Consider the following 72,089-nt stretch of genomic DNA (forward strand, 5'->3'; position numbering starts at 1 on the left):
CTTAGGGAACCCAAATCTTTTATGAGTGCAGTAAGCATGCCTATGCCTCCCCTTTGCTCTTGATGGAATCATTACCCTTATTATATAGGACAGTTACCATACTTGTCCTTGCTCCAGAGGAGACACTGTCTTTAGCTTCCAAGACTGATTGCTATACAAATAAACTGGTTGAATTTTGTCAAATGCTTTTCCTGCATTTACCAAAGTGATCATGTGGGGGTTTTTTTCTCCCTTTAATCTGTAAATATGGTAATTACATTTATTAATTTTAAAACATTACACCAACCTTGCATTCCTGGGATAAACTTCACTAGGTTATATATTACCCTTTTAATACATACTCCTGGATTCAATTCAATAATGTTTTGTTAAAGATTTCTCCTTCTATGTTCAGAAAAATATTAGTCTCTATGTTATTTTCTTTAATGTCTTTGCCTGGTTTTGGTATCAGGAAAATCTGGCTTTATAAAATGTGTTGGGAAAGGTTCCCTCCTCCTCCATTTTCTGGAAGTATTAGTGTAGGATTGGTTATTGATATTATTTATTCCTTAAGTACATAATAGAATTGACCAGAGAGCCTGGAGTTTTCTAAACAGGAAGGTTTTACATTGCAAAATCAATTTCATTCATGGATATAGAACTATTGAAATTTTCTATCTCTTCTTGAGTCAATTTTGACTATGTGTATGTTCTGAAGAATTTGTACATTACGTATATGTTCTCAGACACATTGGCATAAAGTTGGTCAAAAGACTGTATTATCTTTTTAATGTCCAGAGGACATATAGTAATGTCCCATTTTTAATTTCTGACATTGGTAATTTAGGGATACTCCTTTTTTCTTGAACAGTTTTTCTAGAGTTCAGTTGATTTTATTGCTTTTTTCAAAAATCAGTTTTTTATTAATACTTCCTCTATTAACTTTGCTATTTTTAATCCATTGATTTCTGTTCTGTTTATTTTGGTCTTAATTTGCTCTTTCCCTAGTTTCTTAAGGTGGAAGATCAGGTTATTGGCTTGGAAAATTTATTTTTCTCTATAATATACATTTAAAGCTACAACTTATCCTCCAACCACTGCATTCGCTGTATCATACAAACTTTAATATGTTTTCAATTTCATTCAGTTCACAATATTTTCTCTTTCCCCTATGACTTATTCTTTGACATAATGGAATATTTAGAAGTGAGTTGCTAAATTTCCAACTCTGGAGATTTTCAGGTGTTTTCTGTTACTGATTTCTAATTTAATTCTATTGTGATCAAAGAACAGTACAATTTATCTTTTTACACTTACTGAACTTATTTTACTGCCCAGAATATGGTCTGTGTTGGTCGATGTTTCACACTAACTTGAAAAGAATGTATATTCCGCTGTTGTTGGGTGGAGTGTTCTAAAAATGTCAACTAAGGAAAGGCTGTTGACAGTGCTGATAAAATCTATATCCTTACTGATCTTCTACTTGTTCCAATAATTACTATAGAAGAATAGAGAAATAGGTTTGTCCATTCTATCAGTTTTTGTTTCATATGTTTTAAAGTTCTTTTATGTGTACACTTTCATGTCCTGTTAGTGAATTAATCCCTTTATTATTACAAAATGAGCCCATTTATCCCTGGTGATTCTCCTTATTCTAATGTCTTTGATTGATACTAATATAGGCCCTCCAGTTGTCTTTAGACTTGTGTTTGCATAGTATTTTTGCTTCATTTTACTTTTATATTTATAATGGTGAGTCAGTAGTAGAAATTTTTCATAGTCAGATCATAAATATATACCATGAAAAATTGATGACAAAATCCTGAAAATCAAACATAATGAGGGTGGTTCCAGTCCAATATGGTGATGTAGGAAGACCCTGAACTCACAGCCTTCATGGAACACACCAAATTAAACCTATTTATAGAACAGTTCCTCCTGGAGAAAAACTGAGGGTCAACTGAACAGCTTCTGCACAACAAAAGAGAACGGCAGTAGGGAACAGCAAGAGAGACAGAGACATGGTAACAAAGGGAAATCGCACCCCTGATGTTGTAAACTGCAGTGGAAGGGATGATGCTGAGGGGCCAAGAACTGATTCCTCTGTCCTTGGGCACAGGAAGAAAAAAACAAAACAAAACAAAACAAACAACAACAACAAAAACCTGGCAGTGTAAAAGAGCAACTAGCATATAAAAGAGACAGTTCTAGAACTCTGCCAACTCATGGAGGAGGTGGGGGGAATGCTTTCCAAGTCATAGGGACTGAAGAATGACAGGTTTACATTCCCTCTCCACCTTAAAAGCACAGATGAGAGCAGAGTCTGGTTGCCGTAACTGACTGGCCACCTCAGTAAGCTCTGGGACCACAAGCACACACCAGCCCCAGTTGTGCTGGGACACAGAAAAAAAGCTATGGCTTAAAAGGGAAAAAGAGGGGTGCCTGGGTGGCTCCGTCAGTTGAGCGGCCAGCTCTTGATTTCAGCTCAGGTCATGATCTCAGGGTCCTGGACTGGAGCCCCATGTGGAGTCCGTGCTCAGTGGGGAGTCTTCTTGAGATTCTCCCTCTCTCTCTCTCTCCCTGTGCCCTTCCCCCCCACACTTGCACTTGCTCTCTGTCTCTCTCTAAAATAAATCTTTAAAATAAAAATAAAAATAAAGTAAAAGGGCAAAGGAACTGCAGGAACACTCCCTGGATCAGAGGGACTGGCTCAACACCTCAGCAAACCCTGGAATTGCAAGCCCACACTAGCCCCAGTTGCACCTGGGCATGGGGGGAAAAATTAAATTTAAAAAACAAAAACAAAAACACTTTTTTATATTTGTTTTTGCCTTTTATTTCTATTCTATTTCTTTTTTTTTCTTTTTCCCTTTTTTTCTTTAAAAAGATAAAGTTTAATATTGCATCTAGCATATAAAAGAGCCAGCACTAGAACTCCACCAGATGACTAGGGGAGCTGCTGGAACACTCTCTGGGTGGGAGGGTCTGGTGGATATAGTTTACGCTCCCCCTTGAAAGCATGGACCAGTGCATGGTCCAGGTACCCTAGCTGACCTGCCGCCTCAGTGAGCCCTAGACCCGTAGCCCACATAAGCACCAGCCATCCCACCAAGGCAGCCAAAGGACAGTGCACACCAGGACACACCTGGTTAGCATTCACTACAGCTCCACCCTTCACACCAAGGTGACACAGGTGCAAAGCACCCTAGAACACAAGAGGCCCACACCACTCTGGCTTCAAACAGCTTATCAGGGCACCCCAGGTGCAAAGCGCTCCAGAACCTTGCAGTTGATGTCTGCCTCAGACCCAGCTGTCTGACAGGGTGCCCCCTGCACAGAGCATCCTAGAAACCCCGGCCAGTGCTTGCATTGGTTTCAGCCACCCCACAGGGCACCCCCTATGCAAAGCACCCCAGAACACACCTGCCTGTACCAGACGCAGTTCCAGTCGCCTGGCCGGAGGACCCTCCACACTGAGAACATTGGTGCACCCTGGCTTGCACCCAGTTCAGCTTTAGCTGTCCTGCGAAGGCACCCCCTATGCAGAGCATCCCAGGATCTCCTGGCCTGTACCCCATCTCAACTCTAGCTATCTCTTTACAGATAGTCCTGGAACACCCATTTATATCTACTTCAGCTTCACTATCCTGCCAAGGTGTCCTCTGTATACAGAGACCCAACCACCGCCCCCCCCACCACCACCACATGCCTCCACTTCAGTTCAGCTGTGCTGCCAGGGCATCCTCGTGCAGTGAGCTCAGGGACCTGCTGGCCTAACATAACCACCTAGGCTTCAGCTCCCCTCCAGCTTTGGGCACACCTTACTCAGAGCAGCCCAGGGCACCCCAGCTTATACCCACATCAGCTTCAGCTCTCCTGTCAGGGTGCCATCAACACAAAGAATCTTGGGACACTTTGGGTTGTGTCTACTTCAGCTTCCGCTGCCCTGCTGGACCTAAAGACACATACAAACTGAAAGTGAAGGGATGGAAAACCAGTTACCATGCAAATGGATGTTGGGGAGGGGGGGAGCCAGAGTAGCAATATTTATATCACACAGAATAGACTTTAAAACAAAGACTGTAACAAGAGACAAAGAAGGGTATTACATAATGATAAAGGGATCAAACCAACAAGAGGATATAACAATTGTAAATATCTACACATCCAACACAGGAACACTTAAAGCAAATATTAACAAAGAGAAAAATTGACAGTAATGCAATAACAGTAAGGGATTTTAACACCCCACTTACATCAGTGGATAGATCATCCAGACAGAAAATCCATAAGCAACTGTCTTGTAATGACACATTAGACCGAGTAGACACAACATACACAGAACATTCCACCCAAAAACAACAGAATACACATTCTTTTCAAATGCACATGGAACATTCTCCAGAAGAGATCACGTGTTAGGCCACCAAACAAGCCTCAATAAATTTAAGAAGATTGGATTCATACCATGCATCTTTTCTGACCACAAAGGTATGAAACTAGAACTAAATCACAAGAAAAAACACAAAGATGTGAAGGCTAAACAACACAATACTGAACAACCAGTGGGTCAATGAAGCAATCAAAGAATAAATAAAAAAGTACATGGAAACAAATGAAAATGAAAACACGATGGTTCAAAATCTTTGGGACCCAGCAAAATGAGTTCTAAGAATATATAGCAATACAGGCCTACCTCAAGAAACAAGAAAAAAAAAAAGAAAAGAAAAGAAAAGGCTCAATCTAACCTTACACCTAAAGGAACTAGAAAAAGAGAAACAAAACCCAAGGTGAATAGAAGGAAGGAAATAATAAAGATCAGAGCAGAAATAAATGACAGACAAATACACACACACACACACATCAATGAAATCCAAGAGATGGTTCTTTGAAAAAATAACCAAAATTCATAAACTCTTAGCCAGACTCATCAAGGAAAAAAAGAGAAAGGACCCAAATAAATAAAATCAGAAACAAGACAGAATAACTGACATCACAGAAATACAAAGGATTATAAAAGAATGCCATGAAAAATTATATGTCAACAAATTGGACAACCTAGAAAATGGATAAATTCCTAGAAACACATAGTGTTCTAAAAGTGAATCAGGAAGAAATAAATATCCAAACAGGCCAATTACTATTAACAAAAGTTAATCAGTAATCAACTACCAAAAAATAAAATCCAGGACCGGAATGATGCACAGGTAAATTCTACCAAACATTTAAAGAAGAGTTAAAACCTATTTCCTTCAAACTATTCCAAAAAATAGAGGAGGAAGGAAAGCTTCCAAATACATTCTATGAGGCCAACATTACCCTGATACCAAAAGCAGACAAAGACACCACAAAAAAGAAAACATGGGTACAAAGGTCCTCAACAAAGGGGCACCCGGGTGGCTCAGTCAGTTAAGCGTCTGCCTTCAGCCCAGGTCATGATCCTATGGTCCTGGGACTGAGTTCCGCATCAGGCTCCCTGCTCAGCAGGGAGTCTGCTTCTCCCTCTTCCTCTGCCCCTCCCCTGCTCATGCTCACTCACTCTCTCTCTCAAATAAATGAAATATTAAAAAAAAAAATCCTTAACAAAATCACAAACCACATTCAACAATACATTAAAAGGATCATTCACCCAACCAAGTGGGATTCATTTTGAGGATGCAAGAATGGTTCAATATTTGCAAATCAATGTGATACACCACATCAACAAAATGAAGGATAAAAATCATATGATCATCTCAATAGATGCAGAAAAAAACATTTGATAAAATTCAATATCATTTCATGATAAAAAAAAAAAACAACCTCTCAACAAACTGGGTTTAGAGGAAATATACCTAAACATAAAAAAGGCCATTTTTTTAAAAAATCCACAGCTAACATCTTACTCAATGGAGAAAAACTGAGAGCTTTTCTTCTAAGATCAAGAACAAGACAAGGATGTCCACTCTTGCCACTTTTACTCAACATAGTACTGGAAGTCCTAGCCACAGCAATCAGACAAGAAATAAGAAGCATCCATATTTGCAAAGAAGTTAAACCATCACTATTTACAGATGACGATACTATACATAGAACACCCTAAAGACTTCACCAAAAAAAAAAAAAAAAGAATGCTATAAGTAATAAAGGAACTCAGTAAATTTGCAGGATACAAAATTAATACCCAGAAATTGGCAGCATTTCTATACACTAATAATGAAATAGCATAAAGAGAAATTAAGAAAATAATTCCATTTACAATTGCACCAAAAAGAATAAAATATCTAGGGTATTATTTACCTAACAAAAGAGGTAAAAGACCTACACACTGAGAACTATAAAACATTGATGAAATAAACTGAAGATGACACAAACCAATGCTCTTGGGTTAAAAGAATTAATATTGTTAAAATGTCCATATTACCCAAAGCAACCTACAGATTGAATGCAATACCTATCAAAATACCAACACCGTTTTTCACAAAACTAGAACAAAAATTACTCAAATTTGCATGGAATCACAAAAGACCCTGAATAGCCAAAGTAATCTTGAGAAAGAGCAGGGGGGTAGGGAAAAATGGGTGAAGGAGTGGAAAATGGAGAATTCCAGTTATGGAATGAATAAGTTACAGGAATAAAAGGCACACCATAAGAAATATAGTCAATGATATTGTAACAGCACTCTGTGGGTGACAGATGATAGCTACACCTGTGGTGAGCATAACGTAATGTTTAAATTTGTCAAATCACTATGTTGTAAACCTGAAATTAATGTTCATTGTGTGTCAACTACATTCAAATAAAAATTATTTTTAAAAAAGTATTGATGCTGGGACACCTGGGTGGCTCAGTCGGTTAAGCGTCTGCCTTCGGCTCAGGTCATGATCCCAGGGTCCTGGGATCGAGTCCCACATCGGGCTCCCTGCTCCGCGGGGAGCCTGCTTCTCCCTCTGCCTCTGTCTCTCTCTCTCTCTGTCTCTCATGAATAAATAAATAAAATCTTTAAAAAAAAATAAAAAATAAAAAAAAAATAAAAAAGTATTGATGCTTACAAATGTGAAAAACTATGGTCTCATATTTTCCTTTATTATAAAATTATATAAATGGCAAAAAAAAAGAATGAATTCAGGTATTGAAAAAAGGAGTAAAGGAAGGTGAGCATTGTATCAATTTAAATACAGAACTAAGATTAAAGAACTGTGAGACTTAACAGTTACAAAATAGAATATTTGTGTTGAAACCATCGCCAATATAAACAACTAAACTAAAAAACTACACCCTTTTACTTTTAACCTATCTATGTGTTTACATTTAAAGTGGGTTTATTTTAGAAAGCATACAAATGGGTCTTTCTTTTTACCAAGTCTGGACAATCTATGCCTTTAAGTTGCAGTGTTTAGCTATTTACACTTAATGTAATTATCAATGTTTAATGTAATTGATTTCTATGTATTTGATTTCTATTTGTCCCATCTATTTTGTTCCTTTTATCTTTTCCTGCCTTCTTTTGGATTAAGTATTTAGGATTACATTTTCTCTCCAATTTGTCTTATCAGAAATCTCTGTTTACTTTTTAAAGGCTGCTCTAGAGTTACATATTTTTAGTTTACTACTGATTTTCTTCAAATGATATTATAGCAATTCATATACAATGGAAGACTTTTATAATAACATATCTCTATTTCCCTCCTCACATTCTTTGTGCTCTGTTATTTAGACTTTACTTTTATATATGTTATAAACCCAACAAATTTTTAATAGTTTTACTATAAATAATAAGTTATCTCTAACTTTTTAAAGAAATTAAACCAGGAGGGGAAAAAAAGTTTTTTCTATTTACCATTTCTAGCATCCTTTTATTTTTTCATTTTTAAAATTTTATTTATTTTTTTAAGTAGCCTCCATGCCCAACATGGGGCTTGAACTCACAACCCTGAGATCAGGAGTCACATGCTCTACCGAGCGAGCCAGCCAGATGCCCCTCTAGCATCCTTTAAACCCACGTTTCCATCTGATCATTTTTATTGTACCTAAAAACTTTCCTTAACATTTCTTGTAATGCAGGTCCCACCTCTTCTCTTTCTCAGTTTTTATTTCACCTTAATTTTTTGAAAAATATGTTTCAGTGAAAATAGAATTCTGAATTGAGTTTCCTTGAACTCTTTGAAGATGTCATTCTTTTCCTGACTTGCATCATTTTTTTTTTTTTTTTTTTTGACTTGCATCATTTCTGATAAGAATTATCATAGTCTTTTTTTCTCTGGCAGATGTTAAGATTTTTCTCTTTATCACTGCTTTCCTATAATTTTATTATGATGTGTCTTGGTGTGCATTTTCTTTATGCTTATCCTGCTTATTATTCCTTGGGCGTCTTAGATTGGGGTTTTTAACTTTTTTCATATTTGGAAATTTTCAGCCACTATTTCTTCAAATCTTTTTCTCTCTGCTGCTTTCTAAGATTTGGTAACACATATGATACTTGATACTGTTCTAGAGCTCACTGACATTCCTTTCATTTTCTTTTTTGTCTTTTTTCTCTGTGTGTTTCACTTTGGATATTTTCTTTTTTTAAAGATTTTATTTATTTATTTCACAGAGAGAGAGAGATAGCGAGAGCAGGAACACAAGCAGGGGGAGTGGGAGAGGGAGAAGCAGGCTTCCCACAGAGCAGGGAGCCCGACGCGGGGCTCGATCCCAGGACCCTGGGATCATGACCCGAGCCGAAGGCAGGCACCTAATGACAGAGCCATCCAGGCGCCCCGGATATTTTCTATTTTTATATCGTCAAGTTCACTAGTTTTTTTTTTTTTTCTTTTGCAATGTCTAATTTGCTATTATTCCCATTTACTGAAAATTTTCATTTCAGATATTTTTTCATCTCTAGATTTTCCACTTGGTCTTGTTTATGCCTTCAATTTCTCTCCTCATTGCGCTCATATTTTCCTTTAAATACATTAACATAGTTATACTAGCTATTCTAATGTCCTTGCTGCTAATTCCATCTCTGCTATTTGTGGGCTTGTTTCTAATGCCTGATTTTTTCTGGTTATGGGTCACGTTTTCCTGCTTCTTGGTATGTCTAGTAGCTTTTTATTGGAAGGCGAACACTGTAAATTTCATATTGTTAATTGTCTAGATTTTGTTTTGTTTTCCTCTACAGAAAATGGGGTAGTTCTGTTGAGATTAGTTACTTCTGTTTCAATATGATCCTTTTGAGGCTTGTTTTAAAATTTTTGTTAGGGTGGGTGTAGCGTAACCTCTAGTGTAGTCTAGATCCTCTGGGATCTCCACTGAATGCCCTAAGAGACTGACAAAGACCCTCCATGGGCTGGTGGGAACTTCCTATCCTCAAATGACTCCCGGCCCTATGTAAGCTGTGGGAACCAGTTAACTGACAGGTCCCCAGTTGTCCTTTGCCTTCCTTCATGGAATTTAACCCTATGGGTGCCTTAGCAGTCAGCAGAATTAAGGGGACTCCAGTGCACAATTCTGAACTCTTTTCCTATGTAGCTCTTTCCTCTCTAGAACTCCTCCCCACAAATTCCAGACACTTTAGACTCTCTGAGTTCCAATTTCTGTCTCATATGAGCAAGGCTACCATACTTGGAGATTCCCCTCTATCCTCTATAGTCCAGAAAGTGCCTCCAAATAAAAAGGAATTGCAGGACTCACCTCAGTTGTTTCCTCTTTCTCATTGATGACAGTCCTGCACTGTGTCCAATGTCTAAGAAGAGGGGTTGTGTATGTTTTGTACAGTTTTCAATTGTTTAAGGAAGGAGAATAAGTCCAGCCCCTCTTACTCTATCTCGGCCAGAAGCCAATTTGGGACAGTCAAGTTTGGGAAATTTAGAAAGTCCTATGAATGGACAGAACATAGCAGCAATCTTTCTAGGTAGCTGGTGACTGTAGGAATGTTTTCTCACTGAATCTCCCCATCTCTAGAAAAGCTGCCTGTGACTATGGGTATGTGTGTACAGTGCTATTGACTAGCCATTCCTCACTTTAAGGTGTATAAGTAGAGAGCCACACGTTAGGCTATGGAGCCCTCCAGAAATAAAAAATAAAAAAAATAACCAGGGTAAGTATTATTATGAGAATAATGCCAGAATAAGAACCTTACTCTTGGAGCCCTAAAAAATATCTGGGGGTAAAATTCTGGGCTGCCCAAACTGGGAAAGTACTGAGAATAGGAAGGAGGTAGGAGAAAAAAGAAATAGACTGAAAAAGTCTTTCCTCAACACACTTTAAATGTTTCTAGCTCTATTCTTACTTTTTATTTATTTTTTATTATTTATTTTTGGTCTGTTGTATTTTTTTGAAACTTCTAACTCTCTGATGATCTCCTTATTCATTTTTCTGGGCTCATTATTTTAGTATTATATTTTTAGTGTCAGAGAAAGAAAGCCAGCAAATAAATGTGTTCTGCCTGCCAGTTTTAAGTGGAATCCCCTAATATATTAGTGTTGTAATTATGTTATAAACAGCCTCATAGTATATTTTTGGTTGGGATAAATATCCTCTTCAAAATAAAATTTAGAAGTAGCTAGTCAAGTTTTATTATTTTTAATTCTGTAGAGATTTTAATTGAATTGCATTAAATCTATTGATGTAGTAAAGAGAAATAGCATATTTACAATATTGAGTCTCCCTAGAACATGGCATATTGTTCAGGCCATTCTTTAAATTTTCATTTTAACCCTAAGTTTCCTTAGCTTTTTTCTATTGTACATAGAATAGTTTCACACTTCCTGACATATTTTTTAAAAACTATCTTTTTTTGCAGAAAACTATATATACATCCTGTTAATTGGACTATTTTATTATTTCTAATATTGTTCAATAGTTTCTTTTTACATTGTAGGTAGGTAACTATATCACCTGCAAGGAACAATGTTGTATTTCTTTTTGTAACCTTTATTCCCCTCAGGGTTTTTTCTTATCTTACTGCATTAACTGTATTTTCTAAAGCACAGTGTTAGAGTCGCTGATGGCTCTAGCTTAATGTTTGTTATGATTCTGATATATCCTTTATAAAAATTAAGAAAGGTTCTTCCTAATCCTCATGTCCTAAGAGGTTTTAAGTGGAAAGGGTATTTAATTTTGTCAAATGGCTTTCTAGCATCTACTGGGGGGACGTGTATTTTTTCCATTTTAATATATTACTTAAGCTAATTATAATAGATCCACTAATGTCAAGCTATTGTAGTAGTCATAGAATAATCAATCTTATTTTATGATCGTTTAAAATGTGGATTTATTGGCTGATACTTGATTTTGAGGTTTTTTTAATGAGTTAGAAATATTATTTTCCTTTTTAGCTATCCTTGTCCAGTTATGCTAGCCTCATAAAATAAATTGAAACTCTTTTCATATTTTTCTATGACCAAGACAATTTAAATAACAAAAGGCTGGGGCACTTGGGTGGTAGCTCAGTCGGTTAAGTGTCCGACTCTTGATTTCAGCTCAGGTCATGATCTCAGGGTTGTGAGATGGAGCCCCGAGTGGGGCTCCATGCTCAGTGCAGTGTCTGCTTGAGATTCTCTCCCTCCCTCTCCCTTTGCCCTCCCCTCCCCCGTTGCCCTTCCCCTCCTCCTACTCACACACATGCTCTCTCTAAATAAATAAGTAAAATCTTAAAAAGAAAAGAAAGAGTAAATAATCAATGGATATCATAAATAGTTTATGCCCCTTAAATCAAGTGTGTGTGCTCCTTTATTATCATTTCAAATATCTTAGTTTTTCCACAGGCTTCACTATTCCTGTCCTGGTTCCTGCATTTGCTTTTCTGTAAATGGACACTATGCATTTATGTAAACTCTAAATACGTTCTGCCAACTGTCATACTGCTTCTTATACCCCCCAGTAAGGCATCAGATGAGCATTCCCATCTATGAATATTATATGAAGTGTGTGTTGTTATTGGAGGCACATCAATAAAAATTAATTACAGCCAATGAAGGCGTAAGTGTAAATGAGCAATTATTTAAATCTTAATAAAATCTGAAAATATAAGCCTCATCTCAAAAGAATGCATACATTTATAAGGCTTATTTAGTAACAGTTATTAATATATATGACTTTTATTCAGTTATGTGCACCTGGTAAAATTATTCCTAAAGACAAATGTATTCCCTTTGGATCACATTATATCCTTGATAATATCTTTAAGATGTTCATTCTACACTGTCCTTTGCATAGGAAATAAAGATTTTAAATATTCTTTTAGAAAAAAGTAAATAGTATGAGATATAAAAATATATATATTATATATTATATATATATATATTACTATATTTTACAATAGTAAAAATTCTGTGTACCATCTTTAATCCTTTTAAAATCCAGATACATCTGAATTGATATAGTATCCCCCCCTGGAAAAAAAAAAAAAAAGCAAGTTGGAAAGAAGAGTACTGCAGTCTCTATACATTCTGATTTCCAGCTCTGAGAAGCCTCGAATGGCAAAGGGACAAGTACTAAGGAAGTCACCATGGATCAAAAATAACTTCCCCAATATATTACATTAATAGATATTATAAATTTCCTTTTTTAAATCCTACCACCACCACCCCCAACTGAATAAGGACTGTTTGATAAAGACCTCGCTGTGAATTACAGTAATGTATTTAAATCATATCTTTTAAGAACAGATATGTTTTAAAGTGGTAGGGCAAATGAAAAAGAGATAATCTGGGAACAAGAGAGTAAGACCTAGAGGCGGATGCTCCAGGACAGGCAGCTTTGGACAGCTACAAATGTGCATAGGAGGACAGCAAAGACAAATTCCATCCATCTTGTAACTTTGTATTTTTGTAAGATACTCAACTAAAAAGGCATTCCCCATTCTCCCTTCCTCCAACTCATGCTGTGGCTGCCATCGGCTAATATGAAGCTTTACACAGGCCATAAGTAGAAGGCATGAGACCACAAAAATGGAGACATTTGCCTCACTCTGTAATGTGCATACATGAATCTATGCAATATGAGTGGATCCATATTTCTCTTTGAATATTAAGAATGCTTTAATGGGCTATGACACTTGGATAAGCTATCAATCCAATTTTCAAATACCTCTAAGAAGAAACACAAGGTAAGAACTTAATGTGCTATTTCTACCACTCTAGCCCCAGCCTTCACTCTGGCTCTCCGAGCTTGCAATTCTTCAACATTAGGAGTAAGCTTTCAAATGACAGACAACACTTCAGGATTTTATGAAATGTCTAAATATTATTTTCTCCCCAGAACACAGATCTAAACAAAGATCAACAACCATATACTAAATTATTAACAAATACTATTTATTCATTAAGTAATAGTACTAAAACAAGGAAGAATATTAGATTTGCAGGCTTAAATATCTTTTAAATGTTTGAGATATGTTCCACATCTTATGTTTTATGCAAATAATTAGCACTCCATAATGAATTACTGGTAGTCACAACCTAGAAAGTTATTTGTCTTCCGAATGCTAATAGGACTGTACTGAAGCAGTCTTGTAGTTCTTCGTATTTAGTGCCCTAAAATTGGAAAACAAATGCACATTTAATTTTTTAGGTACAGGTAATATATCTGTACATTCTTGTAAAAAAGTTTTGCAATAAAAAAACTAATCATCAAAAACCAAATTCTTTCACCAGATTAAAAAGCATCACTTAAAATATAATTTAAGAAGGAAAAATTGGTTTGGGAGGACCAATTTTAAATACCACCCAGAGGTTTATTAATTTCAAAATCAGGGTAAGGGGTGCTTGGGTGGCTCAGTCAGTTGAGCATCTGACTTAATTTTGGCTGGTCATATGATCTTGGGGTTGTGGGATGGAGCCCTGCATCAGGGCTCTATCCTTGGTGCAGTCTGCTTGGGATTCTCTCTCTCCCTCTGCCCTTGCCCCTATTTGCATGCTCTCTCTCTAAAATAAATAAGTAAATAAAAGCTTTAAATAAATAAATAAATAAAATTGGGGTAAAAGAAGCTATAACTTGCTTTAGGATAATATTTGTGATAATATAAAAAGTATCAATAAACTCAAAATTACTAAACAGAAGATAAACTTCTGATTATCCAAAAGAGCAATCAGTTATTCTTTTCTCTGCTACAAACATACATATCATAGAACTTTCTCAGGTCTGTTCTCTGGATAGGAAAGAACACTCAGAAAAGCTGAAACTACCTCCTCCCCCCCACCGCAACCCCCCCAAAAATCCCATCTATTTGAGGGTGAGTGTGGTGAAGAAAATTCTAATTTTACTCTCTGTTCTATATTACATAGACAGAGCTGGGCAGAGTACTGATAGATAAGGAGCTTGCCAAAGGATGAAGATCAAAGGACATGAAAAGAAGACTCCATATATTCCCATTTCCACCAACTAGCCCCGTTAGAATATTATACCTTTAGACAACAGTTAAATTACATAAATAATGATGAGCAGTCTTATTTTGGGGACAGCACAGTAAGATTGGTATTATAATCACTGTTCACAAGTGATACAGATGTACTGAGATGTTTTAATAAAAGAAAAGAATGTGAATTTGGTCTCCTTTACCTAATCCAGTGTATGATTACACTGAAGTTAGAAATACGTAAATTAGCTTAATTGGTATTAAAACTTTTTCAGTGAACAGATAGAAATGTAATCAAATGAATTCTTCCACTTTTTCATGATCTTGCACACACACAAAAAAGGAATGATGGATTATCCTTTTCTAATTTACATTCTGAACTCCTGAGAACTTCTTTTCAGTTTTGAGAGTACTCAAACCTTGGGCAAAATTGAACTTTTAAAATATACTTAGCAATATACTTTTCTTCAAAGTATTATAAACTGGTGTTAATAGCTTTTTTAACTAACCAAAATATTTCCTAGAAGATTTCATGAAAGATTATTTAAAACTTAAGGAGAGAAGTCTTAAATGTCATCAGAATTCTTCATAATTACTGAGAGCCTGGAGCCCACATAAAGATAATAATTTAACAAAGATCTAAAACACCCTTTGAGAAACAAACAATGTTAATCTGTACTGCTAACTAAACTATAAATATCTCAACAGTCTCAAACAACTCATAAGATACTACAGATTTGCTTTAAAAATTATGAACAGAATAGTTTGTAGAGATAAATTAAGCTTTTTCAATTAGAAATTTCAGAACATGGGAAAGAACGTCTACAAGGAAGAGCTTCTGTATAAAAGGAGCTGGGATTTTCAAAGACATTCAGATTTGTCATTGTTTAAAGTATGTATAAATAGGAGATATTATTTTGAAGGGATCAAAAAGTCAAAAACAATTTTTCTTAGTTTACAGGCTAAGGTAAGATATTACTACCTTTTGACATTCAAGGTCATTATACTTTCAGTTGGTCTGCTCTTTGGTCCACTCGGTGGGTGGAAAATCTTAGCACCTTTGCTGGAAATCTGGTTTGCCAATTTAACCACATAAGGGTCAGCAGAATGTGAAGGGTAAGGGTCAAATGTTCCTGCCTTCATTCCACCAGCCTACAAATAAAAGACAATTTAATGTAGTTTTGTAAAATGCTTCTAATAAAAATAGACTGTGAAGAAGTTCACACATATTTGTGTATTGTCTATAGAGGTGGTTTTACATTTAAAGAAAGTTGTCTATACAGACATACCTCAGAGATACTGTGGGTTCGGTTCAAGACAATTGCAATAAAGTGAATATCACAAAAAAGCAAGTTAAATGATTTTTTTGGTTTCCCAGTACATATAAAAGTTATATTTACACTATGCTGTAGTCTATTAACTGTGTAATAGTATCGTGTCTAAGAAAACAATGTACATACCTTAATTTAAAAATGCTTTACTGCTAAAAAAAAAAAAAATACTAAACATCATTTGAGCTTTCAGTGAATATTCTTTTTGCTGATGGGAAGTTCTTGCCTTGATGTTAATGGATGCTTACTGACCGGGTGGTGACTGCCGAAAGTTAGTGTGGCTGTGGCGATTTCTTAAAATGAGACAATGAAGTTTGCCATATTGATTGACTCTTCCTCTCATGAATGATTTCCCTGTAGCATGCAATGCTGTTTGACAATGTTTTACCCACAGTAGAACTTCTTTCAAATTGGAGTTGATCCTCTCAAACTCTGCTGCTGCTTTATGAACTAAGTTTATGTAATATTCTAAATCCTTTATTGTCATTTCAACAATCTTCACAGCATCTTTATCAGGAGTAGATTCCATCTCAAGAAACTACTTTCTTTGCTCCGACATAAGAAGCAACTCCTCATCCATTAAACTTTTATCATGAGATTGTAGCAGTTCAGTCCCATCTTCAGGCTCCTAATTCCAGTTTTCTTGCTGTTTCCACCACATCTGCAGTTACTTCCTCTACTGAAGTGTGAACCCCTCAAAGTCATCCATGAGGGTTGGAATCAACTTCCAAACTGTTAATGCTGATATTCTGACCTCTTCCCATGAATCACAGATATTCTTAAGAGCATCTAGAACAGTGAACCCTTTCCAGAAGGGTTTGAAGTGGCTTTGCCCAGATCCATCAGAGGAGTCACCATCTCTGGCAGCTATAGCCTTATGATATGCATTTCTTAAATAATAAGACTTGAAAGTTGAAATTATTCCATGGTCCACGGGCTGCTGAACAGATGTGTTAACAGGGATGAAAACAACATTAATCTCATTTTACATTGCCATCAGAGCTCTTGGGTGACCAGATGCATTGTCAATAAACAGCAATATTTTGAAAGGAATCTTTTTTTTTTTTTTTTTTCTGAGCAGTAGGTCTCAACAGTGGGTTTAAAATATTCAGTAAACCATGTCATAAACAGATGTGCTGTCATCCAGGCTTTGTTGTTCCCTTTATAGAACACAGACAGAGTAGATTTATCATAATTCTTAAGGGCCTACAATTTTGGTTATGGTAAATGAGCACTGGCTTCAACTTAAAGTCACCAGCTGCATTAGCCCCCAACAAGAGAGCCAGCCTGTCCTTTGTAGCTTTGAAGCCAGGCAGTGATCTCTCCTCTTTAGCTATTAAAGTCCTAGATGGTATCTTCTTCCAATAAAGGGCTGTTTCATCTACATTAAAAATCTGTTGTTTAGTGTAGCCACCGTTATGAATTCTCTTAGCTAAGTCTTCTTAGCTGTAACTTGCTGCAGCTTCTAGATCAGCACTTGTTGCTTTACCTCACACTTTTATGTTATGGAGATGGCTTCCCTCCTTAAACCTCATGGACCAACTTCAGCTAGCTTCAAACTTTTCTTCAGCTTCTTTACTTCTCTCAGCCTTCACAGAAGAGAGTTAGGGCCTTGCTTGGGCATAAGGAAATGTTGTGGCAGGTTTGATCTTCTAGCCACTAAAACTCTCTCCATCAGCAAGAAGCCTATTTTGCTTTCTTATCATTTATGTGTTCACTGGAGTAGCACTTTTAATTTCCTTCAAGAACTTTTCCTTTGCATTCACAACTTGAGTAACTGTTTGGCACAAGATGCCTAGCTTTCAGCCTATCTCTGCTTTTGACATGCCTTCCTCGCTGAGCTTAATCATTTCTAGCATTTGATTTAAATTGAGACATGTGGGGCACCTGGGTGGCTCGGTCCATTAAGCTTCCGACTCTTGATTTTGGCTCAGGTCATGATCTCAGGGTCATGAGATCGAGCCCCTGTAGGGCTCTACACTCAGCAGGGAGTGTGCTTGAGATTCTCTCTCTCTCTCCCTCTCCCTCTGTCCCTCCTCTCCCCACCTCTGTCTCTTTCTCCCTCTCTAAAAAAAAAATAATAATAATAATAATAATAAAGTGACACATGCAACTCCTCCTTTCACATGAACACTTAGAGGCTATTATAGGGTTATTAACTGGCCTAATCTCAATACTGCTGTTTCTCAGGAAAGAGGGAGGCCCAAGGGGGAATGGCCAGTACATGGAGCAGTCAGAACACACAACATTGATCAATTAAGTTTGCCGTCTTACATGGGTGGTGTTCATGTCACCCCTCAAACAATTAAAATAGTAACAGCAAAGATCACACTGATCACAGATCACCATAACAAATATAATAATAATAACAAAGAAGTTCGAAATATTGCAAGAAGTATTAAAATGTGACACAGAAACACAAAGTGAGCAAATACTGTTGGAAAAATGGCGCCAATAGACTTGCTCAAAACAGGATTGCCACAAACCTTCAATTTGTAAAAAAACACAGTATCTGTTAAGCACAATAAAGCAAAGCCCAATAAAACTAAGTACACCTGTACTGTTCAAATACCAGCAGTCTCCCTACCGCCAATTTTATGAGGCAAGACACTGTAACTTCCAAAAGTTCTCTATTAAAATGCAAATGTTTATAAGAAAGTAATATTCCAAACTCTTGTCAAGTATTAATATTTCAGTAAGAGTTTACCAGATCAAGCTATCATCTAGTCAAGGGGTGAACCTATTACTGAGGGAATAAGACTTAGGTCAAATATATTTTGATACAGTCCTTAAAAGAGTTGGGGCTCAAAACCAGAGGATGCTCAGAGAAGAGGCCAAAGGTAAGATCTGTCCAACTGGGAGGCTGACATAACAAGAGTTTATTAAATATCAGTCAATGATGAAAAAGATACTAAAAATAAAAATTTTTAAAAATAAGGAATAGCACATAGAAACAGAAGGTGAGAAGAAAACGTGATCTACTTTATACTGTTCTTATAGTCTATTAAGAAAAGTCAATCAAAGTTATTTTTTGACCTGTACACAAAACGAATAATTGCTTTGACTTTTTAAGCTGATTTGCCACAATTTTAATCTTTATATTATATATAGTTACCAAGAAAACTCTATAGAATCATAATAAGCCATTTAAGTAGGCATTCTTTATCTTACATATCTAAGCCAAATATAAATGAAAATTAAAAGACATAATTGTAATATTTCAAGTTTTCCAGATTGAGGACACATAGATTCTTTTGAATCTATGCTAACATCTACTTATAACAAAATAAAACAAAGCATATAAAAAAAAATACAGACCAGTTACACTTAAAATTATTGATGCAAAAAATACTTAAAAAATTAACAAATAAGGTAAACTAGTACACTTAAAGATTAATACAACATGGCCAAGTGGGATTCATCCCAAGAAATCTATTATTATTATTCACCTTATAACAAGTCAAAGAGAGAAAAAAATATATAGTCTAAGTAGATTACACCAAAACATTCAATATAATTCTACATACATTCCTGATTTATCCCTATTTTTGGCATCTATAAATATGAATAAATATTTACACTAGAGTAAATTCAAGTAATTCAGTAAATTCGAGATTAAGGCAAAAGATGGCCACTGTTGCTAACCTAAGCTACTGGACAAGAACATGACTTAAGAGCTATAAATACTGGAAAGGAGGGAGCAAAATTATTTGCAGAGAATGTAATCATATATTTGAAAATCTAAAGAGAATCAAGATAATACCCATTAGAACATAAGAAAACTTAATGAAATGGCCAATTATCAAATGTTTTTATAAAGATAAATTATATAAGGGAATATACGATGGGAAAAAAACTGTTGACCAGAGCCTTAAAATAAAGAGAAATAAAATACAAGATATATAAACCTGTGTGAAGTAAAATATAGAATCCTACAAGGTAACTAAAGGTTTTTATAAGTAGTTTATTTCTAGATCAGAAGATTCAAATCATAAATAGGCTAATACATCCAAAAATCTGAAGATTTAACTTTTGAGCAAAATACCAAACATCTTTCTCCCCAGAGCTTTAGAAAATAACTTCAAAGTTCTACAGAATTAATATGGGCAATTAGCCAATGTAATTTTTTTAAAGAGTAACAAGAAATTAGACCATCCCAAATTAAAATGTAATAGTAATTAAAAGTAACTTGGTATAGGTAGAAATAAACATCAAATAAAATGGAAATTGAAGGGAAAAAATGGGAGTTTTGATTTGACAAGGGTGCAATTTCAAAGCAGTGGTATTAAAAATAATTCTATCAGTGATATTTGGAACAATTGGCTTTTTAAAAAACCAATTTTCTTGAAGTCTAATTCACATACAATAAACTGCACCCACTTAAAGTTTACAATTCTATGACTTTTGAGAGCTGTATATGCCCTTGAAACCATGACTGCAATCAAGATATAGAGCACATCTTCCCTCAAAGTTTCATCCTACCTTAAAAACTGGATTTTGAGGGGCGCCTGGGTGGCTCAGTCGGTTAAGCGTCTGCCTTCAGCTCAGGTCGTGATCCCAGGGTCCTGGGATCAAGCTGAGCTCATCCCTGTCCCTCTCCCCTCCCTCAGCTTGTGCACATGCACTTGAGCACTCTCTCTCTCTCTCTCTCCTCTCTCTCAAATAAATAAATAAAATCTCTGAGAGAAAAAACCTGGATTTTGAGAAAGATAAAACCTGAATCCTTACCTTGCTCGTGTCAAAATACATTTCAAATGAAGATTTAAATGCAAAAGGGTAAGACTAATAGAAGAAATCAAGAATGTATATTTTTATAATATTGGTGTAAGGAAAGTCATTCTGAGAATGACATAAAACTCAGCATAAAGAATTGATAAATTTGACTACAAATTTATTAAATTTCTGAATAGCACAAAATACCATAACTGAAGTCAAAGATTCAACAGACTAAAAAAATTATTTTCAACACAAATGACAAAAGAAGAATATCATTAATATATTAAAAGATCTTACAAATCAATATGAAAAAGACAAATATCCTAATAGAAAATCTGCAGGGAAAATGAATAGGTGATGCACAAAAGACTCAAAGTATAAACTAAGGTTTATAAACAATAAGAAGCATTTTTATTTTTATTCACACTTGTAAACCTCAGCAGAGTAGGAGAGGATTCATTTTAATCACATTTCAAAAACTAAAAGATGGTCTGGTTTTTCATGGTTCTGTGAATAACTATGCCTAAGATCTAGATAGGCACTGAGAAAATCCATTGTAAACTCAAATACACTTAAAGTGATTAGTAATTATTTCATTTCAAGAGCTCCATTATTCCCTACACTAGCCAGGCTTTGTTGACTTTTCATAATTTTGTTAAAATAAATTTCACAATTCTTACTGTGAATAATAAACAGAGGTTTATTATTTACATGGCTAATAAAATGATGTGACAGAAAAAAAACAATTCTTTATAATGTGTAATAATTTTTAATTCTAAAATTTTTAACTTACCTTTTTACCGGGAGAAGAGGGCTTAAAGGGGTGTGCAAGTAATTCTTTCTTCTCTGTTTTTTTAATCGGTGGTAAAGACTTCTCAAAAGAATAAGGATTGATATCAAAATATTCCCTTGGGTAAAGGTTTAACTTGAAAGGTGTTCCTTTAACTAAACGATGGTGTTCTTCATTCTCTTTCTGTAAATCAGAGTTTGAAATTACATAACATAAATTATTCAAATTAGAAGTAACAGTTAAATTTTCTTTTATATTTTAATATAAAATATAAAATATATATTTATAAGTTATATTTATATACTGCTAGGTTCACTTCTCTAAAACATTCAGTTGTTATTTTGTTTCTATGATACAAAAGAGATCTCCTCTTCCACACCACAGTGGTAAGGATAATTTAACCATTCCATTTATCCTTTGGGGCAGTGTGTCTCAAATTTTAGTTTTCATAGGAATCCCCTGATAATTTATTTAAAATACATATTACAAGCTCTTCTCTCAGAGATTTCTAATCCTCTTGGTTTGCTAGATGGCCCCCAAATCTGTAGTTTTATCAGTCACCCCAGGTGATGCTGATACAGGTTACCATAAAGCAATGCTTTAAAGACTACCTTTTGCTGTATGAGTATGGTCACCTTTTACTAGAATATTGTGTTTGTTTTGCCAACCCCTGCCCTAGAGTATTCAGTTGAGTATGAATCGGCGCATATATGTGAGGAAGCTACTCAAAGCCAAAAAAAGAACGGCCTAAAAAGACTAGAAGTAACAGGGTCTGGCTCTTACCACAGGGCTGGCAAGAGTTCTGATTCCATCAGCTATATTGGAAAACATGACTCCCAGGGCACTGGGTAGAGCACACAGAAAGGGGTGACCCCAGTAGCAGGGATAATTAGCCCTAGATTGAGCATTGCTCCTGTCCCACTTAACAAATCTTAAAAGTGAGACCTGAAAAAAATCAAACTGTTTCCAAGTCATTTCACTGCATCCCACAACAAAGCGCAAGAATTTTTATAATACAAAAAAACATACAGCACTCAACAAAGTAAAAGTCACAGTGCCTGACATCCAATCAAAAATCACTAATAATACAAAGTAGGAAAATATGACCTCTACCAAGAAGAAAAATCAGTAATTCAAAATCAACCAAGAACTAACATAGATGTCAGAATTAGCAGAGAAGGAAATAGAAACAATAATTAAACTGTATTTTATATGCTCATAAAGCTACATAGAGACATGTAAGATATTTAAAAAAAAAAAACAAAACACTCAAGTAGAACTCCTGGAGAGCAAAAGCACAATGTGTGAGATCAGAAATACAAAGGATGGCATTAATAGCATATTGGACCTTGCAGAAGAACAGATTAGTGACCTTAAGGACATAGAAAAAGAAACAATTCAAAATGAAATACAGAGAAGGAAAAAAGAGAATTAAAAAAAAAAGCAAACAGAGCACTGATAAACTGTGGGACAATTTCAAGAGATCTAATGCATATGTAATAGGAGTCCCTGAAGGAGAGGAGAAAGATAGAAGAACAGAAAAATTAACTGAAGAAATAATAGCTGAAAATATTCCAACTTTGATGAAAACTATAAACCCACAGATCCCAGAAGCTCAATAAACCCCAAGAACAAGAAGCAAGATGAAAACACCACCAAGGCACATCATAATCAAATTGCTCAAATGAGGAACATAGAAAATCTTAAAAGTAGCTAGAGAAAAAAGGACAGTAAGTACATATAGAAGAACAAAAATCAGCATGACAGCAGATTTCTTGTAAGAAACAATCAAGCAAGAATGCAGCAGAGTAACCTCTTTAAAATTCTAAAAAAATATATAAAATTTCTGACTTATAAATAATAAGTTTTGAAAATAAGAACAGAACTTTACTATTAGGAGAGAAAAGTATTTCATGCACATAAAGTTTAGGATAAAAGACTAATCACTGGGGTGCCTGGAGGGCTCAGTTGGTGAGGTGTCTGCCTTCCGCTCAGGTCATGATCCCAGGGGCCTGTCAGGCTCCCTGCTCAGTGGGGAGTCTGCTTATCCCTCTCCCCAACCCCCTGCTCATGCTCTCTCTCTCTTTCTCTCTCAAATACATAAATAAAATCTTTTTTAAAAAAAAGACTAATTACTGAGTCACTGATAAAACTGTCTTGTGTGTATTTATATATTATGTGTTATTACTACTATTCCTACAGATGAAAAGTGGCTTATACATAATTTTATAATAATCCATACATAGAAACAAAGATGCTTATTAAATGACCAATGTTTCTGCCCAATTTAATAGAAAACTTTTCCTGAGTTTGGACACACCCCTTTGCAAAAATGGCTACTATCCTTCTATCTCGTGGCCCCACTGCTGCTTAAAGTCACCATGGCAAAATTGTTGAAGACTGCATGCCTAAAACTAATAAAATGCTTGCCATTTAAGTTCTATTGCTTAATGTCCAAACTTGACTTTTCATTAATGCCAGTTTCCTTTAAGTTATATTGAAATTGTTAAATTATGTTGATACTGCTCCAAAATTTATAAGGTTTCCTCTACTCATTCCCATGTAGGCTTTGTCTATATAAGTGACTATGTTTCATTCAAAGTCAAATATTATATAAAATGAGTATAGAGGCATATACCAGTACATTTAGCTTTTATATCTGTTATTTAATAGAGTACTTTCCTCTCATCCTATCACTCTCTCTTTTCTGTAGGTATTCATCCATTCTGTACCTTCCACCTTCTCTTTTCTCCCTATCACTCCTGCATTCCATTTGTTGATCATAATGGCTTGATTAGGCCAAGGATACTACCACTACTGTCTTAGCCACAGATATTAGGGTGTGGTGGGAATATAGCTAAGGCTTAGGACATGACTCTTCTACTCAAAACAGGACATAGCTGATCAGGCCAAGTTAACAGAAGCCTCATAGCTATTTGAGAGAGATATAAGGTACATGTGGTAAACTATAGCAGGAGATAAAAGCTTAGCCTGGGAAGAGCTGAGAAGATCTACAGCAAGATATGGAAATCTAATATCAAAAAGGTAAAATTATCACAATTCATAAACATCAGTCTACCATTGCCCTAGTAATACAAATACTGATAAAATAAAACAATCCATAATCAGATCACAAACGAATTCTCTAGGTCAACTAAAAGAAAGATTGAAGAAAGTTAAAATAGATTATTTTACCTTATAATTTAGTTTGGGTGCATCGTAGAAATCAGCAGAGTGTGAAAACTGTTTACCTATGGTAATATTTGCATAGCTAAGGAAGGAAATTAAGTAATGGTGATTTTAGGATTCAGAAATTTTAAATTTTATTTTTTTAAGTTTAAAATAAGTGATATGAAAGTATGAAAAATATCTTACCCATATCCAGTTCCTTTCTTTCCTGGGTTTGTGTATAAATTCTTTCCAGGTGCCTCATATTTTTCTCTGGGTCTTGACTGTGCACTGAAGAATGGCATGGGACCACCTAATGTTCCATAGTAGCTTCCTAAACCACATCTTAAATACAGTTTTTAAAAAAGGAGGCAAAATAATACAGTAAATTTTCTGTTATACATATTTGATCACAATTTATAAAAAATGACTAAAAAAGGAACAAAATACATGCAATGGAATTGACTTGCCTAACTTTAGTAAGAAAAAAGCAACCAATTTTTTTAGTTCTTAATCTAATTTCCCCCATTTTCCAAAGTCACAAATTTTCAGATGAGATAATGTTTTTAATTTTTTATGCTTATTTTAAATGTACCACATAAACAAAATTTCATAATCTCTAGGCAGTGATAATAGTTTCCATTAATTCAGAAGATTGCAGTTTTACTAACCTCAAAAAAAACCCAGCACAATTAAGCACAAAATTGGCCTTCAACCAATCCTCATCCATCACAAATTCTACAGAGTCAACATTACAGAGTGTGCATTAACGTCATATCATAAAGCTCAGCTATATAATATAATGTAACAGACTATATGATTTTCTTTGTTTAGTGGTTTAAAGGTAAGAAAAAAAAATGAACCTTCACATTGACAACTGTCACAACTAAAATATTGTTAAACTCCATGCATGTATCTTCACAATGATTTTTAAATAACATGTCTTGATAAATTATCTTCTTTATCAAAAAAGGCTTCTCCTAATTTAATAATTTTTATGTATACCTTTTAAAAGTTTTTACAAAGCAGAAAAAAGAGTAAAGGGCACAGATGACCCAGGGCAGTTTTTTCAAGGTTTTCAAACAAATGTATTTGCATTATTTAATTAGCTTTTATTACATAAATAGCAATGACATAATCAAAAGTTAATGAGACGAGGATCTACTTAATCAAAACTACCTGTCAACTTATATCACCCAATATAACTGTCTCCACCTAAGAGAAGTTCATCCTAAAAATCATATTTTAAAAAATGAATCATACTTAAGTCCTCCAGAGAAAGACTCAATTTGGGCTAGAGGAGAGAAATGGGCAGATGTATTTATGACTTTTCCCCCATACACTTACGGCTTTTTATCTCCACTACTAGGGAGGAAGGCTTTGCCTAGATTTTTTTTTGCTTCTTCCATCATATGCCGTCTCCTCACTTGATTCAGATTTACATAGCCTTCACCTTCAAATATCCTTACAAAATGGGGATCAAAATAACCTGCCTGGAGATTTGACATTTCTTTGGATCCCCCAGGTAGCATCTGTTTATTTTTGCTTGCAGCCTCATTAAAGGGTCCTTTAAAAATAAATTAGGAATATCATAACTTTGAGCTAATAATTAAAGAACATGAAAAATAACTGAGAAAAGTTTCAAACTGTGGGATTGGGGCCAGTGAGTTTTGAGCTCTAAAATGCTGTCTCAAAATGTTCACTGAAAGCTCTGTGTTGCAGATTATATTGACTATAAGACCTAAGAGGTTTCTACTGAATCATTTTAATAATTAGGTCCTGGTTATAGACTCTGAATTTTAGAGCTGGAAGAGACCATGAAAAGCATTTAATCCAATGCTTCCCCATCTATATACTAGAAAACACTGTGTGAGATTATCAGCAAGTACGTGTGTATGGGTGTGTGTGTTGAGGTTGAAGGGAAGGGTGTTCCATACTCAAACTGAGGCAATTCCCCTCTTGGATATATACTCAACACACGAGTGCCTATACTCACTAAAAGACGTGAACAAGAATTTTCACAGCAGTTTCATTCGTAATATTCAAAAACAAGTAACTACTCAAATCTCCATCAACAGGAGAACAGATAAATAAACGTGATATATTTATACAATGAAATACTAGTAGCTCAGTAATTTTTTTAGAAGGCTGTTTTTATAAGTATTTAGAGCTTCTTTTATAATTTAGATCTAGGAGAGCTCAATTTGGGAAGTCCTTCAGCAATGTGAAAATTTTTTTGAAGTGCAAACAATCCTTAAATCAACCAGTTATTTAAATATGAATTTGTATCACTGATTTTTTTAACTTAAATTTTTGAAAAGGTAATATATTCACATGGTTCCAAATTCAATAACATGTTTTTACAATAAATTTTCCTCCCACACTCGTACATCCAGTTCCTCTCCCACAGGAAATCATGATATTTTGTTTTCCAGAGAATGTTTAAACATGTCCCAATGAATATTTTCATATACATCCTTTTCCATCTTTGATGCTTAGCATAATATATATTAAACAATTCTGCACCTTGATTTTTTTTATTTAACAATATATCTTGGAGATGTTTCATGTCAGTGTATTCTTTTTGTAACAAAGGAGTCACTGAATAGCCAAAAATTTAACTGAGACATTTAAAATGTTTATTTACATTAGCTCTTTATTATTTATGACTCTTCTGAAAATCCTTCAGCTATTCACTTAGCATTTCACTTTTCAGGAAAGTAATCATGGATGGCCTTTTGGGATGCAAATGTAAATGCTGCTTGCATAACAGAGTGTCCCATCTGAGAAACCATAAGCTAAAAACAAAATATTCTGAGAGAAAACTGCCATGCACCTTTGGAAAGAAGTAAAATTACCTATGACAGAGAATACACAAAGGAAGGGTATCCCAGTGAAAGGAGCTTCCAGCTCTTATAAAATTAAGTTGTCTCTTAACTCTATCGAAATTTCATAAGTTTATTCAACTTTAAACTTAATGCTCTAAAATATAGAGCATTAAAATATACCACTTAACCTAAATATTAAATCCAAAATTTCATATAGAAAATATCCACTATTAAGCTGTAAAAAAAACCAGATATACTTACGATTAAATGATGACACATATTTATCACCAACAGTAACATATTCCATCTCACTGAAGAGGCCAATCCTCTCCATATCAGTTTTCCCTCCTTCCATAGGCATGGTTGCTTCTTGTGGTGGTATTCTTTATATCGACAACTTCAAAGGGTTCTTAATAGCTATTTCTTTTATAGCAAAATCCTACTTTACATTGAAAAATACAGGAAAAAAAATTTTAGGAAAAAGGCAATTATTAAATTTCAGTCCAAATGACTTTCAGTCTGAGAATTAGCATTCACTATAAAACAATGGTCCCCCACTATGTGGGGAAATAATCTACTTTGTGGGGCTGAAGGGGAATAACAGCATTCAAAATTATCACCATGAACCCTCCCCTGGATTCTCTGGGTGAAGTATCCACAAATTCCAAAGACATGTGTATGACAGCATCTGTCTCATTGCCATTCATCTGTTGTAAATGATAAAATTGTTACTGTATAGTATAAATACTGTGTAAACAGCACCTTTCTTTTGCGAAGTTCAAAGTAGATTTAAAAATCATAATTACATAAGGCAGGGGGCACTTTCAGTTTAGATCAAATGATTTAAACATACTGCTTTGTCTCTCATGTTGGAAATTAACAGTTTTTCAGAATGCACAACACATGTAGTTATTATGTGTTATCCTATGTTCTTGAGTTTTCTCAAGTTTAAATGAAAACAAGAAATGTGTCACTGGCAAAATTAGTTCACAAAGGGGATGGATGGGAAAGGACAATTGTCTAGGCAAGATAAAAATTAAGAACAACAAACGATAATGCACAAAGAATTAAGAGTACTTGTTAAAGGCTAAACTGCAATTGTGAATTTTCTTTTGAAATATCACATTAAACATTCAAGTATTTATTTAATTTTTTTTAATTAGACATGTTCTGGAAAGGAAGATCAAAGAGCTAAGGAATATTTGCTTCGATTTCATCATTATATATATATATATATATATATATATATATTTAAATACATATATGAAATATATATTTTTTTACAAGACCAGTGCTCTAACCACTGAGCTATGGAGCCGAAATATATATTTTTTTAAATAGGCTCCACACCCAGCGTGGAGCCCCAAGGGGGTTGGGGGGGCCTTGAACGCACCACCCTGGGATCGAGACCTGAGCTGAGATCAAGAGTGGGTCACTTAACGGACTGAGCCACCCAGGCGCCCCAATAATATTTTTTAAGTACCAACTAGATCTAGGCACTGGGCATACATTACTGAATAAAACAAACACTGGCTTATGCTTCCCAATTTATAATCCAAGGTAAGAAACTTTTGCCTTGAATTTCGGTGACACTACACACACTTGCCTCTTTGGAACTGTGGCTCCTCTGAGCACCACACTGCTAACAGGTAATATCAAAGACGCAAGTGAAGACTCCGTTAAACTAAAGCGTAAGAAGATACGCTTCCATTTCCCCCCATTCCACCTCTTCCTCTGATCAGGTCTGTTTTAAAAGCAAACGTCCGTCAGTTGGGATGTGCTACTTTCATTTGTGGGGTGTTTCAAAGCTCCATCCCACTGCCCGACCACAAGGGCTTCCTGTGCTGTTACAGGGGCTCAAACCCTTTAAATGGCTCACAAGGTCCGCTATCACCCACATTTGTCACCATGGGAACCCCACGCCCTGGCCCCTGGGCTCTATCTGTCTTCTTTCAGTTCTCCGATGAGACTCGCTCCAGCCACAGGACCATGGCACCCGCTGTTTCACTTCATGCAAGTACTTCACCGTGCTGACTCCTTTAGCCCCCCCAGTTAACACTGATGCTTCGGATCGTGTAGCTCATTGATCACTTCTTTAATTACCTCATAGCTTGTACTACTTTTTCCAAGCCCTCGCCATGGTTTATCTAATGGGTTATCAGTTCACATACAAGGTGCGGGAATCCTTTAATTAACAGCCGTCTTCCCCACTCAGCCGTTGGCTCCACGGAGGCAGGAACCGGGGTGAGTCTGACTCTCCCTTACCACCGCGTCTCCAGGGCCTGCGCAGCGCCTGGCACACAACAAAGCGAGCCACAGAGCGGAGGAGGAAAGGAAAGAAGCTCCCGCCTTGAAATTGTCCACTATTTAACTCTTCTTGAGCAACATTTACAGAATCGTTCATTCATTTAACACTTTGCAACCCCCCCCCCCCCCCGGGTGAGGCTCGCTGACAGAAGCTAGGCAAACATTGCAAAGGGCATGGCTCCTGGCCCCAGGGAGCTTCCAGTCTAAGCGGGCGAGTACGTAATTCAGTGTAGCACAAGTGAATTTGGTAAGGTCCCTCACGCTTAAAGCGCTGAAGGGAGGGGGCGCTGAAGGAGGGGCGGAACACATCTGGCTGAGGGGGCAGGAAAAAGATTTCCCATTAAGGAAACAGGCTCGGAGCAGGTAGGGAGTAGGTAGGTATCTAAAGGCCAGCACCCTGCGGCCCCGAGGACCAAGTCACCTCTCAGAAGGACACCTGGTCCGACAGCCGGGACCAGGTCGTCTGAGGTCGGGTCCGGGTTAACTCAGCGGCAGGAGCGACAGGTGCTGTGAGCCACCTCGCGCAAGCGCTTCCCGCACGAGGCCTCGCTGCGAAGCGCCTCCGTACGCTCCGCGCACTGCCGAGATTGACTGTGGCCGCAGGTGTTTATTGTGACGCGTTGCCTCGGATACGGGAGAACTCGTTTCAAAGTACGCTACGGAAGGATATGTGGAGAGTTCGAAGCCGCATCGAGGAACATACATAAAGACTTAAGAGTGTGGGTAGAATGCGAAGGATTCAACCAATAGAATTTACTGAGAAGACTTCTGCTACCCGCCCCATTATCCATCCGCGAGGAGCTGTGGGAAGGTACGCCCCATAACGTTGCTGCGGGGCATGTTGGGAGTTGTAGTCAGCCTTCCCAGGCTCCGCCCCTGGAAACGCCACTTCCGGGCCAGCGTGCTGAGCCCTTGCGCGGACGTCAGCGTCCCTGTCATAGCCACGTAGCAGACCTGGTGAGTACCTCCGCTGGCAATCGACCCCTGCGTTTCCCCTCGGACTTTCGTAGCCGCCGTGGGTCCAAGCCCTTGAAAGGAGCTGGCATTACCGGGGCCCACAGTGGCAGCTGCGAACTCGGTGGTTTGGGCCGCCTTTCTCCAGGTCTCTCCCTGGTAGAGCCGGAGGGAAACTGCCCCGCACAGCCTAGACTATCCCAGTTCAGCCGCGGTGGGACCTGCGCTCCCCGCGCCTCCTCCTTGTGAATGCATTTTGTGAACGAGGGATTATTTGGCGTCTTTGAAGATTTGAAGTATTGGACCTTGGAAAGATATGAGTGACTTCCTTCAAATACTCTATTCCCCTAGCTCCGGTGATGTCGCACTCCCCCGGTTTCCCTCCTGATTGCTCAGCGGGGTCCTCCAAGCCCTATCCTAGATGTAGTGTTCTTCAAGGATGCTTTTCTTTACACCCTGTGCCTCCTCCCAAATTTGTATTTCCAGATTTGGCAATTGTATTCCGAGCTCTAGATCTATATCTACCTTCACTTGGATAATTGATCCGTATTTCAAACTCAGCAAGTTCAAAACTGACTCCTTATTTCTACCTCCCCTCATCCCACACCCGCTCTTCGTCCAATGATCCGCATTTCAGTAAATCCACCCTGTTGTGCATGCCAAAAACCTGGAAATCATCCTTGACATCTTCCACTTCTCAACTCCTGAACATCTGATCAGTAATCAGATCCTATGCATTCTATTTCTACATGGCTGTCAATTGTCATTTACTCTACTCGTACCTTCCCTGTCTTTGTCGCCATCAGATCTCAACATCTGTGGTAATCTCTTAAGTGTTCTTTCAAGCAGATCTTCACCAATCTGTGCCCCTGCCTGGAATGGGTTCTCCCACCTCCACCCCCCTCTTTCCTTTGCAATTGTTAATACTCATACCTACTTACCCTTCACATCTCAGCTTAAATATTATTTCTTCAGAGAGGATCTCAGTTCAGAAGCCTAGGGAGGTTGTAGTCCTTTCACTTAAGATCTTTTGTGGAATCATCCCAACAATCCTATGAAATAGTAGATTTTTCCAATTTTACAGAAGAGTGCAAAAGTACTGAGCGATTAGTTACATTGTGCAAAATCATACAGAGTTAAAGTGCTCTTGCCTTTTTAACTTTTGTCTTCTTCAGTATTTTTCATTGTCATTAAATATTTTTTGTCCAAATGGCAACTGTAGAACTCTTCATAGTGCAAATTGTTCAAATGATTGCCTAATATTTGTCTGGTAGTATTGTTCTTTAACTGACTTCTTATTAATAACTATTTAGGTAGTTTCCAATTTTTTTTTATTAAAGTTAAATTTTTACTGAACTTTATTTCATTAGAACAAATTTCCAGAAGTAGAATTGAGTCTCACTTGTATGAGAATGAATTTGTTTTGTTTTACAATGGAATTTCGGTTCTCTGTCTTAGGTGATTTCAGAGACTATGGATATACTCTTCAGAATAAGAGGAGGCCTTGACCTAGCTTTTCAGCTAGCTACTGCTAATGGTAGGTCTGACCAAAAAAACTCTCCTTTTTTATTATAAAATTGATGGTGAAATATACTGGGATCCTCTTCATTTTGCAAATGAAACTGAGTGAGGATAAACTCAAATCATGTGGTTAGTGAGTTCTGTAAATTGGATTTAAACAGGCACTGTGTTCCAGCACTACTGCTAGCCTGTGAGGCTTCTCTGTGCAAATTAGAAAAAGATATCCCCTTTCTTAAAAAAACTTCACTGCCCACTGGCAGAAAATTGTCACAATAAATACAAATATCCACAATGAGCACGATGTAAACAAGGCATGTAGATTGCAGACTTGCACCTATACATAACCCTGAGTCTCCAGAGCCCACCCTCTTGAAAGTTATGTTGTTTTGGAATGGTATAAGAATTCTATGGGAGAAATATCAGCAGAGTTTGTGTCAAGCAAATTCTAGGATGTCTTCCTATCTCTGACTTGGGCTAAGGCCACAAACAGAAGTAAAGAATATCAGAAGAGGAAGATGAGTTGTGTTTGAAAGGTGTTTCATTTAAGATACCAGAGTATATCAAGTGCAGATTCCCAGCAGGCATCGGGTGATTTGAATCTGAAATTTAGGGGAGGGTGGGTGGTCAGGACTAGAGAGAAAGAATATCTCTGAAGGATGATCATTAACACCGTGATAATAAATAAAATCACTCATGAAAAGTATGATCAGTGGTGTCAGAAACCACAGACAAGTTCAGAAAGATAAGGAACGAAAAGTGCCAAGTTCCTTGTAAAGGTCACTAGCTGGCCCTGTGGAAATAGGAAGGGAGAGAACGCAGAATGTTCTTTCTGACTCATCCCTTTATGCTAAAAAAAATTGCTCTCAATCTTGGTCCATTCGAATCCCCACTCCCAAATGAATGAAAGTAAGTCTCTGGGACAGAGACCCAGGCATCAGTAAGCTTTCTGGGTGTTTCTAATGTGCCATCCAGATGAGAACCATCTTACAAAGACTAAATCAAACTCATTTCCAGGCCTATCTTATTAGTAAAGTGTAGTTCTCTAATATGTTAACTTGTGTGGTTAAAGCCTTATATTTCACAACTCCATATAAATTGAAGATATACTTTACTATGAACTTACTGCAAAGTATAATTAATCCATTAGTAGATATAATAATGTAATTTCAAATGTAAACAAGGGCTGCAATACTTTTTACCAAGTAATTAACATACTTGAGTTTGTCTTCTGACTTGATTATATTACTCCTACAATATCAAACTCTTTCAAACATTCAGTGAAGGGAATCATTAATGAGAAAATATAGAGGAAGGAGGTGCTTAACTTTAAAGACATCACAGTTTTTTCAGATTAGTTTACCTCTTGGTCCTTTAGGGATAAACAGAAGGTAATCCAGGAATTATGTTTGTCTTTTGTAGTGTAGCTGAAAATCTTTAAATTTGGCCTTCTGAAACACATCAAAATGTCTTAAAATCTGACTTGTTATAAGTAATCTTTTCTCCAGCACAACCCCAAGGTATTTATTTATCAAGATATCAGTGTGATAGTTAAATAAATACTTTAACCACCAGGTTAAATGGGTTTAGGATTTAAGAATATAAAGCTAAAATAAGTATATATTGTCTTCTTTAAATATATCTTCTTGAACCATGAAAATGTTTTACATATTCCAAAAATTATTGTAAATTAAAAAGAAATCCCTGAAAATGAAGTCAGACGAGTGTCAGGTTAACGACACATTACACAGAAAAAACTTTGACTTTAGAATACAGTACTTTGGTTGTACTGTATTCTTAGTGGGATAGAGTCCACAGAGAAAAAGAACTACAAAGAAATTTGAATTTCATTCAACAGTTTTATTGCTACCAGTTATATGGTATTTTGAAAGTAATTTGTGTCCTCATACGTTGCTAGTGGAATATAAAATAGTGCAGCTCCCTTGGAAAACAGTTTGGCAGTCCCTCAAAAGGTTAAACATAGAGTTACCCTGTGACCTAGCAATTTTACTTTTAAGTGATCACCTCACCAAGAGAGTTGAAAACATATATGCACACAATAACTTGCACACAAATGTTCATAGCATTATTCATTATAACCAGAAAGCAAAGAGACAATCCATATATGTATCAGCTTGTGAATGGATAAACAAAGTGTGTTGTATCCATTCAGGGGAATATTATTCAGCCATAAAAAGAAATGAAGTACTGATTAATGCTACAATGTGAATGAATCTTGGAAATACTATACAGGGTGAAAGGTAGACATGAAAGGACACATAATGTGCAATTCCATTTATAGGATGTGTTAAGAATAGGCAAATCTATAGGGACAAAAAGTAGATTAGTGGTTGCCATGGGTCAGTGTAGGAGGAATGGGGAATGAGTGCTGATAAGTATAGGTTTCTTCTGGGGTGATGACGGTGTTTTGGAATTAGATAGTGATGATTGTAAAACCTTGTCAATATGCTAAAAGCAACTGAATTGTATACATTAAAAGGATGAATTTTATGGTCTGTGAATTTTATCTCAATTTTTTAAAAAGAAAGGCAAAATTTTTTTTTAATATTATTGAATCTGCAGAATAGTTATCTGGGAGTCAATTTTACTGTGTTCTACTTTTGTGTGTTTGGAATCATTCATGTTGAAAAGTTTAAGATTTTTCTCATTAACTTCTATTTATTTGCTTTTAATTTAGAAATATTTATCAAGAAAGCACTAAAACATGTGCTGAGTGACCTGTCAACCAAGCTTTCTTCAAATGCACTTGTGTTCAGAATTTGCCACAGTTCAGTGTACATATGGCCTAACAGTGACATAAACACCATTCCAGGAGAACTGAGTGATAGTTCTGCTTGTAAGAACATAATGCGCTTTATTCAGTGAGTATGTTTGAAAATTGCTAGAAATGTTTTCAAAATGTCGTCTCATATTATAAACATCTTTGTGTATTAAACATCTAGCTTTGAACAGGAAGAAGATACCAAACGAAAATTTATGAGAAAGAAAGACAAAAAGTTATCAGACATGGTAAGCAAATCACCTGTCCTCTTAGTGTTAAAAATTTATAATCCTTGGATTTGGACTGGAGTGAGATCTTAGAGATTATTTAATGCAACTCTCTTAGTTTTTACAGATCAGATTATTGAGGTCCAGAAAGAATAAATGACTTGTCCGAGGTTGTAGCTCTGTTTTACATGTCTAAGCTTTTGTTCCATATTAACACATATCTTAATACATACCTTTTTTGGGATGCTTTCTGTACTCCCACAAAAATACACAGCTCAAGTATGTTTGCAAATTACTTAAAAATAAAAAGGAACCCTTCTGAAACATGACAGAGACACATTATGCTGTGAGATAGTAAACAATAAATGATTTACTTTTCTTCACCTTGTTCTTAGTTCTGGTGCTTTTTGAACCAGTGTTATTGAGGACCTGCCATATGCCACAGACTTGGCAAATACTGGAGATGAAAATTGGAGCTACTCCAGGGGAGGAAGTTGTACGAAGTTATACACTACCGTGTTTTCCTAGGCTGTTATGGGAAAATAGGGTGGACATGAGGTTGGAGAGCTAGGTGGGGGCCACTTCAGAAGAAGCAGAACTAAGCCAGCAGCTATGGTAACAGAGGAGGGAAGAGATCCAAGAGATATTTAGGGGATAAAATGGATGATCCTTGGAAATGAATTGGTTATGGGATGACCATTTTCTTGCTTGGGTAAAGATGGGTGATGGGGAAGACAGGAGGTCAGTTTTGGTCACTTTGTTTGAGACACCAGTGAGATGTCCACATGAGCTGTTAAATTTACAATTGGTAGCTGTTAGATTTAAAGAACCTGTGGGCTGTGGATCAGATGATTTGAGAATTACGAGTAGTTGGAGCTTGACATTTTGAGGAGTACGGGTCGGTTATTTTGTAGAACGTTCCTCAGTTGGGGTTTGTTGTAGGCTTCCTCATGACTAGATTCAGGTGACACACTGTTGATAGGAATATGGCCGAAGTCATGTCATGTCGTCCTTAGCACATCATGTTAAAGAGGCATATGCTATCAGTCGGCCTCTGGCATTGGTGACGTTAACTCTGATCACTTACTTCACATGGTGTCTGCTGGTTTTCTTCTCCGGGTGAGGGCACTATTTTTTCCCTTGTAAGTAGTAGGTATCTCATGGTGAGAGGCTATCCTGTTCCTCACCAAAGTTTTACCCACCACTTCCAGTATGAACTGATAATTTTTGTCTGAATCCAACATTAACCTGATGGTTACAAAGTGGTGATTTTTCTGTCATTTCCTTCTACAGTTCTTAGATGACATTATACCATAAGGAAGAGCTTTGCTTTTCCCTATTTATTTATTATATGCATGGAAGCATAGGTTCCTGTTCTATGCAGTGAGTTACAATCTGTTACTCTCATTAGTTATTTGGATGCTCACATTTCCAAGATTTGGCCAATGAAAGCTTCTTCAGGCTGGCTCCAGTGTCCTTTGGACACTGTATTTTCGAGTACTTCCTACTTCTTCCACAAGGTGTTCTAGGCACGTCATGTACTGTCCCTGTTCCAGCTCAGGAGTCAGCCATTTCTCTAAGGAGCATGCACATGTATACATACATACCATACATGTATACATACATATACACACACACAGACACACACACACACAATACATTCCTATTTATCTATGTAAATCATACTTATATTTCCAATTCTATTTCTACCTCACTGCATTCGTAACTCTTTGCCAGTGAAAAACCTGGCTTCCAGTATTCTCAATCTTTTACCAAATTTGTTCAAAATAGAAAGTATTTTCAGAGTTGTTATTCCATACCACTGTCAAAATCAAACCTACTAACGGAGTTCAGTATTTGTTTATAGCTCCCTATGTCTCTAGGCCAGGGGTTTATAGTTCTAATGTATGTTTAAAAGTTCCTTTGGTGTGTGGTTATTGTATCTTGTTCATTTGATTTTTTTTTCACTTTAAGTCTATACAAAAGTAGAATAATATGTGAATCCTGATGAACCCTACACCAGCTAAATGTTTATCAACACACACACACACAAATGTTTAAAAAAAAAAATGTTTATCAACAAATGGTCAGTCTGATTTCATCTTCATCCCCACTCCCTCTCCACCTCTCCTCAGATTATTTTGAAGCAGAGGAGATTTTTTTTTAAGATAAGATTTGTGCTTTTAAACTACTTACTGTAATACAGCTTTATATATGGCCCTTAAAAAGTCATTTTACTTGCCCTTTATATTTAATGTTCAATGTGCTATAAGTTGACTATTGCTGTTTATGTTTATAGCATCAAATAGTAAATATAGATCTTATGCTGGAAATGTCAACCTCTCTGGGAGCCATAACCCCCATCATTGAAAGAGAAAGCGGAGGACACCACTACGTTAGTATGACTTTACCCGTTGATGTAGTTCTATCTGTTGCTCCAGAAGAAACATGGGGAAAGTAAGTATTTTGTACTACTACTGACACATTTAAATAAGCACTCCTCCCCAGAGTAATCAGAGCCCATTTTTAAATATCATATAGACATATCTAGGATTGTTGTTATTTTTACCATGATTTATTCCTTGTTTGTTATTAAGCTGAGTCATCTAGTAATTAAATGTTTATTTAGAGGAAGCAGGGTACTATGCAAAAACCTAAGAGGTTTTCCCTTTACCGACACATTGGAAATACACCGTCTACTTAATTTTGCATAAATTTACACTTCATTTAATAATCCTGGTCCAATCGGGTTTTTTACTGTATTTAGGATATATTAACTCTCCATTCTCATTTATCATAGCCACTATAACTTTTGTTAATGCACTTGAATATTTCCCTCCACAGAGTTCGTAAACTTCTAGTTGATGCAATTCATAATCAGCTAACTGATACGGAGAAGTGCATTTTGAAATATATGAAAGGAACATCTATTGTGGTCCCTGAACCATTGCACTTTTTATTGCCAGGGGAAAAAAATCTTGTAACAATTTCATATCCATCAGGAATTCCAGATGGTCAGCTGCAGGCCTATAGAAAGGTAATACCAAGGAGTGCCTGGGTGGCTCAGTCGGTTAAGCATCTGCCTTCTGCTTGGGTCATGATCCCAGTCCTGGGGTCGGGCTCCCTGCTCAGTGGGGAGGCAGCTTCTTCCTCTCCCTCTGCCACTCCCCCTGCTTGTGCTTTCTCTCTCTGTCAAATGATAAAATCTTAAAAAAAAAAAAAAAGGGAAAGAAAGAAAAGTAAAGCTAATACACTTATTCTTAGAAAAACTATGACCATCATTCATTTTATATTTACTTAAACATTTCTAATAAATGGAACTTATTTTATGATTTAATATGAAAGTAGAATCAGACTACTATTTTTACGTGTTATTTAATTTCTATTGACATATAACTTTTTAAAAAGTATGTTAATGAAAATATATGCTAAACCATATGTAACATTTTGATTTCAGACACTCATTGTGGTTCATATGTTCTGTGAAATTTTTCCATAATGAAATACAGAAATGAAAAGATGCTTACATGCCTTGAGCTGCTGCTGAGTGTTTATAAATAAATTCCTTTTCCCTTCCGTTACTTTCAGATTTGTGAAAGAGACAAGATTACAGTTAGGGAGGGAGAGTTAGGATTTATGCTAATTCTAATTAGGATTTATGGTAATACTTTACCCCCCACCTCCCAGGGTTATTTGGGTTTTATTAGAGGCATTTTGAAGAAAGCATGATCAGCATTCAAAGAACTGAGATTTATTAATGAAATGACTGGTTTTGGAGTGCATATTTTTGATGTGTGGTCTTGCCTGGCACCCACCAAATTATACCAGGGGAGCATCTTCCGCACCCGTCCCTGGGAGGAGGGCGAGTCCTGTAACGCTCTGCTCCGTCTGTGAGTGCTGGTGGGCCTGACCTGCAGAGGTGCCAGATGATCCCGTTCCGGCTGCGAGAGTACTTAGGAGACACGAAACGACAATGTCAGACTTTACAGAGGAAGGGTCACGTTTTTATACAGTTGGGAGAATTTTGCATTTTAAACATGTATGTGTATTTTAATTTTGATGCCACATTGGTTGGTTCCTACCACCAATGTCTCCTCCAGAATTTACTCACCACCCCTTGTATTTGTTAAGTACTTTAAGCGTGACTTTTCAGAATGCTGTCATGTAAATCTGTCATTGTTAATTATAATTTACTCATTTTACAAGGCTGTTTCAAAACCAGTCTCTAGCCTGGATGTATTTTAACAAACTGTTATGATAAATAATTAATTTGAAATTATGTGACTTCTCTCACTCTGACAAATTACAGTTGACCCTTGAATAACACAGGTTTGAACTGCAAGAGTCCACTCGTACACAGATTATTTTCAGTAAATACGTATAGCACTGTAAATGTATTTTCCCTTTCTTACGATTTTCTTAATAACATTTTCTTTTCTGTAGCTTACTATATTGTAAGAATACAGTATATAGTACATATACAAAATATGTATAAGTCATTAACATGTGTATGTTCTCGGAAGCCTTCCAGTCAACAGTAGGCTATTCAGTTTTCGAGGAGTCAAATCTACATGTGGGTTTTCGACAGTGTGAGGGCTCAGTGTCTCTAATCCCCACATTGTTCAAGGCTCAACTGCATTTTCATTTTTTCTGTGTTCCCTTCTAGTTTCGACCCATATCCATGGAAAAACATACATAACTCTCATTTGGTTGTAGTTTAAGTCTCACTCTCTTCGACCTTAGTGAATTATATTAAAAGTGTGTTTGATAACTTTTATAGCCAATATATAGTTAATTTTGTTTTCTGTCTTTAGTTTGAATTTGTTTACTGATGAGTGAGGAGTCTGAGTTATTTAACTTTTTTCTCTTCTATTGATTCTGATTTCATTTAGGAATTACATGACCTCTTCAATCTGCCTCATGACAGACCGTATTTCAGAAGGTCTAATGCTTATCACTTTCCAGGTGAACCATACAAGGATGGTTACATTAGAAATCCGCATACTTATCTCAATCCACCTAACATAGAGACTGGTATGGTGAGTTTAATAATTATTTACGGAGTCAACTGATGATCCGTGTCAGTGGTGATTTTTTGTGTGTATCCAGTGGGAGTTTTAAGGATTGATTCAGAATGTATGTCGTCTCTAAAACAAAATTTACCACCTGTTTCTTATAATAATCGTTGCTTAAAATAGCAGTATTCAGAGTAGTCTAAAAAGGTCAGAAATAGTATGTACCACAGTTTTCCTATGGAAATTCCATTCCCTAATTTATTTAAAGGCTGATCCCCATTTATTTTCATTCTGAACCTGAGAAATCACACTAATTAATGAGCATGATTCATTATTACTTTTTATTCTTTGCTGGATTTCATTTGCTAACATTTTAAGATTTTTGCATATGTGTTCATGAATAAGATTGGCTTCTGAATTTCTTTCCTCACATTGTTCTTATTTCATTTTTGTGTCAATAATATCCTGGCTCATTGAAAGAGTTGGGGAGCATTCCCTTTTTTATTTTTTTAATTTTCTAGAGGAGTTACTGTAGGATCGGCATGATCTTTTTTTGATCATTTGGTTAAACTTACCTATAAAATAATGCTGTGCTTAGCATTTTCTTTGTGAGAACATTCTTAATAAGATTTAATTTTATTAATGGTTATAGGACTTTTTTCATTTTTCTAAGTTCTATTTACCTAGGTCTTAGTCTCTTCTGTAGTTGTAGTGATTTTTTTTTTCATTCTTTATATCATTTTTATGCCTTTTTTTTTTTTTAAGTTTTGGCTTTATTGACCCCCTTTATTGTAACTTCTATATTCTATTTCATCAATTTTTTGCTCTTTCTTCTTCCTTTACTTTCTTTGATTCGTTGTTTTTCTTCTCACTTCTTAAGTTGGGCATTTTGCATATTGTTAATCTTTTTTATTCTCTACTTTAAGGTTTTAAATTTCAAGCAAAGCACTGTTTTCACAGATTTTAATTTGAAGTATTTTAGTTTTATTCAGTTCTAGGTATCTTCACACTTCTATTACGATTCTTATTTAATCTGTGTATTATTTCAAAGTGTTTTTTAACATCCAAATATATTAGAATTTATTTATGTAGGTATGTGTGTATGTATTTTTACTGATTTCTGACTCTTTTGCCTGCCGGTCAGAAACAATTTTTATGTGGTACAGATTCTGAAATTTATTGAGACCTATTCATTTACTGTGGATGCTATAGAAACCACAGATTTGGTAGCTTAAAACTACACAGATGTATTCTCTCAGTTGTGGAGGCCACCAGTCCGAAATCCCTATAATGAGGCTGAAATCAGGCGTCAGTGTGGCCATGCTCCCTGCAAGGGCTTGGGGAGAATCCATCCCGTGCCTCTTCCAGCTGTGGTGGCTGCCGGCACTGCTTGGCTGCATCGCTCCCATCAGCCTCTCTGGTCACGTTGCCTCCTCTTCTCCCCCGTGTCAGATTTCCCTCTCCGCTCTCTCACAAGGATGCTTGTGGTTGCATTTCAGGCCCACCTTGGATAGTCCAGGAGAATTTCCCATATGTTAAGATCTTTAATTTAATCACATCTGCAGAGATTCCTCCCCCCCCTTTTTTTTTTGCTTTCTGACCATATAAGGTAGCCTTTACAGGCTCCAGGGATTAGGAGATAGATACCATTTGGGGACCATTTCTCCACCTACCACAATGTTCTAGCTAAAAATTTTCTGTGTGTGTTGAGAAGAAAATATATTGTCTAATTGTTGGGTGAGGATTCTATATTTGTCCATACTTCTTCTTACCTAATTTTTAAAAAAATATTACCTTACACCAGTTTGTGGAGAAAAAAAACACATGAGTATTCTTAACATTATACTACAAGAAAGAAGTTATATGATCTTGGCCTTTACTTAAGGATATTTAAATAGCATACCTGGGCTGTAATCAATGGCAGGTTTACAAAATTGGAGAAATATTCTTCATATGTCCCATTAAATGGCCCCTTTGTTTGTTCATGCCTTTATTCCTTCCTTCATCATTTATTCAGTAAACATTCATTGACTATTAACCGTTCGCCAGACCCACTGTAGAAGCTTGGGCCCAGAAAGAAAGAAGACACAATACTTGCCCTTATCAAACTCACATATTAGTGTGGTTAAGCAGAGATTTAAAAAGTAGTAAGTAAGGTGTCAAGTAGTGCTTTGAAAAATAAAAAAAATAAAGCAGGATAGAGTGACAGCCACGGCAGGAGGTGGGTGGTGAGGGAGTAAAGCATGCCATTTTTAGGTTGGACGATCATGGAAGGCCTCTGACATTTGAGCAGAGACCCAAGTGAAGTAAGGGTGCAGAGCTGCAAATTATTTGGGAAAAGTGTTCCAGGCAGAGCAAACCATAAGGCTCTGACATGAGATTGCCCCGGGCATATCTGAACCTAAAGCAGAGCCAGCAACAGGGGAAAGTGGTACAAGATGACACTGGAGAGGAGGCCAGAGGGCAGGACTTGCCCGGCCTTAGAGCCTGTGGTAACAACTCTGGACATTTAATAAAAAGCCAAGGAAGTATCATGTTCAGCTGTAGTTCTCTGGAGGCATTTTTGTAAGGAACTGAAGTAACAGTCCAGCTCTGAGAACAGTAAGCTTGCTTGGATGTATGTATAGAATATGTGCATCTATCTTAAGTTAGTATGTTACTGTATTCTCTTTATATAGATTTACGTGGTCCAGGGCATCTATGGTTATCATCACTATATGCAGGACCGGATGGATGACAATGGCTGGGGCTGTGCTTACCGATCTCTGCAGACAATCTGCTCTTGGTTCAAACACCAAGGCTACACGGAGAGATCCATTCCAACACACAGGGAAATTCAGCAGGTACAGAACATGCCATTTAAAGTTCTAATCAATTGTACATTTCATTAGCCTTAATATACTACTACTAATGATTATTACCTCGTGGTACAGACTTATTTCTGTTTTGAAGGGAAAAAAAAAAACATAACTCGTAATCAGGGAAAAGGTCCTAAAAGTAGTTTTTAATAGCTGTCTTGTGTATGGATTTTTTTGTGTTTTTAATTACACAAAGGCTCTAGTTGATGCCGGGGACAAACCAGCAGCGTTTGTTGGATCACGGCAATGGATTGGATCTATTGAGGTGCAGCTGGTACTGAGCCAACTGATCGGTGTAACTTCAAAAATACTGTTTGTCAGGTGAGGACACTTTAAGAAATTAGTGATATCATTTCGAAGCAAGTTTGTCATTTTATTAAAAAAGAGGAAAATTATATATTCTCTCCTTTCTCTTCCTCCTCACTGTTTTTACTTTCTCTCCTCCACATTGCCTCATTGCTTTACAAATCTCATTTTTTAAACCCTGAATTTTTGGGTTATTTTTTAGAAGGCTTTGAGTTGATGAGTAAACTTTGCAATATATACTTGCATGGTGTAGACCTAATTTAGCCAAGAAGAGGAACACTTGGAAATATGTCAACTTTGACTGGAGTTACAGAAAATCAACTTTTTGTTTATCCTCAAGTCTTTAAAAAGTCTTAAAAGGAAAAAATCAAATGTTGATCTATGACTGCCCTTTATGTGTACCTCCTGCCCTTTTTCTTCTTAAGATGCCAATAAACTAATAATGTGTCCAAATAATATATTCATTTTTTTCCCAGTACGGTTTAGCCATAAGTCTAGCATGAAAATATGAGCAAATATTCAGGTCGTGATTGCAGGGTCCTGGGATCGAGCACTGTGTCAGGCTCTGCGCCCAGCATGGAGTCTGCTTGAAATTCTCTCTCTCGCTCACTCTCTCTAAAGTAAATAAATCTTTAAAAAAATAAAAATAAAATATGAGCAAATAATAACTAAGATTGATTTCTATGACAATAACTAGCTTATTCCTTATTAGTGAGCTTATGTTTTAAATACTTTTTCTGTTATAATAACCTCAATAGATACAGTAACGTTATCCTTTTTTGTCCCATGTGCTTATGTCCAAGAACGTATGTTTTCACAATTGCAGTTTGGATTGTCTGTGGAAACCAGAGCTGACAAATAAATGATAGATTAAGTAGTGAAGCATATGGTGATTCAAAAGTGAACGTTTTGGCACATTAAAACTTCATACGTTCCTTACTAAGCAAGAGCTAAGGATTAGCCACCACCTGGCACCTCCAATCTAAAAAATAATCTCCCTTCATCTGGCCATCTTTCTCTCTTCTCAAAAGTACAAATTATATAGGACATTGAAATATTCCCTAAAATAATACGTTGTACTTGAAAACATTTTGCAGTTTTCACTTTGGCTTCACAGATACCATCTGTTTTGGTCCCGAGTCTCCTGTCATGTGGACAGGGCAGGGGGATTGGTCCCAGTCTAAAGATGAGGAGGTACAGACCGAGTCTGGTGGCGAGAAGACAAGAACCCAGGACTTAAAACTCATTCTTCTGAAATTAAATCCACCCATAAGAGCCCCATGGCCATCAAGGTGCCCACTTTCACTCATCCGTTAAAAATCCTTCTTTATGCAGTTCCAGAAGCAAAGAAGCAAGGTCTTCTTGCTTCTTTCCTAACACATTTAGTGGCCTTAAATACACCGAGAGGTTATGGTGCTTTAAATTGCTCTCAGGTCAGTTCCCTACCACTTAATGTTATTTAAATTTATTTCCTGTTTTTTTCAATAACTAAAAAAGAAAACAAAACGGTAGAAAACACTGGCTCCCAAACTCCTTATTTGACCTTAGTGTGAGAAATGGTTCATCTGATGGAAAATGATTTCTTTCTAGCCAAGGCTGTGAAATGGCCTCTCAAGGACGGGAGCTGGCTAATCATTTCCAGACTGAAGGAACTCCAGTCATGATCGGTAAGGTGTTTTGGACATCTTTGGCTCTTTGGGTAAAGAGAATTTATAAAATTTGTTGTTAATATAAATAATGTCACATAAAATCAGTCATTTTTAAACATTTTAAAATTAGCTTTCATACCGTACATACTGACCTCTGGATATTTATTTTTCAATTTTTAAGGTGGGAGGAAAGTTATAAGAAAGATTGTAATAACCAGAAGTAAAGGCTAAGAAGAGAAGTGATAACTGTTGAAATATTTGAAGAGTGGAGAACAGTATAGAAAATAGGCCATGGTCACTCAGTTGAGCCTACTAAGTCCTGGTGCTGTCTCTAACTTGGCTGGCTGTGTGGCATTATACAAATTGCTTCACCTCTCTGGGCTTTATTTGTAAAGGGGATCAGATGAGTTGATCTAAATGTTGATGCTTCTGTGAAGAACAAGACTTGATCTGAGATGCCAGAGGCAGACTAAGACTGGTATGTAAGATACGCAGGTAGACAGATTAAGCAGAGTATCAGGAGGACCGGAACGGGTAGAGGGGCTGTCCCACGGGAGGCGCTCAGAGCAGAGGCAACATTGCGTGTGTGCTGAGCGAGGCCTCACAGCGGTGACTGTGACCCTCCGTAGCCCTTTCTAAATCCAGTGTGGGTAATCCCATGGATATGGCAGTGGAATAGAAACCTGATGTGAGTACAGATATGATTGTATCTTTTCCAATTTTAAAAGATACAATTTTATCTTCTCAGAGTGTACTTGACATTGTGGTCTTTTGTAATATAGGCTAGTCACCTTTAATACTGTGTTATATCAATCAATAGGCCACATAATCTTTTTAAATTGAAATTGAGGGGCGCCTGGGTGGCTCAGTCGTTAAGCGTCTGCCTTTGGCTCAGGTCATGATCCCAGGGTCCTGGGATCGAGCCCCGTATCGGGCTCCCTGCTCGGCAGGGAGCCTGCTTCTCCCTCTCCCACTCCCCCTGCTTGTGTTCCTGCTCTCGCTGTGTCTCTCTCTGTCAAATAAATAAATAAAATCTTTAAAAAAAAAAAGAAATTGAATAAGAAGTTGCGACTCATACATGCCCTCTCATATTTCATATTTCTCTTGCTGTAGGGGGAGGAGTTCTGGCCCACACAATACTAGGAGTGGCATGGAATGAGATTACAGGGCAGATAAAATTTCTGATTTTAGATCCACATTATACAGGTGCTGAAGATCTACAAGTTATTTTGGAAAAGGTAAGTATCTTTTTAACACAAATGTAGATGCAAGGCAAAGAACCCAGAAGCAAAGGAGAACAAACTGGCCGTTAACAGAAAGACTATAAACCAAGGGCTGTGATATACACTATCAGGAGGTATTCTAGGGCTGTGAGGACGATCTGGATAGAGACACTGTCCAGGTCCCAGAGGGAACTAAAGTGAATTGCAAAGAACAAAATTCAGGTTAGATTTATGAAGACTTTCTTAGTTATTGAACTTAATAATGGAACCAAGAGCTTATAAATATATTCTTTTGGAGATGTTACAGCTTTGCATAAACAAATGTATTAAAATAGAGTGGACTAAATAACCTTTATAATTGTATTATTAACCAAAAATAAGTAGTATGTTGGACATTATGGAGGCTTGACTACGTCTAATTTATTTATATATAATTTATTCTCATTCTAGAAAGGATTTGAATTTGAGACAAATTTAAGAGTATTCGTAGATACTTACAATACCAGTTAAAGGAGGTATAAATTTAACTTAATGCATAGGCAGCTAATTCTCACATGTGAAAACTCATACTAAAACTTTAGAAGGCAAGTATAATAAGACATAACTTGAATTTTAACTTCTATATTTTTTGCCAAATATATTAAAATTACAAAGAATGCATACAACCTTTTCAGCCACAAACCAATGAATATATCCTACTATTACCTACTACCCTTCATTTTTCTCGTGTTGCCACTTAAGTCAACATCACTAATACCAATAAAAAGCCTTCTCTGAATTTTGAAGTTGTAGTATAATTGGGTCATTTTTTTAAAAAAAAAAACACAATTCCTAGGGATTTGGGTGGTTTAGCATTGAAATTCATTCGTGAGACACTTTCAGAAGTTGAACAGAATGTAACTGCATGAAGTTACCAAAGCCCTAAGGATGAGGGGTTTAGTACATAAAGAGCTTTGGTGTGTGTGTGGCTGAATTCTTTTATAGCCCAGTTTAGTAAACTATTTCGCCAGCGATAAGACTATAAATACAGGAGATAAATGTGTCCTGCTTTTATCTTTCAAGGCATTTGGACTTGGAAATCTGTGAAATGTTTTCTGCTGGCACATGGAAGTGGGAGCAATATTTACTCTCTTTCTGTAGCCAAGTGGTCCCTCACTCATCATTAAGTACTAAGACGTGCCGTCCGCTGTCCGAAGCAATAGGGGTATTAAAAAAAGGTCTTTAAGAAGCTCTTAGTCTAGGGGCACCTGGGTGGCTCAGTTGTTAAGCGTCTGCCTTCGGCTCAGGTCATGATATCAGGGTCCTGGGATCAGGCCCCACATCGGGCTCCCCGCTCGGCGGGAGGTCTGCTTCTCCCTCTCCCACTCCCCCTGCTTGTGTTCCCTCTCTCGCTGTGTCTCTGTCAAATAAATAAAATATTTAAAAAGAGAAAAAAAAAAAGAAGCTCTTAGTCTAGTGTAGAAGACAAAAGAGATCCGGAAAGTATTCCCCAGAAAAAATACGGTTATCGAAGGTAGAGTTTACAAGGCTGATCAGTAGAGGGATCCCTTAGAGACCGTGAAAGGACAGCAGGCCATGTTCCCAGAACATGCCCAGTTTTGGCAGTTTGACATGATTAGAGCCGGCGAGGAGGTGTGGCTGGAGGGATAGGCAAGGGCTAAAACTGTGAGCCAGGCCGAGAAGCAGAGCACTTAGATTTTAACTTAGAGGCAATGAGGAGCCTTCATTATTTTAATGAGAGGTATGATTACTTCTTTCTGGCTGGTTTGAGGAACTTTGCAGTAGATGGAATTGTCTAGATAGGGTTTTCTGAAGCAGTTGGATAGAATAAGGCGTTGTCCCTGATTACTTTCTCTGAGGATTGTACTGTCCTTCTTTGCTAGTTAGATTTCTGTAGAGTTTTCAGTTGTAGAAAACCCTCTGCCCTTTTCGCACGTATAAGGAACCACGAAGCCAAGGCCTGGCCGTCAGTAGTATTGACTCTCACTGACTCGAGAATCTAGAGCAGTGTCTCAGAGCCTGGGCTGCTGTAACAGAACACCATAGCCTGCGTGGCTTATAAACAATAGAAATGTATTCCTCACACTTCTGGGAGCAGGGAAATCCAAGGCACCAGCAGGTTTGGTCTGGTGAGCCCCACTTACGAGTTCACAGACAGCAGACTTTTTCACTGTATCTACACAGAGTGGAAGGGGCCTCCTTAATGAAGGCACTAATCCCATTCATGAGGGCTCCACTCTCGTAACCTAGTCACGTCCCAAAGGCCCCGCCTCCACATACCATCACCTTAGAGACTAGCTTTCAACATGAATTTTGGAAGGACACAAACATTCAGTCTAGCAAGGGCTGTAGGGACAGTTCTGCCTCTGCTTGACCTCTCTTTTTTTTTTTTTTTTTTTAAAGATTTTATTTATCTGAGAGAGAGCACATGAGAGCGGGGAGGGTCAGAGGGAGAAGCAGACTCCCTGCCGAGCAGGGAGCCCGATGCGGGACTCGATCCAGGGACTCCAGGATCATGACCTGAGCCGAAGGCAGTCGCCTAACCAACTGAGCCACCCAGGCACCCCTCTGCTTGACCTCTCTTGACCCTCTTGTGGAACTTTCCTGTTTGAAGTTCCCAGACTAGTCGCCTCAGAGAAAAAGAGCACCCTGTCTACTCCCATCAGTTTCTGGTTTGGGCACCCTCTCTACCCACTTCTCTTTATAAAATAATTTGAGTCTGGTTATCTGGAAAAGGCCTAAAAGATTAAAACAGAGAGTATAAGCCTTTATTCAAAACTAAGAAAACAGATTTTAGGACATTAAATTTATTAGAAAAAGTTTTGCTTAAAAAGATAATAAAAAAGAAGCTTATTTACATATAGAAACAGGTCTCAAAGACAAAAAAAAAAACCCACAAATTTTGCGGTTACCTGGGGGCAGATAGGACTGATGGAGGACTTTTTACTTTCATTTGAACTTTGATAACGTAGATCTTATTTTTGCAATCAGAGAAAGAAAAATGCAAAAATTAAAGAGCGTCTCTACTCAGCCCTCCAACCTCCACACTAAAAAATAGAGCTACACACTATCTTCTGTAGAAACCATGAACTTTAGCTCTAGGTCACTGCCAGAATACACAGCAGCTTCCAAGTTAGTTAGGCTAAGGGGTAAGACCACACTACTTGTCACTCACCCAGTGGTATTTATTCTAAGAGTTCTAGCTGGCCTCCTAACAAGTATTTTGCAAGCAAAGCATTTCATTTCAGATAACTCGGACTAGTCATTAGCTGGGTCTTTAAGAAAATAAATCAATGGCTCTAGAAGAGATTTTGTGAATTTGTATTCACGGTGAGACTTTGTTTGAAAGTAATTTTCTCTGCTGGGGAAAACGATGGAAAAGAATGGAAAGTGGAAGGATTATAGCCTGAGGACAGTGAAGGGCAATTTAAGAGGCCAGCACAGATTTCTCCCTGCCACATTTCCTCGTAGCTAAGACGCACAGCGTGGTCCCTAAGACAGCCTTTAAAGGACTGCTAAGAAAAAGATTGCCAATTCAACTATGACCTACCTGCCGTTGACTGCCAGAATTATAAAACTTAGACTCAGTAAAAATGTGGTATTTGGGAGGCGCCTGGGTGGCTCAGATGGTTAAGTGTCTGCCTTCGGCTCAGGTCATGATCTCAGGGTCCTGGGATTGAGCCCCGCATCGGGCTCCCTGCTTGGCAGGAAGCCTGCTTCTCCCTCTCCCTCTACTGCTCCCCCTGCTTGTGCTCTCTCGCTCTCTGTGTCAAATAAATAAATAAAATCTTTTTAAAAAAAAGATATTTAAAAAAATGTGATATTTGGAATAACAGTTACCATAAGGAAGCTTTTTCTTTTTTATCTATGATTAAATACTGTAAAATTAAAATTTTTTTAACTCTATCTGAAATGGACTCAAGTATGTTACTTTCCTTTGCTTTATAGGAGTTCAAATCTTTTGAGTTATATAGGTAGTCTTATTCCGGGATCCAGCTGACAGAATGGGATTGTAAAATGTTACAGTTTTGATCATGTAATCCTATAATCTAGTAAAAGGTTTTCCTTTCCCTTCTCCCAAATCTAGGGCTGGTGTGGATGGAAGGGCCCAGACTTTTGGAACAAAGATGCTTACTATAATTTATGTCTTCCTCAGCGACCAAATATTTTTTAAAGTATCCTAGACTCAAAGGCTGTAGTAAAGTTGTATTATAAATTTGTTAATAAAGACTAAGTTTAACTTCGCTTTAAATCCTGGGTGTAGTCTGATGGTTTAAACTACAGTTTTTTTCAAAGGCTGCAGATAACTACACAAAGAAAACAGTTTATTCTTTAGTATTCTTTAATAACTTAAAAGACAAAAAGCAGGCACAACCAAAATATTACAGGCATGTAAAAACATGTATTCTTAAATGTTATCTTCACTTAGAAGAAGTTTTCCTCCTTCCTAGAAGGAGCTGAGATACACCTGGTGAGCCAAAAGCCATAGCTTCTGGCTGGGCAGTAGATCTGCACGGAGTGAAGGCTTTCTTCAAACCTTTTCAGGACCAGCGTGAATCTGTGGTTAAAAAACGTAAGTGACATTAAGAACTTTTTAAAAAAGGTTTCCTCCCCATCCTTCCATTGTGCAGGATGATTTCTGGCCTCTAAAATCTAGCAGTAGTTACTATAACCAGTATTAAAATGTGTTCACAAAAATAAAAAGATACACTAGAAATAAGACTGCCGATGTTTAAATGAAACAATTAACTGTGCTGAATAAGCAATCCCTGAGGGACGAAGAAAACAGTACTGAGTTACTTACCAACACTTCCTTTTTCCAGTTGTATTTTCTACACTTCCAAAACTTCGTTTCTGTCTGGGCACTGGAACACAATGATCTCTATCGGATCGGTCACTTGATTTTATTGTCTGCATACATTTAATTGTTGTAAGAAACTTGGCACATTCTAGAAATCCACAGGCCCAAGCAAGATCTTCAGCTGTTTGTCCATTCTTATTACATAAACTGAATTTAAAACAAAAACTGAGTTACATAAAAATTGGTACTTGTTTAGCCTTTTTTTTTTTTTTAAATATATCCTTCTACAAAGGAACCAAATTTGGGCTCATACAAATATTGGTTTCAGAACAGAAGTAGTAAAGGAATCAGAGAAATTCCAATATTCCCTGCTATTGCATCCTAAGTGGCTGACGCAGAGTTCAGCACAGAGTGGACATTCCATTTTTTGAATGAATGAGTGTTCTGTGCTCGATATAATAAGTAATACTCAAAGGAAGTCAATGAGAATTTTTATAGAAGGGATTATCCCAAACCAAAGCTAAGATGTAATATTGCCACAGGAGATGAACAGAACTGCACCTCTGATTGCTAAGGATCCATTTTTTTACTTAAATTTAATAGTATTAGGTATCATTAACAGCCTAAATTAACATTTAAATGACAACTCTAAATTGTCAATTAGGTAGGCAAGCATTTGTAAAAGCACATGTAATTCAGCTTCAGGAGTTTGATTAGCTTAATCCAAGAAAATATGAAATTTGAAGCCACTGATTTTATACTTACTCAATTTGGGCATCCCTGGCTACGAGCAGGCTAAGGCACTCCAGACTTCCCACTCTTGCTGCCTTGTGTAGTGGAGCCTCTCCAAAAACATCCTTAAAGGGAAGACAGCACGTTTTAGTCTCTCCCCGAAACAGTTTCCATGGAAGTTGGTAGGGGAAGTCTAATTACTGTTTAAGAAAGCCAGTTAGAACCACACTGTACTGAATTTTTTAATTCAAGGGTTTTTTCCAATAAAGTTCACTTGGTGTTCTATTAAATACAAAGTTTTCAATAAAAACACATGCAGCCACAACCACCTACATTAACATTCAGGTGAATAAAAAGCAGAGTATTACAAAGGTAAAACGATTTACAATTTAAACTCACCCTACTTTAATGTTCAGTGGGCGAGGCAGACTACCGTAAGAAAGTTCTATAGAAAACTGTAATAGTTGTGAGTTTGCCTCACAACTGTTATTTAGGTAATTACTGTACTGAGACTTTTAATTTGGTAACGTAGCAACTGTTGCTTTTGAAATAAACTGTAGACCTACGTATGCTGAGCAATATCCTAGCCAGGAGCCATACAGATGGCTAAAGAGCACTTAAAATGTGGCTGGAAATGTAAAATACACACCAGACTGAGATGTCTGAAAAGAAAATGGAAAATATAAGTAATTACATACTGAAATATTGAGGTAAATTGAGTTAAATCATAAAATTTCATGTTTGATCTTATTAATGTGGCTACTAGAAGGTTTTACATTTCTTAAGTGTCTCCCTTTATATTTCGATCAGACATCTCTGCGAGAGCCATGTTTACAGCAAGGGAAACAGTATTTGGGCGTCTGCGAAACGTTTGTGTGGATCCGGGTGGAGGGGAGGGTTGTACACAGCGACAATCAGTAACCTAGTTACCTGCTGGTTGAGGTCAGCGCCCGTTTGCAGCTGCCACAGAAGCAAGCAAGCAAGGCCGCCCCCTGCGGCCAAGTGGACAGGCGACTGCTCGCAGGGATCCGGGGGTGCGTTGACCGAGGCGCCGGCCTCCAGCAGATGCTTCAGACTATCCACCTGCGGGAGAACAGCAGCTCCAGCACCCCTCTTGCCGGTACCCAGTCCCGCGCCCTCCCGCGGTCGAGAATCTTCCCCCACGCCCCAAATCTAACTCTGAAGAGGCCTGCCTCGGCAGCGCTCAGTGGTCAGCCCCCTCGCTAGTGCTCCCGAGCAGACCGACACCCGGAGAAGTAAGCCTGCAGGACGAAAGGGGCCCGCGTCTCACCTCCGGGTTGCAATCAAGCAACAGCATTTTCGGCCTACAGCAGAGGACGGGAGGCCTTGGGAATGCGGAGCGGCGGGGCAGGCGCTGCGGACCGGCAGGTAAGAGTGCACAGCCCGCCGGAGTGCGGGAGGATTTAGATTGCCCGGGCCAGGGGGCCGGCCCCCCGCCGCCGCGCCCCAGCCCTGGCCGCGCCCCAGCAGCCTCGCCCCGCGGGCCGCCGGCCCTTTCCCCGCCCTGCGGGAGCAGCACGTACACAAACACCGGCACGTGCCCCTGCGAGGCTGGCTGGGGACGAAAGCGCGGGTTCGCCAGCCGATTGGCCAGCCGGGAGGCGCCAGGCCCGCCCACCTCGGGGCGGGGCCCTAAGGAGACCCGGCGGAGCCGCAGTGCGCGTGCGCCGCCGAGGGCGCTGGGCGGGGTGAGGGTGGGTGTGCTCCAGCGGCAGCCATGAGGCGCGCTGAGTTTGGCACGTCCCACACTAGCGTGCCCGGCCCTTTGGTCCCTATGGAGAAGCGGGAGTCGCGGGCGAAGGTTTTCGTCTCTGCTAACACGCACGTAACCAGGAAACGAGAGAACTCTGGCAGCACCACCTCTGGAAGCCGCTGTGCGTGGTGCTGGCGCCGCGCGTCCTGCGCCCTCCAGCTCCGGAGGAAGGATGAGAGTTCCTTTGGCGTCACGTTCAAAACCGCCCCCCGCTCGCCTCTGTCACCGACGCCCTGGACTTTTAGGGAGGAAAACGGGGGCGGCGGGGGCGGCGGGGCGGCTAACGTGAACTAAGGTTTTACCGCAGGGACTGCGCTGACCACCCCCCGCCCCCCAAACTAAACGATTTCTCACACCGGGCCCTTTCGGTGACACCACGCCCGTATTGGGAAATCCGGTAAAATCCAGCCAACCATTGTACTGTGTCCCCTCCCGGCGACTGGGTAAAGCGCCGCTGGGCTCGTCGCCTGGGGAGAGGCTGAGAGCCCAGGCTGTTAACCTTGAGCTTGCATAAAGGACGAGGACACCGTGTCAGCCCGAACACTCACTGGGGGGCGGGGGGGGTTCAAGGAAAGTCGGACCCAGACCGAGAACGTTTGTGACCTAAGGGGCTCTTCCCGGGCGGAGCCGCCGCTCCCTCGCGGCCGCTCCGAGGGGAAAGCGCGGGAGGGGGACGTGGCTGGGGCGGGGGGGGGGGGTCTGCATACTGTCCTGCTTGAGTCGTTCCTTTCGGTGCGACTTGAGAAACAGACTTCCTGACTTCACACTGTAGCCATCCACACATCTATCATCTCCTGACTGTCTTTTCCTGAACGCTTTTTTCCAGATCAATCTTCCCAGAAACTAAAGCTGGAGCCGTATATTCATTTTTCTTGACATCCTCAGTGATTTCCTTCTTCCTCTTCATACCTTTGAGAGCAGGACTGATGAGGAAATACTATGCTTTTGGAGGACAAGCTCAATGAGTGGCCTTTTAGTTCTAATTTTGGTTGCAGGATCTTGTTTATTTTGTAGTAAGAGCCATAAAATAATTTTACAATAATAAATTTATCATGCACTGACCCAAGGGGTAGTTTTCCACATTCTTATTCATATGTATACCTGAACATAAATGTGTCTGTGTGTGTATATATATATTTATGTTCAAACATAGAATCATGCTTGTGTTCTGTATTTATATTGAAACTATTCAAAATACCTTTTTTATGATATTTGAAGAATGTCAGATCTGTGAGAACACATGATCACTGACAGTTTCCCTTTTCTCGTGTTTATCAGTTAGGTGAGCACTGTTTTTTAAAGAATATAATTAAGCTTCAGGTTCACACAGATGAAAATGAATTTAAGAATTCATTTTCAGGAATTCTTAAATGATACAAGGTACTATCAGAGAAGTTCTTAGAGTTCTAAACAGAAATTGCAGTTAACACGTGCAATGTGATATTGGTGTGATGAGTCTGCCTCCATGTTAACATCCTTTTTATTTAAAACAAGATTCTATTCAGCAAGTGTTAAGTCTAGTAATTAGTGTTAACTTCTTATTACATATGTGAGTTTCACAAGGATAGGGAATTTTGTGAATAGTTGTTAAAGCTTTTCTCCTTTTAATCACTTCCTACTTGTCCATTGCTGACAATGTTTCAGAAAAAATATGTCTCAGCTAAGTATCTGGTTTACTGTTAGTAATGGGCCTAAAAGCTTTCTAAAAATGAACAAAGCTGGTGGAGCACAAAAATACACAGAAGAAATACATTTGGGGAAGAAATACTATCTTACCAGCAAGCAGCTGGAGTTATTACTGAACATGTACCATGTGGGATCAGTTTTCTAAAGAGGAAAATGATCTAAGATGCATATTCAACAGGCACTCTTCGAAGCAGTGTTAATTCTATTTATGTTTAATTTGCTGATAGATGTGTTTCCAGAAAGAGGATGCCATTTAGAGTGAATGTTTTTTAAAAATGTTAGATGATGACTAAGTGACCAAATGAATGAAGATATGTAGACTGAGGAAGGGTGAGTAGGAGGAATCTGCCAGTAGTCCATGAAGGGAAGAGTATTTCTAAGGAGTATAAAATATCTTCCAGTGTTAAGAGAACTATGTGCAATTCAGTCTAGTTACAGAATATGATACACAGCAGTGATGTAAAATAAAGATTTACAAATAAGAAATTATATTAAATGGCCACTAATGTCTATTCCAATTTATTAAAATAAATGGACATTGAGCACTTCCTATGCCCCAAGATTAATACAGATAGGTATTGTTATCTATCCCATTTTACAGGAAAGGAAATTGAGGCTTAGGGAGGTTCAATAACTTAACCTAAGGTCCTATCATTATTAAGGGGTGGAGCTGAACTCAGACCGTTTGACTCCAGAGACCACATTCTTATAACTAAATTTTAAAGAATTTTGGTCATCGTTGGTAGATTTGAAGTTACTAAGATTGACTTTTTTTTTTTAAGATTTTATTCATTTATTTGACAGCACAAGCAGGCAGAGCGGCAGGCAGACGGAGGGAGAAACAGGCTCCCCGCTGAGCAGAGAGCAGGACCCAGGACCTGGGATCATGACCTGAGCCGAAGGCAGACGCTTAACCGACTGAGCCACTGAGGTGCCCCTAAGATTAACTTCTTAAAATTAGCAAAAGAAAGTCCTTAGAGACTATTATTATAATCCATAGAAAAACAACTCTTTCATTCAATGAAACATATAGTGAAGTTGAATCAATAAGTTGTACACCTGAAACTAATGTAACATCAACTATATTCAAATAAAAAAATGTTAAGGAGTATTTGGCAAAAACAAATGAAAAAAGAAAACAACAGAGGAAATAGGGGCAATTATGTGTACTATCTTTGCAGTTTTCTGTAAATCTCAGATTTTTCTAAAATATAAAGTTTATTTTAAAAAAGAGGACTTGAGGCAACTTAAAATTAAACCATTATATATTCTTTTTCTTTCTGAAGACCATGGCTATTACAGTTTTTGTTTATTCAAATATTTAGTTTCACCTTTAAGTAACCCTCTTCCCAAATAGAATAATGACAGAAGATACCTAAAACCTTATGAATAAAGCTAGTTTTAATCAAAAGAACAAAAAAATTTCACAAAGTTTTCAAAACCAATCACTACTTAGTTTTTTTGTTCTGATTGACCAATATACTTCAGTTCCTCTGCAAAACACACTGCCCATTGCATTGATCACTGGGAGATCTCACCAGGCTGTTTCTAGAATGCTCAGTTATTTGGGCTCACATCACTTTGAATTTTTTTCCACATCTATAAAGATTAATGTCTGATGAATTACATATTACATAACTGCTGAAATAGGAACAGTGAGAGCTATAATTTTTAAGAAAACTAAACTCAATGCTTTCAAAATCAAGTCTCTAAGAAAAGTGTTTCCCAAGTAGGTGAGGATAAATCAACCGTAAAAGATGAGAAATAGCTCTACATTCAGACTGTTTGATGGGCATTTTTAAACTCATACTCCATTTGAAAGAAACATAAAGTGGAATTCATATGCCTATGGTTTGTGAAAGAAAGACAACTCTAAACTCTCACAGTCACCCTCTATTAAGGAAATAGCTTCTGACCCTAGATGAAAAGATTGGAAAGTAGCATATATTTACATGTTATAAGTTAAAATGTATATGGTATGATCATATACTCTTTTTTAATTTCTGTATCGATTCTTGTTTAACTGACCAACCACAATAAATGCAGTAAAAGCATTTATTGGGCAACCTATTTCTTTCATTTAAGGAATATAAAGAGAGTAGCTGAATAGAATGCATTAAATTTTCAAATTTTTATTTAAATTCCATTTAGCTAACATGTAATTTAGTATTGGTTTCAGGAGTAGAATTTAGTGATTCATCACTTACATATAACACCCAGTGCTCATCATAACAAGTGCCTTCATTTACCTTTGGATGTTGAGTGAATCCCCTCAGGAAAGACCCTGGTAGCCCTAACTGGCCAAAAAAGGTTTCTACACAGCAGAAACAAGACAAGTGAGGCATGTGAATCCCACGTAATTACGAAGATTTTTAACAAATCAATCTTTCCTAGAGTGGTTTATTTGCTCACAGAAAACATGGTAAATTGGAGAAAAATTAAAAAGCTACCAGGCTCTTCCACCCAGTTCTTATCTGGTAGTAAAAGACATCCTGTCTTTTCCCACACTTTTTTTTTTCCTCATTTCAGGGCATGAAAAAAAAAAAGCACTTTTGTTTTAAATAAACAAATAGACCTAACTGGAAGGAGGAAAAAAAATTTAAAAAAAACAGAAGTCCACTGCCTGATTCAATATTGTCTTTTGAGATCTCCGTAATACCCATAATATTCTTTCCTAAGTTTCCATATATGTGTACAGGTTATGCTTCCAGTTAATATATGAACACTATTATTCTTTTAATGACTACTAGACAACAGCAATGAACAATAACAATAAACCCAGGCCTTTGCATTTTTGCCCAGGACACTTATTTAACTCTATTTTCATGGGTACCAGTAACATTGTTTATTATGATAGGAACTTTAGTGTTGTACCTCGATTTTAAAAGAACTTTAAATAAGTGTGCCCCGCAGGATCATGTATGCAATGTTTCTGCCTAAAGAAGCCAATTACAGACTCAGGACCCAACGTTTATATTGGAGGCTGGCATGTAGGCATCCTCTGCCTACCAACTACTAAAATCACAGAATTCCAGAAGGAAACAAATCCGCCATACATCATCATGTTGTTTATATAAACGTAAACACTGCAGACTCATCTTGTCATTTGGGGGACAACTCAAGTGTCAAGTTCCCAAATGCCAACCGAGGACCAACTTTGTCAGCATGTCCTGCTAAAGATGGCAGCCTCAGGCCAGCTGTGCTCACTCTTTTCTGCCCAGGAACACAAGAATAACCCATAAAAGACACTAACATTCTTAAACTCATTTTCACAGCAGTTTTACATTTAAATTACCTTTTGCTATTCCATAAAAAATTTACAAACCATTTTTAGACAATTTTATCACATTCCCAAAGACGTACATTTTTACCTAATTTTTTTTTTTTTTAAAGAGGGAGGGATACTTTGGTGAGAATTGCTATTTAGGAGTTGCAAATATCCAGATTTTTACATGAATAAAATAGCAGGCCAACCCAGATGTACATACCGTGTTGAGTATATGATCAACACAGAGGGAAGCAAAGGCACTTAAGGGCTACCTGCTGCAAGAGATCCCGAGATTCACCAAGGAGGGAATCTGATTTTGCCCAAATCCAAAGGGGCTTTTTGGACCCAGTTGGAGTATTTTTTTAAATAATATCTGTGAGGTGTTGAAGTGGCCCTATGTGTGATTCTAGGATCTTTCTACTTTGCATTTACATGGGAGCTGACGAGAGGATATTGTTTTGTATGTTCAGGTAGCACCTGTCTCCAGGCAAGAGAGGTTCTTCTGCCAGAAGGCTCTGTGCGCCTCCAGCATTTGGCCTCCACTCTCAATTTCACCAAGGACTGCAGAGCTTAGCCACCCTCCATTGTGGCAGTTTTTCATCTAAGACTTCATTCTTTTCCTCCCCATCGTGAGCCCAGGAACAATTTCACAAGACCTTCTCTGACTTTGTCCCTCTTTCTCTAATTGTATCCTTCAGCTTGTTGGAGTCCAGGCTGTGCATTATCAGAGATGGGGGACACCTCCAGCATGGCTGAGGCTCACATTTATTCTCTGCAACCCCAATAGCCTGGTTCCTCTCCTAAGCTCCTCACACCAGATCTTCTGATACCTTACTGACCATATTGGATAGTAAATCTTTCCCACTTATCGATATTAACCACTTAACATGCTCTCTAATTTTCTATCATACAAAGAGGATGAGGAAAATATAGCCCCCATGTTCTTTACCATTTCTGAAGCCAAGTTCCTAAATGAAATGAAACCACTTTTTGCTTGATGAGGTATGTACATAATGGCAGATACCCTCTATTTCAGTATATAAAGGCCACCTTCACCTAAACAAAATTAAAATAATTTTTAATATTTTAGTTGTATTGTTAAAATATTTGCAAATTTAATAGTTACCTATTTTACCTGTTACTGACAATATACAAATAGAAGTTGTAAATGGAAACTACTTTCCATATACCAATAGAAGTTTCCGCTCTTAATTTAATACATTTGATTTTCCACTTAAAGTAGAAATTCATTTCTAACTCTATCTCTAAATAAGTTTCTACCTTTCAAAATAACTAGATTGTTCAGAACACAAAATTTAAAGGCCAAGTTGCCTGTAAAAGATTTAATACACATACTTCAAAACAGAACTACTTAGTTAAAAGTATAAACAGAAGCTGGGGGAATAATAGTCTTTTAAACAAATGGTACTGGGACAAATGGATATCCACATGCAAAAGACTTAATTTGAACCCCTTCCTCACATTGTATACCAAAATAACTCAAAATGGAGCAAAAACCTATAGCTGAAACAATAAAACTTTTAGAAGAAGACAAAGGGGTAAATCTTTGTGACCTTGGCGTAGGCAATGGTTTTCTTATCTTAGCTAATACACCTAAACCACAAACAAGAAAAGAAAAAAAAAAAACAAAAAAAAAGTGGACTTCAATTTGTATAACTCAATAGCAAAAAAAAAAAAAAAAAAATAACCCTATTTAAAAATGGGCAAAGGAGAATTAAGAGTACAACTTATCATGATGAGCACAGAGGAATGTACAGAATTGTTGAATCATTGTATTACACCTGAAACTAATATAACACTGCATGTTAGCTATACTGGAATTAAAATGTAAAAAAATAAATAAATACAAATGGGCAAAGGACCTGAATAGACATTTCTCAAAAAGATATACATATGGCCAAAAGGTATTCAACATCACTCATCATCAGGGAAAGACAAATCAAAACCACAATGAGAAAACCTCATATCCATTAGAACAGTCTTTATCATAAAAACAAAAGACAACAAGTGTTGGTGAGGATGTGGAAAAAAGGGAACTGTGGTGCACTGTTGGTGGGAATGTAAGCTGGTGCAGCCACTATGGAAAACAGTATGGAGGTTCCTCAGAAAATTAAAAGTAGAACTACCATATAATCCAGCTAACCTACTTCTGAATATTTTGAATTGAAATTAGAATCTCAAAATAAGATTTTCACTTCCATGTTCACTGCAGCATTACTCACAAAAGCCAAGACATTGAAGCAAACTAAATGTCCATTGACAGATGAATAAAGAAAATGTGGTACTTACATATAGTGGAATATCATTCAGTCTTTGAAAAGGAGGAAATCCTGCCAATTGTGCAACATGGATGAACGTGGAGGACATTATGCTAAGTGGAATAAGCCAGATGCAGAAGGACAAACATAACATGATCCCACTTACATAAGGGATCTAAAAGAGTCAAACTCACAGAAGCGGAAAGTAGAATGGCAGTTACCAGGGGCTGGAGTGGGGATAATGGCAGAGGTACAAAGTTTCAGCTATACAAGGTGAACAAGTCCCGAACTGAAGGCTGTCTCATACTTGTCGGAGTCAAGACCACTAAAAACTTTCTACCAGGACTTCTGATAAATTGGCCTAACTGAATGGGTGATTTCAATTGAAAACTCAAATGAACCAAGCAATCTTACCATAAATTACCTAAACTACCAGAGATTCAAAACAAGCACTTAATTTTAAAAAGTAATTTGTACACAAGCACTTGGAAACTTTTTGGCAGTATCTACTAAAGCTGAACGTGCATACCCATCGACATAGGAATTACTACGCCTATGTTTATACCCCAGAGAAATGCATATAAATGTTTAGGGAAAAAACAGGTACAAGAATGTTCATAGCAGAACTGTTCTCAAAAGTCCAAGACAGAAACTACCCAAATGTCCATCAATTACAAGAGATAGATTATGGTATATTCACACAATGTAATACTATACAGCAACAAGAAGTAGAAAGCTACAACCAACACAACAAAATGGATGAATCCTCAAACAATGTTGAACAAGAGAAGCCAGACACAAAATAATACAGAGTGCCTGATTCCATTCATATGGTATACAAAGGCATGCAAAAATCACTTATGCAATATTGTATTTACATGTAGGTTTATGTAGTAACTAGAAGGGAGTACTAGGGAGGCTTCTGGGGTGCTGGTAATTTTCTCTTTCTTGTTCTGAGTGAAAATTCATCAAGCTGTAAACTTACGTATACATTTCTGTATTTATATTCACTTCAATAAAAAGTTTTTAAATATTTAATATTAAAATTCTAGATATTAACAGCAGACCAGACATGGCTAAAGAAAGGATTAATAAAATGGGAGAGAGTGCTGAAGAAATTACTTAGAATGTGGCAAAAAGAGATAAACAGATGGGAAATGTGAAAAACAGAATAAGAGACACAGGAGGAAGGTCTAATTGGAATGCCCGAAAGAGAAGAGGGATAGAATGGGGCAGAAGCCATATTTGAAAATGTAGTGGGCTGAACTGTGTTCTCCAAAAAGATATGTTCAAAGTCCTAAAACCTGATTCCTATGAATGTAACCTTATTTGAAAATAAGATCTTTACAAAAAATCAGGTGAAGTTGAGGTCATACTGGATTAGGGTGGGCCCCAAATCCAGGGGCTGGTGTCCTTATAAGCAGAGGACACACAGGGATAGAGGATACGCATAAAGAAGGCCATGTGAAGACAGAGACCGAGATTGGAGTGACACAGCCTACAAGCCTAGGATCCCCAAAGATTGCCCGCAACCACCAGAAGCTAGGAAAGAAATCTGGGATGGTTTCCTCCCTAGAACCAGAGGGACCTTGGCTCTGACAACACCTTGATTTTGGACTTCTAGCCTCCAGAACTATGAAAGACTAAATTTTTGTTGTTTTAAGCCACAAAGTTCATGGTAATTTGTTACAGCAGCAAGACACCAACCCACGACTCAGGAAGTTCAACATTCCCAAAGCAAAATAAATACCTAGTCAATTCAATAAATCCAACAGCAGGCAATAAAAGAGAAAAAGTAGCATGAATAAAGCAAATGGACTGAAAGTACAAAATAATTCCAATTCAATAGTGATTAAAATAAATGTAAAACAACTAAATGTACCAGTAATAATCAAAGATTATCAGCCTGGGTATAAAAAAGAATCAACAAATCTAAATGAAGCCTATTTAAAAGAGACACGCCTGACATATGAAGGACTACAACTCAACAAGACAAATGTCACAAAGGCAGATACTTAAGAGAAAACATGAATAGCTAAGAAACATGAAAAAGGAGCTTACGGGGAGAATAGGGAGTGTTTGGGTAGGGCAGCTGAAAGGGAGGGGGGAGGAGGAAGACTAAATGAGGAACCTACAGGAGACTTAAAGGTAATGTACCTTTTAAACATTAAATGGCAGGCAATGGATGTTAATCATATTGTTTTTCTCCATTCTTTACACATATATCTAAAAGTTATTTTGTATCTATTCAGTTTTTTAGTTTTTAATTTTTCAGTTTTTAAAAATTTAATAGAAGTCTTTCGGCATTATAATTAAGCCTTACGTAATGATTTCTCACTTGTAGTACTACAATCTAGTCTGTTCTAAACACTTGTCTCTTTCCCCTGGTTTTTCAAGTTTATCATTTATATTTATTTTCATTCTGATTCGAATCCCTGCTATGGCATAACCATAGAGGAGTCCCAGCCTGCCTGAATCTTAAAGAAATGCCCATTTAGCTTCATCTCGTCCTGCAATTCTATCTGCGCAACTCTGCTGTTAGAGAAGCAGCTATAACTTCCATCTCTGCCTCTATAGACTTCCCCTACTCTCAGATCATTCTATCCTTCCCGTCATCCAGCATTTTCAATAAGGCTATTCATCATTAGGCTAATTTTAGTCCTCTTACCAATGATGTAGTATTTATCAAAAAATTCATATCCTATACTGTACATACTCTCCCCAGTATACTGTGTCTAACATTTTATTGGAAGGAAAGTTATCCTTTATTATGACAACTTTAGAAAAATAGGAATAAAGTACCTCTTCCTCCATACATCTCTATTGCACTAGGTCAGGTTCCCTAGAAGCATAGTCTGAGCCAGGGATTTTTATTCAAGTGATGCACTGGGGGTGGGGGTGGTGGTACTCTCAGGAGAAAGGAAGTGAAAGAAGCACAATCTGGCAAGGAGGGAATGCTAAGTAGGAATGTGGGCTCAGATGGCAACTAGCTTCATTCTGATCTCACAGAGAACATATCACATTGCTGAGTTCATCTCACCTTGAGGCAAAGGGGTACCAAGAATTGTGCAGGGCCTGAGGTTTTACCCTACTTACAACTAAGAAGCTAGCCTGTTTCATAGATGTTGGCAGAACACACAAGACTCCTGGGTCAGAGATAAATGACTTTCTCACTCTTAGCAAAAGCAATAGCCAGTGTGTCAGCGTGATCCTGAAACTGGTTCTCTCAACCCCTAATTCCCAGGAGGTCATAATAAGGACCCATGGTGGATGCCCGTATACTCAGTAGGCTTCATTGTAAGAGAACAGAACTAAGCATTGGAGGAGGGGGCAGGATTTAGTACTTTTTAAAAAAAACAAGCCTGTTCTTTATCTGCGGGGAGATATTACCCTATCCCTCAAGGATACTCACTGCAAACATAACCCTGAGAAATGGCCCATGTAAAAAGCAGTCATGGCCTGTGTTCTTGACATACCCAGCAAGAATGTGCCAGAATGCTCAAGACTCATGGTAAATTGTGTCTCTCAATAGGAACTGTCCTTGCAAGTGCTCACGCCAGTGACCAGTCTCTAAGAAGGAGGGAGCAAAGTGTCCAGGACTGAGGGGACTCATGTTTGGCAGGGGACAAAGAAAGAAGGAACAGATGTGAGTCATTTTCAATTAACACTCACAGCAGCTGGAGATGGGGCTAGTAAAGAGGATCAGGGAAGGGCACCATCAACATCCACTACACCGACACTTCCCTTTAAAATTATGGATTTCCTTCAGATTCTGTATCATCATTTAATGTCTACAATTTTTATTAGAGAATTTTTAAAATTCACAGCATGTGATGCAAACAGTTGTCAAGTTTCAAATGATGATTTTATATCTAATCCCAAGATTTGACAGAAATAAACTCAAACTTTCCTTTTTAAAATCTTCTCATATCTCGTTTTCTAAAATTAAAAAGTTCTAGATTTGGGTGTATTCTCTTACAGGAGTCCTGCCATTTAGAAAAATCATATTAGTCTCAGTTTTTGGAGAACAGTATAGAATAATGATGAGGTGCAATGGTGCTGGGGTGTCCCAATTGTCCCACTTCCTAGCCCTGTGACCTTGGGCAAGTTACTTAACCTCCTCAGTGTCCTTATAGGTTAAAAGGGCCTCATAATAGCTCCTATCTCATAGTTTTGTAGGAGTTACTGCCTGTGAAGCACCTAGAACAAACCTGGCATTTAAGTAAGAGCTCAATCAACCTTTGCTTATGTTTTCTAGACCCTCTCCAACGCTTCTTTTAAACTTCAACAACAAAAACTATGTGCAGTATTGTAACCACAGAGAGCAACATGAATTCAAAGAAGGTAGGGTAGTGTTTCTTGACTTGCTTCATTTCCAGTGACCTTCTTGAATATGCCAAGTTTTTTCTTAGCCTTTTTGGATAAAATAGCACACAGGTTGATGTCTTCAGTATAATAAAAACTTCTATAACCAGTTTCTCAGTAAATTGATAATGCTATCCATATCATCCTATTTGAATTGGTTTGCTTCTAAATACTTTCCCTATTATTGCTTCACCCCAAAGCTCATTGGAAACTAAATTTTACATTCACTAATACAAACAAAAGGTTTTGGGAATCATAAAATCAAAAAATTTTATATATCTAGCAACAGACATTTGGAAATCCTCTAGTTCAAACTACTTATAGTCCAAACTAGAGATGAGGAAGTTGACTTTTTAGCAGATTAAATGGTTCTTCCAAAATGACAAAGATACTGCAGTGGTTTGTTTTTCTTTTTTCTCTCCCTGATATACTGAATTATTTCCCTTGTCTGCACTTCATTCTTCTTAATGAAGCAATTTATTGTCCAAAATAGTTTCACATAATAGTATAAATGCAGCTTTCCAATCACACTGAAGAACTCCTGAGTTCTTCTCTTCACCACCAATCAGGAACCTTTACTGGAAGCTTGTTCCTGATTGGTTAAAGTCAGCTGTAACAGTAGAATGCCAAGGAGTAAACAAACAAGCATAGCAACAACTGAGTTTGCTGTCTCACTACCCTCAGCCTGGGCCACCCTGGACTCCTTCATCCCAAATGCGGTGGCCTCTACATTTTATATGAAGGCTTTGATTTTCCATTCAACTGTGATCCATCTTATAACATGGCAAAACAATACAGACGGGAAGATAAAACTGAACAACACAACTAAAATAAAGTGTATTCCCAGGTAAAAGAGACAGATGTTTTAATTTGAAATGAATGAGTGTCATGAGCTTCAGTTACAAGGCAAAGTACCAGTGCACAAGAACTCTATGGGCAGGGTCCCCAATTCCTGCTAGTGGCAGGTATGGTAGGTGACATAAGCCACTGCAGATGTGAACTCACAGCCAGAGAGGACTTGCAAATGGCTCTCATCATTCATCCCATGCTGTGGAAGCAGACACGGAGGATGCTGTGCCTCTCGTAGCTACGGATGGCCCTGTTTCCTCAGAAAGAATGTGCACATCCCGGAGCTGGTAGTTTGCTGCCCTATCCCTAGGCAAATGCGGGGAGGTTGATTTTTATAACGAGTGCCAAGGGATAATGGAGTCTTTTTGCATTTTTTCTGGAGGAAGACATTTCTACTATCTTGTTTTTTATTCATGTTTACAGAATACACATTGTGGAAACAGGATGAAGTTGACCAGTGAGAAGTTGCCCAAGAACCCCTTTTATGCCTCTCTATTCCAGTATGGTGCTAAGAACCCAAAATTGTTCCAATGGAGGAAGGAAAAGACTGGTACAAATTCTGATAATATTCTCACTAAAAGTCAATTCTGTACACCAGAGAAAAAAAGACAAGAAATAGGAGTCTGAACTGCTGTCGAGGAAGTGGTTAACTTTACAGTCCTTTTTAGCTTTCCTGTAAGAATCTGAGAAATTGCTGCTCGTCTGGTAGCAAATCATCAGTGGAGAAGTCTCATAATTAGATTCCAATCCTGGTTTTACTCTTAGGACTTTAGGACACCCTTCTGGAAAAGAGAAGCCAGATGTCATTTCTATTAAAGAAAACAATGCCATACTTTACTTCAAAGTGGCATTTAAAGCTACCCTTTTGTTTCTATAGACTTACTAATACTAAATTGGGAATGGTTACTAGCTCATTTGGTTGGAGTAGTTCTAATTAAAGCTCAAATTAAGAATTTCACTAATCCACAGGGTAGCTTTGCGTAAAGAACTACACACAGACTGCATTGCTAGAGCTCCTGCCTCGTAGTAAACAGGGTTGGTTTGGGAACCAATCAACACATATTTTATGATTATACAAGGCACGGTGTTAGGTGCAGTGATCATGTTTTTCCCTTGAGCTAAGAAGGCCAGTTTTATGAATGAGAACTAGGAAGGAAACTAGTATAAACAGAGCCAGATGAGTTCTATATAATTCATGACTTCAAGAGAGGAAATTCGTATCGTATGAATAAAGATGGAATTCTTTACCTTTTAAAAACCAGATCGTTACAGCCATGCGAATTTGGTGGATAAGGCATTGCAGCTCTTGAAGGAAAGAATAAGAAGAGGGGATGCTATGGCATATTTCCTCCGAGGCCAACTATATTTTGAAGAGGTATCATTTCCTGCTTGTTTTCTTTTTAAAAAATTTATTTAAATTCAGTTTAATTAACATATAGTGTATTATTAGTTTCAGGGGTACAATTTAGTGATTCATCAGTTGCATAGAACACCCAATACTCATTACATCAAGTGCCCTCCTTAATGCCCATCACTCAATTACCCCCTTCCCCTCCAGTAACCCTCAATTTGTTCCCTAGAGTTAAGAGTCTCGGTTTGCCTCCCTCTCTGTTTTTATCTTATTTCATTTTTCCTGTTTTTCATATCATATAATGCTGTTGTTGGATCCTCATAGCAAAATTTCCCATAGAGTTTCTTACATTGTTATGCAGAGGGAATTCTGGTAAATTCCCTAGGCTTTGGTTGTGGCTTTAAGTACAAGATTAAGGAGATATTTGACCTTCCTCATAAAAGTCGTTCTAATGAGTCATTTATAGGAGTCATTCTGGTATATAATCCATTCTCATACTAGAAATTAAAAATATAATATACACTTATATATATATATAATTTTTATATTTTTGCCCCAAATAATATCATTTATAAAAATTTTTTCATATGAATAACAACTAAAGACCCTGATTCTTACCTAGTACTTAGAGGCTTTATATGTTCCTCTCTAGAGGTAGGAGGGAACTTCCCTCTTTCTCCACATTATGCTGAGGCATCCTGAGGGGCAGATGTAGGAGAAACTGTGCAAAGCATAGAATATATATAGCAGCAGTCCTTCATTGACCCCCACGGGGAGATGTGAAAATGGACCAACTGTCCCCAATCCCTTCACCACTCACTGACTATTTGGGCAGCTATTAACCTATATCCCACTTACTCTTAAATCTGATGGTGCCATCATTTCTTCTGGCAACAAATATTTGTTGAGGACTCATCATGCACCTGTCACCATGAGGCTAGCATAGGTTAAGAGAATGATCTCTCAGCTTTGGGCATCAGGTCAGGTATGATTCTTACTACTTGTTAACTGTGTAGCCTTGGACACAAAGACTTCAACTCTTAAGAGTTTCAGTTTCTTCATCTGTAAAAGGGGGGTGATAATGTGTGTTTCCTAGAGCTACTGTGAGGAGGTATTCATTGTAGAAATATTACTAACAGGGCCTGGCACCTAATAAGTGTTTTATAGGTGTTTACTATTATCATGCTAAGCTCAGACTCTATCGTGACAAGGGGACCAGAATGGTTCCCATTTCATGAAACTTACAGTCTGCTAGGGGAAAGGAAATAAATGAATACATCATTACAAATAAGGAGGAGTACTATGAGAGCCATTAACTGGGTACCATGATAGAGAATAACTTAGGGAGAGGGTGGAAAGACCTGTGGTTGAAACTAATTTGAAGAAAAGGCAACGAGCAGGGCACACAGCCCGGTGCAAGTGCATTCCAGGCAGAGGGGAGAAAATGCAATGTTTCAGAGATGAGGGGGAGCTCTGTGAGCTCTAGGAATTGAGACTAATGTGGTAATAAGCAAGGCAGAGAATGGCTTTAGATGAGCTTTGTTTAAATTGTAGTAAGAAGATATTCAAGGGTTTTGAGTCCGTGATGAACAGATTAGAAGGCAAGCATGGAACCAAGACCAGTTTAGGGGAGAAATCATACTACTTTAGGCAAGAGAGGATGCTTGCTGGTATTGATCAGAGTGGCAGCAGTGGAAGCTGGTCCTGGATTTATTTTGGAGACACAAATAAGAGCATCATGGGCTGAAAAATAGAGGAGTGGGGAGGGTGAATTTTGAGAGGACAATCAATAGTTCAGGTTTTATACATATTGTGTTTCGGATGTCCATTAGTCATCCAAGTAGACAGGTTTCAAAGTAGAAACTTAGCCATTAAGAGTCTAGATCTCTAAAGAGAAGTCTGGGTTGAAAGTATGTATTTGAGATTTTCCAGCATGTAGATTGTATTGAAAATCATGAAAACTAACAGGACCTCCTTTCTCTTCCTTCCTAGAGCGTATTCTAACTTTTCCAGCTCTCTCACATCTAGCCAAACATTAGCCAGAAAGGAGAATGAGTCTTAACAGCTAGGTCATTAACTCATTATTATGTGTTCTTTAAAATTAATATTTCTTAGTATTTTGGTGCAGTTTTTATTAGTTTTATCAATTTGTTGATTCATTATAGTTTATGAAAAAAGGAATTCAGGTGCTTTTGTGTCTTCCAGAAGTTGTTTTTCTCTGGTCTGCTCTTCCTAAGTAATAACCTTCCAGCTCAATAACAGACTTTCTTTCCACGATCACAAAGGATTCAGTCTTCAGTGCAAGGCATTTTCCCTGGTGGATTAAGATATAAGCCCCATTAGTCCTTCACACCTTAGCATCAGATCATAGAACTGCTAAGGAGCCTTAAAATATGTAGGTTTCTATAGGAAGTAGGGGAGAAAGATAATTTTAGAGAATCACATTTGTTTTTCCATGTCTTCTCCCTAGCTGGAGAACTGCAACCCTGGAGGACACGAGCCATCATAATAGTGGATATTTAATAATAATGGATATCCTGATGTCCACATTTTCTCTGATGCTCTGGCCCCAACTCTGAAGTTTCTCAAACTCCAGGAGTGGCTGGGGGATATAGCAGGATGGATTGAGCAGAAGGCTGGGCTATCATTTTAGGAGAAGTTTGGCAATATCCAAAAGTACGAGTGAAAGCAAAAGAGAGTCTCGCCCATATTTTTCCTGGTCACTTCCTTCAGTTGCCATATTCAGGTCTATTTTATTGATTTTATAGTATGTTGACTGTTGTCAATGCCATACTTGCAAATTCCATAAATTTGTTGTCTTTTGTTATATTTGGTGCTCCTAGCTAGATTTAGGTGGGAATTAAGTATTTGGGATTACTTTGAGGTAATAATAAAAATAATTCAATATTTCCTGGGAGCTTTTAGGGATGGTATGAAGAAGCATTAGAACAGTTTGAAGAAATCAAGGAAAAAGACCATCAAGCAACTTACCAGCTAGGAGTAATGTATTATGACGGGCTGGGGACACCTACAGACGCTGTAAGTTACTGTTTTGTTCACAGTGTTTAAGATCTCATTGTTAATGGATTATTTGATAGAATTAAAATTATTTATATTTTAATAATATATTTCTATACTTATATTTTAATAGTATCTGTCCTTTTAGCGTTTAAAGGATAGCAGTAGTCATTTTTACATTTATGTGAAAAACAAAATTTCTTTTTGCCACCTCCTTGCTACCATTGACTGTCAATAACACTTTTGTTTTAAAATGTTTTCCTTTATTTTTAAAAATTATTCCAAAGAGGGGAGGGGGGGATGGGTGAGCCTGGTGATGGGTATTAAAGGGGGCACGTACTGAATGGAGCACTGGGTGTTATACGCAAACAATGAATCATGGAACACTACAGCAAAAACTGATGATGTAATATATGGTGACTAACATAATAAAAAAAAAATTATTCCAAAGCTACATGAACATGGAAAAAAGTTAGAAAATAAGCAAAAATAGGATCACCAAATTCTGCTATCAAATATAAACCTGGTTATTATTTTAAAGTATATTCTTCCATGTACTGCTCCATGCAAATTATATATATATCTGTATATATATATATGTGTGTGTATGTATATATGTGTATGTATACATTTTTTCAATGTAGGACCATACTATAATGTTTTTTAATATCCTTTTTCACCTAACAATGTATTTTGAATGTCCTTCTCCTTGTCAATAAATATAATCTATACTATCATTTTAATACCTGCATAATTAATATTTATATAATAATATAATAATTAATATTTCTAGGCCTCATTTATCTGTGCATGTTTGAAGATAAAAGAAAGAATAAACTAAGCTATGAGGTTTGGAGATCAGTATTACAATTTTTTCTATTCTTTAGGGGCTTTATTTTTTATTTATTTATTTTTTTTGGTCTCATCTTACAAGGAAATTTCACACACTATCAAATAAGAATTGGGAATTTACTTTTAAATTTTTCAAAGATGTTCAGAAGTTTGTTTCTCTGTGTTCACTAGCAAAGCTGCTCTTTCCATAATGGTCTATTAACAATTTGTGAAAAGTCGTAGGCTTTCAAATCTTCACTGCTTACAAGCAGTATGATCTTGGGGAAATTATTTCTGGGCTCTAGTTTCCTCATTTGTAAAATGAGGATAAATAAGCCTAAGTTAGAGATACATCTGCCATTTCCCTGCACCCCTGGCCATGGCCATCCTGGATAATTGATCACGGCCCCCTTTCTAGCTGTATCCAGACATAGCAGAATTTTAATCAATATACAGCTTTAAGGTGACATTACCAATTCAATCCACTGGAGGCAGCATACAAAATAAAACCCATTCACCTAACTCACAGGTTGTCAACGAGATTGAACAACATGTAAAGTAACAGAAGGCACTAGCATCCAGTGTCTTCCTTCCTGACTTTATGTTGTATTAAGTTAACAATGGGGACTACACTTTAATTCCTGAAATTCTTAATTTGTACTCTTTTATAATCATAGCATATGAAATAAATGATGAAAAAATGAATATTTCCATTAAATACAAGGTATTTTATTTTAACCTATTTATAGCTTAGCCTGTTAAAAGCATAATAACATGTAGAATGCAGGACTACATTGCCCTTACCGTGAATTGAACACAGTTGACCATACCCTTCTTGAAACATCTTCCTCTCGGTGTCTAAGATTCTCTCCCATGCTTTATAAGCCTCTTTCCATCAGCTTCTATTGTTTGGGGTTTTTGTTGTTGTTTTTTAAGATTTTATTTATTTGACAGAGAGAGAGACAGAGCACAAGCTGGGGGAGTGGCAGGCAGAGGGAGAAGCAGGCTTCCCGTGGAGCAGGGAGGGAGCCCAATGCGGCGCTTGTTCCTAGGACCCTGGGATCATGACCTGAGCCGAAGGCAGACGCTTAACTGGCTGAGCCACCCAGGCGCACCAATCTTCTATGTTTGGAATATAATTTTCCCTGTTCACCTCTTCATAGCTGC

The 72,089-nt window shown here is 37.5% G+C and overlaps 4 protein-coding genes across 4 annotated transcripts in view; 2 read left to right on the top strand and 2 right to left on the bottom strand.

Annotated features, from left to right (window-relative positions):
* Window positions 1-13,322: 13,322 nt before the first annotated feature.
* CUNH4orf47 (chromosome unknown C4orf47 homolog) lies at window positions 13,323-30,098 on the bottom strand. The gene is made up of 8 exons (XM_032413581.1): window positions 29,858-30,098; window positions 27,391-27,568; window positions 25,649-25,868; window positions 24,509-24,646; window positions 24,329-24,404; window positions 21,137-21,316; window positions 15,279-15,448; window positions 13,323-13,475 (listed from the first exon to the last, which is right to left on the bottom strand). The coding sequence occupies exons 2-8, from the start codon at window positions 27,488-27,490 to the stop codon at window positions 13,427-13,429; spliced, it is 933 nt and encodes a 310-aa protein (XP_032269472.1). The 5' UTR covers window positions 27,491-27,568; window positions 29,858-30,098; the 3' UTR covers window positions 13,323-13,426.
* Window positions 30,099-30,313: 215 nt separating this feature from the next.
* On the top strand, window positions 30,314-47,233 carry UFSP2 (UFM1 specific peptidase 2). The gene is made up of 12 exons (XM_032413644.1): window positions 30,314-30,393; window positions 31,849-31,927; window positions 34,607-34,790; window positions 34,872-34,938; window positions 37,217-37,374; window positions 37,762-37,954; window positions 39,810-39,956; window positions 42,611-42,775; window positions 42,987-43,111; window positions 44,687-44,763; window positions 45,859-45,983; window positions 47,031-47,233. Exons 2-12 carry the CDS (start codon window positions 31,864-31,866, stop codon window positions 47,052-47,054), a joined length of 1,329 nt encoding a protein of 442 aa, XP_032269535.1. The 5' UTR covers window positions 30,314-30,393; window positions 31,849-31,863; the 3' UTR covers window positions 47,055-47,233.
* A 2,552-nt stretch (window positions 47,234-49,785) lies between these two features.
* ANKRD37 (ankyrin repeat domain 37) lies at window positions 49,786-52,998 on the bottom strand. The gene is made up of 5 exons (XM_032413646.1): window positions 52,793-52,998; window positions 52,432-52,584; window positions 51,535-51,626; window positions 50,773-50,976; window positions 49,786-50,526 (listed from the first exon to the last, which is right to left on the bottom strand). Coding segments are annotated over exons 1-5 (477 nt in total). The 5' UTR covers window positions 52,820-52,998; the 3' UTR covers window positions 49,786-50,525.
* An 11,046-nt stretch (window positions 52,999-64,044) lies between these two features.
* Window positions 64,045-72,089, top strand: part of LRP2BP (LRP2 binding protein) — a 20,448-nt gene continuing 12,403 nt past the window's right edge. Inside the window, exons 1-5 of the mRNA XM_032413645.1 lie at window positions 64,045-64,154; window positions 64,767-64,852; window positions 66,146-66,272; window positions 66,985-67,097; window positions 69,999-70,112. Coding sequence (XP_032269536.1) covers window positions 64,808-64,852; window positions 66,146-66,272; window positions 66,985-67,097; window positions 69,999-70,112 — 399 coding nt within the window. The 5' untranslated portion in view covers window positions 64,045-64,154; window positions 64,767-64,807. The remainder of the gene's footprint in view (window positions 64,155-64,766; window positions 64,853-66,145; window positions 66,273-66,984; window positions 67,098-69,998; window positions 70,113-72,089) is intronic.

This window comes from Phoca vitulina, unplaced genomic scaffold, assembly GCF_004348235.1.
Source record: "Phoca vitulina isolate PV1807 unplaced genomic scaffold, GSC_HSeal_1.0 scaffold15, whole genome shotgun sequence".
Lineage (NCBI taxonomy): Eukaryota > Metazoa > Chordata > Mammalia > Carnivora > Phocidae > Phoca > Phoca vitulina.

What these genes read in the sequence shown, in the direction of transcription:
- CUNH4orf47 (XM_032413581.1), bottom strand. Translation starts at nt 27,490, where the DNA reads ATGCCTATGGAAGGAGGGAAAACTGATATGGAGAGGATTGGCCTCTTC. An exon ending in ATATGTGTCATCATTTAATC is followed by an intron (nt 25,869 to 27,390) that starts GTAAGTATATCT and finishes TTATTTTTAAAG; the next exon opens with GACCCTTTAATGAGGCTGCA. An exon ending in CACCCAAACTAAATTATAAG is followed by an intron (nt 21,317 to 24,328) that starts GTAAAATAATCT and finishes TCTGATTTACAG; the next exon opens with AAAGAGAATGAAGAACACCA.
- ANKRD37 (XM_032413646.1), bottom strand. Translation starts at nt 52,819, where the DNA reads ATGCTGTTGCTTGATTGCAACCCGGAG. An exon ending in TGCTTGATTGCAACCCGGAG is followed by an intron (nt 52,585 to 52,792) that starts GTGAGACGCGGG and finishes GTTCTCCCGCAG; the next exon opens with GTGGATAGTCTGAAGCATCT. An exon ending in GCGCTGACCTCAACCAGCAG is followed by an intron (nt 51,627 to 52,431) that starts GTAACTAGGTTA and finishes CTTCCCTTTAAG; the next exon opens with GATGTTTTTGGAGAGGCTCC.
- UFSP2 (XM_032413644.1), top strand. Translation starts at nt 31,864, where the DNA reads ATGGATATACTCTTCAGAATAAGAGGAGGCCTTGACCTAGCTTTTCAG. An exon ending in AGCTGCAGGCCTATAGAAAG is followed by an intron (nt 37,955 to 39,809) that starts GTAATACCAAGG and finishes GATTTCATTTAG; the next exon opens with GAATTACATGACCTCTTCAA. An exon ending in TACAAGTTATTTTGGAAAAG is followed by an intron (nt 45,984 to 47,030) that starts GTAAGTATCTTT and finishes TTATCTTTCAAG; the next exon opens with GCATTTGGACTTGGAAATCT.